Source organism: Gossypium arboreum, chromosome 10 (genome assembly GCF_025698485.1).
Source record: "Gossypium arboreum isolate Shixiya-1 chromosome 10, ASM2569848v2, whole genome shotgun sequence".
In the NCBI taxonomy this organism is placed as follows: Eukaryota; Viridiplantae; Streptophyta; class Magnoliopsida; order Malvales; family Malvaceae; genus Gossypium; species Gossypium arboreum.
This window is the reverse complement of record NC_069079.1, coordinates 121,869,204-121,935,627: the sequence shown is the minus strand read 5'-3', so window position 1 is coordinate 121,935,627 and position 66,424 is coordinate 121,869,204. Positions and strand designations below refer to the sequence as shown.

The 66,424-nt window shown below is 34.5% G+C and overlaps 2 protein-coding genes, 1 long non-coding RNA gene, 1 other non-coding gene and 2 pseudogenes across 4 annotated transcripts; 3 read left to right on the top strand and 3 right to left on the bottom strand.

The window, feature by feature from the left end:
* Nucleotides 1-6,389: 6,389 nt before the first annotated feature.
* LOC128283077 (small nucleolar RNA R71) lies at nucleotides 6,390-6,496 on the bottom strand. Its single transcript, XR_008273419.1, has one exon. It is a non-coding gene; the product is annotated as a small nucleolar RNA R71 (small nucleolar RNA).
* An 11,029-nt stretch (nucleotides 6,497-17,525) lies between these two features.
* On the bottom strand, nucleotides 17,526-18,732 carry LOC128281668 (uncharacterized). Its single transcript, XR_008271923.1, has 2 exons — nucleotides 18,637-18,732; nucleotides 17,526-17,784 (listed from the first exon to the last, which is right to left on the bottom strand). It is a non-coding gene; the product is annotated as an uncharacterized LOC128281668 (long non-coding RNA).
* Nucleotides 18,733-20,703: 1,971 nt separating this feature from the next.
* LOC108487764 (probable disease resistance protein At4g27220) lies at nucleotides 20,704-26,259 on the top strand (annotated as a pseudogene).
* Nucleotides 26,260-27,828: 1,569 nt separating this feature from the next.
* Nucleotides 27,829-30,954, top strand: LOC108487763 (probable disease resistance protein At4g27220). The gene is given in 2 exon segments (XM_017792123.2): nucleotides 27,829-27,873; nucleotides 28,048-30,954. Coding segments are annotated over 2 exon segments (2,952 nt in total).
* A 5,768-nt stretch (nucleotides 30,955-36,722) lies between these two features.
* Nucleotides 36,723-40,325, top strand: LOC108487762 (probable disease resistance protein At4g27220; annotated as a pseudogene).
* A 20,581-nt stretch (nucleotides 40,326-60,906) lies between these two features.
* LOC108487759 (uncharacterized) lies at nucleotides 60,907-62,597 on the bottom strand. Its single transcript, XM_017792120.1, has 4 exons — nucleotides 62,500-62,597; nucleotides 62,214-62,454; nucleotides 61,699-62,074; nucleotides 60,907-61,508 (listed from the first exon to the last, which is right to left on the bottom strand). Exons 1-4 carry the CDS (start codon nucleotides 62,595-62,597, stop codon nucleotides 60,907-60,909), a joined length of 1,317 nt encoding a protein of 438 aa, XP_017647609.1.
* Between the last annotated feature and the right edge of the window lie 3,827 nt (nucleotides 62,598-66,424).

The following is a 66,424-nucleotide window of genomic DNA, read 5'->3' as shown; positions in this document are numbered from 1 at the left end:
TATTAAAATTTCAACTATTTTATGTGTATTGCAGAAAAAATGCCTAGAAGAAGATTACGAGATCTAAGTATTATTCAGAATACTCCAAATTCAGAAGAAACAAATAGTGAACAACAGATTGCTACTGGATCTTCGAATGTTTCAGAAACACCTAACGAGCCTGTAGAAATTCAAAGTAATGTTAAATTTAATTTACATGCGTGTTGACTTTTATTATTGATTTCTTTTTCAAATTCTTATATTATAATATACCATTTTTCAGCTGAAAGTTGTGGGACGCGCAGAGGTCGAGGACGTACGCTACTTAAAGATTTATACGAGTTAAATCCTATTGAGCATGTCAAAGTATCTAGAAACAATTTTGGTCAGTCTGTTGGATCAAAAGCTCGACTTTTAGCAGGATATTTGGGCATTATAGCACGAAATGCCAATATGTTGCCTATCAACTATGAATCATGGCATCAAATGCCTGATAGTAACAAAAATCAAGCTCTCGATAATATTAAGGTAACAAAACATAAATGTAATTTATAATACTTTGGTTTAAGTTTCATTTATATTTACTTTCTAAACTTGTGTTTCTTTAGGAGAGATTTACTTTAGAGGTCTCGGATGCTTATATCAAGAAGGCATTGGGAAAAAAATGGAGATACCATAAAAGCACCGTAAAAAAAGAATATTTTAAGAAAGATATAAGCCTCGAAGAGAAATTGCGAAATGTCCTGCTGGGAATGCTAAGGTACCAACGGGAAGATGCGGTTAGATTCTGGAATTCAAAGAAAGGAGAGGTATTATGTACTTCCAAACTCTTATAATTATTTCAGTTTATAGTATTTACTATATACGTAATAATAATTTCATAATGTAGGACCGTGTGTGAGTTGGAACAAGCAGCAAGCAAAAACAAAAATTCACGCACACAGTAGGGTAGAAAAGTTTTGTTTATGTAGCTGAGGTCGAGGTCTTTTGAATTTATTAATTGTGTCAAATATAATTACTTTCTATTAAATAATATTTTTACTACTATATTGTAGGAACTCTCGTTTGGTCAAAAAACACCTTCAGCTTTTTGACATTACACATAGGAAGAAAGATGAATCTCCAATGACTTCTGAAGCTAGTGAAATTATGGTATATTTACTTAATAAAGATTTATTTTAAATATTTATAATGTTTAATTATAATGGTTTAATTCATCGTTAGTAGTTTTAAATAATGTTAAGTTATGTTGCATTTGTTTTTATTATATATTTCGTTTCTAACTTTTTGATTGATTTATTAGGAGAAACTAAAGGATAAAAAGGCGGAGTATGAAATGATTGCTTCGAGTGATAGTTCTGTTAATCTTGAGGACATTGATAATAGAATTATTACTGAAGTTTTGCGTCTTGAAAGGTATGGTCAGGTTCGAATTCAAGGATCTGCTATTAACCAAGCCCAATATTTTGGATCCAGCTCATAGCAATACATGCTTCGGAGAGTCAAGCTCAAGCTGAAGTTCAGAGGTTAAGAAACCAGATGGCTCAGATGCAAGCGAGCACAGTTGAGCAAATTGCTCAACTTAAAGCGGAGGCAGCATCGACAGAAGTAGAGGTTCAAAGAAAATATGAAGAACTCCAGCTACAACTTAAAGAGGAGGCAGCAGCGAGGGAAGCTGAGCAAAATAGAAAATACAACAAACTCCAGCAACAGCTTCAGAATATGATGAAGATGTTTCAGCAGTCACAAAATCCGCCATCTTAGACGTTTATTTTCTTATTGTAAGAATGTTTTAACAATATAACTTTTAACATTACTATAAAAATATTTTGTTATTTCATTTATTAATTTAGATAATATATTTTTCGTTGGATTTTTGAAGCATCATTTAGATTTGCTGTTATTGGTTGGATTTGATGTTACAGGAAGGATTGTATATGAATGAAAATAGGACATTAGAAAACTGCTAAAATTAGTGGCGTTTTTACTAAAAACGTCGCAAAAGAACATGACCTTTAGTGGCGTTTTTGAGAAGAGCGCTGCTAAAGGTCATGTTCTTTAGCGGCATTTGCATGAAAAGTACCGCTAAAAGTCACGTTCTTTAGTAGCATTTTTGAGAAAAGCGCCGCTAAAAGTCATGTTTTTTAGCAGTATTTTTTTACATAAACGCCGCAAAATGTTAGCAGCATTTTTTGCGGCGCTTGGGTAAGTGCCGTAAATAGTTTTAGTGGCGCTTATTAAGTGCCGCTAAAGGCAAAAAAGAGGCCGCTAAAAACCTGTTTTATTGTATTGTTTGATTACATTTTACTTTTTTAAATTCAATTCATAGGTTTAAACTCAACCTATTACCTCGTCTAGCCTAAGGGTCGTAATATTTATTACCTCTTTTATTGACATGACTTTAATATCAAAATATTTTGACAAAAGAAATGAATAATTTCTAGTTGATTTTAAATTTTTATTAAAATGAAAATTTTCATAGGTGACCAGTCACACTTAAAAAAAAGAAATTAGTGACCATTTCCTTTTTTTTTTAACTTGTTTAGTGATCTTCAAAAAAACCATTATGATAAGCTAAATGTTATTGGTTGTATTTTCACATGGCATTTATTGGAAATATATTACTACAAAACGAAATAGCTAGTTCTGATAGGATAAATAAATTGAGCATAAATAAATAAAATAATCGTTGTGTCATAGAAGAACCACTGCCTTAGAAACAAATTTTCCTTGACCGGTATAATTGTGTAGTAGACATCGCCCAATAGTGATCATACCTCGATTTTGAGTTTAGATTTTGGAACTTTTTTATAGGTGATTTATTCTAGTTCAGTGGCTAAGTGTTGTGTTTGTGTGTGAGAGGTTCTTGGTTCAAATCCTATCTTTTGAAATTTTGCTACTTTTGATTAAACCCCTATCTTTGGACACATGGGTTATCAGTTAAATTTAGTCAAATGATAATAAGAATGAGCCTATTGGTTCAATGGTTAAGTTTTTGTGTACTATTCGGTTTGATGTTTGAATCCCTGTTAAAGCAATAGGAAATGTTTAATTTTTGAATTGCTTTCTGTGGTAGTTATTTTCGGTTCGTTATTAAACTTCCAAGAAACCTCCTAGGTTGGGGCATTTGTTTTGTTTTTCTTTTTACTTTCCATTTATGTTTCTATTAGTCCTCCATTATTTATTTATTTTCTCTTCATTTTGATTCTTCTCTTCAAACTACTTTCCTTTTTGCTATGTTATGCCAAATTGATTCTGTACGGGGTCGGGCTTCTCCTTTTTGGTTCAATTTGGCACTGGTAAGTTCGATTTAAAGCTTGTGTCGAAATTTCTTCAACTTAACTTCAGTCTCGGACGCTAATCTTAGTATTTTGAGTGCAAATACGTTGTCTGATTTGTCTTTGTAATGTCGTTTTAGGGACGGGAATTCATCCTTGTTGCTTTTACATTGAATTTTTATCAGGTGGGTACCGAAACCCCTTATTCTTTGAGTTTTAATCATCAAAAAATAGGACTGTCGAAGCTACACGGTTGTGTGCCAGGCGATGTGGTAGGCTATGTGAGCCACACGATCGTGTGTCAAGCCGTGTAACTCATTACTCACAAAAATTTGAGGCACACGGGCATGTGCTAGGTCGTGTGAAGGCACATGGGCCAACTATCCAGGCTGTGTGAAACCATATGGGCGTGTAGACCAATATTTGAGATTTTTCCCTCAGGCCACAAATGTCGTTCGAAACGAATGCAAGCCTATTGTAGGGTCTGTACAATCTGAATTAGGCTATAAAACTTGATATCTGATAATCTAATAATGAATAACTTGTGATCTGTATGCATGTCTGCTATGTTTGAACCTAAGTAGGATCAGTCAAAACGTAACCTGCTCTTGTTTAATGTATACGAATTATCCAAGTATGACTCGTATTCCGTTAAGTCTGATGGTACACCCTACATTACTCTGTGATTTAGAATATGAGATATCTGAATATGTTGAATTGATTGGTATTGATTTTGACTTATAACCATGCATATGATTTCATGGCAATATAATGCGATCCGTCGAGATTTGATATATTTGTTTTACAAAGCATGGACTTTCATGACTATTGATTCTATTATTGTACGATAGCGTGACCTACATGCTTAGCACATTGACTCTGTATTTGCATGTCATGAAATACTGCATGAGATTTAGATGATGTGAGAGGAGGAAGTTTGCGGCAATTTAATTATTTGCATTATCTAGTGGTTATCCACAATTCTGTTCTAGCAGTATCTCTGCAATATTGGCTCAACCACATATTTTTGATATGGTAGTCGATAAACTACAATTTATACATATTTCTATCCCATGCTTAGCATGTTTTTGGGTGATTTATTCTTAGAATTGGTGAATTCGATGCTCCTAACCCTTTAATTTCATGTTTTATACTTAGGTGAGCTTAGGAGAGTAAAAAGAGTGAGAAACGGACCGAAAATGGAAAAAATGGGCCAACATAGGAAATCAACACGGCTTAGACTTCCTCACACGGGTAGACCACACGGCCGTGTTAATCTGGCAGAATCGAAGCAGGACTCACATAGGTAGACCACACGTCCATGCCCATTTAACAGCCTTGACCACGGCTTGAAGATATTGCACACGGGCGTGTCACACGGGCGTGTTCCTGTCGAGCCCAAGTTTAGTTCTATTTGGAAAAGGGCACTTTTGAGGGCTTGGAGACATTCTAAAGCCTATATAAACACCCTAGAGGAGGATTAAAAGGGACATAGTGTAGGAAGTGAGGAATTACTTGAAGAAAGCCAATTGATCCATCTCAGAAGCCGGATTCACCTTCAAGACGGAAGATCTCCCTTTAATTTCCCTCAGGAGTTTTTGGGTTTTCTTTATATTTTGTATTCATTATTCTTCTGAGATATCTTCCTTTACAATTATGAGCTACACCTCCTAAATACCTAAGGGGAATGAAACCTAAGACAAATCTTGTTATTATTTTCTGAATTGTATGATAAATATTTGACTTGTTCTTAATTATGTGTTCTTAATTCTTGCTTCAATATTTCAGGATATTGTCTCAAGTTTATGCGCTTATTCAAATGAGCAAAAGTCCCTGTTTAAGAGTAACTTTGTCATAATTAAGCAGAGTTGATTGCACGCCTAGACATAAGATGACAAGATTTTTTTGGATTAGGGTGAAACCTAATAAGGGAATCCATAGATCGAGTTAATGCAACAATAGGGAGTTAATTAGAAAGAGATTTCAATTAATCAACCTAGGGTTAGACGTTGTTAGTCTCGACGGAGATAATAATATAACTTAGGGATTTCTACAGATCAAGTTAAATGAATAAATCGTCTGATTCAGAGTCAAATAACAAGTGAAGTCTAGGGGATTTCTCCCTGGGTGTTCTCTTAATCAATCAGTTTTTCCTAAAAGTATTTTCCCCAATTTTCTTTCTATGCACCCTTAGTTTAGATAAATAAATCCCTTAATTTTTAGGTTAGATAATAAAAAGAAGGTAAATACTAATACTTTTAGTTCCTTTGGGTTCGACAATCCGGTCTTGCTAAAGCTATACTACTATTCGATAAGTACACTTGCCTTTATCGTGATAATAGTTACTTTCAAGAACGATTAATTATAAATATTTAAAACCTGTCGCGAATATCACGTATCAATTCTTTGGCACCGTTGCCGGGGAACTAAGATATTAGGGACACTCGATTTTTATTACTTTAGCCATTTACTTTTATTGCAATTTAAATTTTGTTTTCATTTTATTTTACTAAATTCTCCTTTTCTTTCTCCTAGTAGGTTCTTATAGTTTATGAGTAGAAGAAACCCGTCAGGACCATTGCTTTTTGACAGTGAGATCGATCGCACAGCTCGCAGAAACTGAAGATAAATAAGGTGAAGCTTAAGATACACAGAGGAAGAGCAAGAGGATGATATTCAAACCATAATCGAGGAGATGGCTGAAAACCAGGAAAATCCGCTACCTCCTGCGATTGCCGCTGAACAAGTAAATTAGAATCATGCTCCACGCACTATGTATGACTATGCTAAGGCAAATTTAACAGGAACTGAGTCAAGTATATTTAGGCCTGCTATTGTTGCAAATAATTTTGAACTGAAACCTGACACGATTCAAATGATACAGTAATTTGTTCAGTTTGATGGTTTGCAGGACGAGGATCCCAACGCTCACTTGGCAAACTTTCTGGAATTCTGTGACACATTTAAAATTAATGGCGTTTCTGATGATGTCATTCGCCTTAGGTTATTCCCTTTTTCATTGAGAAACAAAGCTAAACAGTGGTTGAATCGTTACCACAAGGGTCAATCACTACTTGGAAACAAATGACTGAAATGTTTTTATTAAAATATTTTCCGCCGGCTAAAATGACTAAATTACGAAATGATATCTCTTCTTTTGTGCAGATGGATTTAGAAACACTCTACGATGCATGGGAGAGATACAAGGACCTCTTGAGAAGGTGCCCTCACCATGGGTTACCACTCTAGATACAGGTTCAAACGTTTCACAATGGCCTGAATCCCTCGACTAGACAAATGGTTGACGCAGCCGCTGATGGAACTATCAATAATAAGACACCTGAAAATGCTTATGAATTTATAGAAGAGATGTTACTGAATAATTATTAGTGGCAAGTTATGAGGACAAAGCCGACGAAAGCAGCCGACGTTTTTAACGTCGATTCAGTCACCATGCTTTCAAATCAGGTAGAATTTTTTAATAGAAAAATTGATGGTTTTATTGCCTCTTCACAGGTTCACCCAGTAATACAATGTGAAGCTAGTGGAGGTGGATCGAGTAATACAGAATATCCACCCTATGGCCACAGCATGGAGAACAAGCAATTAAATTATATGGGTAATAATCTTCGACCTCAAAATAATCCTTATAGTAACACCTACAATGCAGGTTGGAGAAACCACCCAAATTTCTCGTGGGGAGGTCAAGGGAATCAGAAACCACCACCCCCTCTAGGCTTCCAACAACAACCTTACCAGCAAGATAAAAAGCCAGACCTTGAGGAGATGATGAAAAAATTTATTTCAGTAGCAGAAACTAGTTTTCAGAACACTAAAACTGCACTTAAAATTCAGTAAGCATCGATTCAAGGGCTCGAGAATCAAATTAAATAGCTGGCTAAGATGATTTCAGAAAGACCACTAGGAAATCTACCTAGTAACACCGAACCCAATCTAAAAGAACATGTGAAAGCAGTTACACTAAAGAGTGAGAAAATGTTAGCTGAATCTGAAAAGAAGCCACAACAAGAAGCTGACAAAAGCAAAGGAGAGGAGGTAAAACCCGAAAGCAATGATAATCCAATGCCGAAGGAATTTAAACCACCAATCCCATATCCAGCAAAGTTGAAGAAAGACCGCATGGATGCACAATTTGGTAAATTTCTTGAACTTTTTAAACAACTGCATATTAACTTACCTTTTGTTGAAGCTATATCGCAGATGCCTACATACACAAAATTTTTAAAGGAGCTTCTAACAAACAAAAGGAAGTTTGAAGATTTATCTACAGTGGAACTTAACGAGGAGTGCTCGGCTATGCTCCAAAATAAACTTCCAACCAAACTGAAAGATCCAGGAAGTTTTACTATTCCCTGCTTAATTGGTAGTTTGAATGTTGATAAGGCACTAGTTGATTTAGGCGCTAGCATTAATTTGATGCCATATAAAATGTTTAAACAACTTGGTCTTGGGGAACCTAAACCCACTAGGATGAGTATTCCACTAGCTGATAGATCTATTAAATATCCTAGGGGTACTATAGAGGACGTACTTATAAAAGTAGATAAATTTATATTTCCTATTGATTTCGTTGTGCTTGATATGGATGAAGATGTTGAAATGCCTTTAATTTTAGGGCATCCATTTTTAACCACTGCTAGGGTTGTTATTGATATGGGTGATGGTAAATTGGTACTTAAAGTAAGTGACAAAGAGATCGTTTTTAAAATTTATGATGCCATGAGATATTCTAGGGACACGATGACTCATGTTATTTTATTGACTCTATTGATCATGCTACTCAAGACTCTTTTCAGAAAATCATACATAAGGACACGTTGGAACTGTGCCTTGCCCAAGGAGAGGAGGTAGATGACGATGATTCCGAGACAGGTAAAATAAAAGCTGAACTAAACTTCAATGAACCCTTCCCTAGACAAGCAGAATATGAGGGGATTAAAGTAAACAATAATCTTAAGCAAAAGCCCTCTATTAAAGAACCTCCCAAACTGGAACTTAAACAATTTTCAAATCACTTGGAATATGCATTCCTTGGAAATAATTCTACATTACCAGTGATTATTGCTTCTAATTTGAAACCCAAGTAGAAAAAAGAATTACTCCAAGTATTAAAAGAACATAAAAAGGCCATAGCTTGGAAAATTTCTGACATTAAAGGAATCAGCCCTTCTTTTTGCACCCACAAAATTTTAATGGAAGATGAATATAAACCATATGTGCAAGCTCAAAGATAACTGAACCCCAACATGAATGAAGTTGTTAAAGCTGAGGTAATTAAACTTCTAGATACTGGAATTATTTATCCTATTTCTGACAGTTCTTGGGTAAGTCCAGTGCAGGTTGTCCCTAAGAAAGGAGGCATGATTGTTGTAACCAATGAAAAGAATGAATTAATCCCAAAAAGGACAGTCACAGGCTGGAGAGTGTGCATTAACTATAGGAAGCTGAATGATGCCACGAGAATAGATCACTTCCACATTCCATTCATTGATCAAATGTTGGAAAGATTATCCGGGCACATGTACTACTGCTTTTTAGACGGACTCTTTAGTTATTTTCAAATCCCAATAGCTCCTGAAGATAAAGAAAAGACAACGTTTACATGTTCATACAGTACGTTTGCTTATCGTAGAATGCCTTTCGGATTGTGTAATGCTCCTGCCACTTTTCAGCGCTGCATGACGGCCATCTTTGATGAACTCATAGAGGATATTATGGAGGTATTTATGGATGATTTCTCGGTATTCGGTAACTTTTTCCATCTTTTCCTTAAAATTTTAAAACGAGTTTTAATAAGATGTGAGAAAATGAACCTTGTGCTGAACTGGGAAAAATGTCACTTTATGGTTCAAGAAGGTATTGTGATAGGACATAAAATTTCTAGTAAAGGGATTGAGGTTGATAAATCAAAAATTGAAACCATTGAAAAACTACCTCCCCCTAGTTCAGTTAAGGCTATTAGAAGCTTTTTAGGACATGCTGGGTTCTATAGAAGATTTATTAAAGACTTTTCTAATATAGCTAAGCCTTTGACTAAATTACTAGAAAAAGATGTGCCTTTTAATTTCGATCAGGAATGTTTAGAAACATTTAATACTTTAAAGGACAAATTGATTAATACTCCAATTATAATCGCACCTGATTGGAATTTACCTTTTGAACTAATGTGTGATGCGAGTGGTTTTGCAGTGGGAGCAGTTTTGGGATAGTGAAGAGACAAGCATTTTCAACCTATTTATTATGCTAGCAAAACTTTAACAGCCGCACAAGAGAACTACACCACCACGGAGAAAGAATTGTCAGCTGTGGTTTTTGCATTCGATAAATTTAGGCCATATTTAATACTATCTAGAGTTATCGTTTATACTGACCATTCTGATCTTTGCTACCTTTTAACTAAGACTGATGCAAAACCTCGACTCATTCGATGGAATTTGTTATTACAAGAATTTGACCTGGAGATTAAGGATAAGAAAGGAGCAGAAAATCTCGGGGTTGATCATCTTTCTAGGCTTGAAAATTCAAGTACTAAAGAGCTAGACGAAGTGGAAATTAATGATTCGTTTCCTGAAGAACAATTTTTTATTATATCTGACTCTGAGGTACCTTGGTTTGCAGACATTACGAACTTTTTAACCGCTAAGGTTATCCCAAAAGAGTTGACACATCAGCAAAAGAAGCGATTCTTTACTGATGTGAAAAATTACTTTTGGGAAAACCCTTTTCTTTTCCGTATATGTGTAGATCAAGTCATTAGGAGATGCGTTATAGAGTCAGAAGCATTGAAGATCTTAGAACACTGCCACTCAGGACCGACCGGAGGACATTACAGTGGAACTAAGACCGCACATAAAACACTTGAGTTAGGTTTTTATTGCCCCACGCTATTCAAAGACGCCAACAGGCATGTTACTTCTTGTGACAAATACCAAAGGACAGGTAATATCTCCAAACGTGATGAAATGCCTCAAACATATATGCTTTCTTGTGAAATATTTGTATTTGGGGTATCAACTTCATAGGTCCATTCCCTAGCTCATTTGGGAATAAATACATCTTAGTAGCCGTTGATTATATGTCCAAATGGGTGGAAGCCCAAGCTTTACCCACTAATGATGCTAGAGTGGTAGGACGATTCCTTAAGAAACTCTTTTCTCAATTTGGAACACCTAGAGCAATTATCAGTGATAGAGGTACTCATTTTTGTAACGCGCAATTTGATAAGACCCTTAAGAAATACGGAGTTCACCACAGAACCGCTACCCCCTACCATCCTCAAACTAGTGGACAAGTCGAAGTAGCAAACCGAGAGCTTAAACATATTTTTAGAAAATATGGTAGAATCAAATAGGAAGGATTGGGCAATGAAAGTAGATGATGCTTTATGGGCTTATAGAACTACTTTTAAGACTTCCACAGGAACATCACCGTATAGACTTGTGTATGGAAAAAGTTATCATCTACCATTTGAGCTAGAACACAAGGCATTCTGGGCTATAAAATTTCTAAACTTGAATCCCAAACTTGCAGGTGAAAATAGGTTGATGCAGTTGAACGAGTTAGATGAGTGGCGGACCAATGCATACGAGAATTCACACCTCTACAAGGGAGCAACAAAGCGCCGCCATGACACTCGTTTAAGGCAACACAAACAATTTAAAGTCGGAGATCTTGTCTTGTTATATAACTCGAGACTTAAATTATTCCCTGGGAAGCTTAAATCATGATGGTCAGGTCCTTTCATAGTCCAAACTGTCTTTCCATATGAAACAGTAGAGGTAAGCCACCCATCACATGGCACTTTCAAGGTAAATGGACATCGTCTCAAACTTTATAACGGTGAGAATTTTAACGAAGATAGAGAGGAGCTACGGCTCCACGAACTTCCCTAAATACCCTGACAAGCTAAAGTCGAGCTTAGACTATAAATAAGCACTTCTTGAGAGGCAACCCGAGCACTAACGGTGTTGATTTTTCTAGATTTTAGTTTCTAACATCTAAATCATTAACTGAGTTCTTAAACATAGGATGTCCAAATCCATACGACCAGGCACACGGGCGTGCCGTAGGCTGTGATCACACCACGGGAGGCGACATGGCCGTGCGATACGACCGTGTGAAAACATGGAAAAATTTTTCCCCACACACGGGATACGATAAGTTGCCACGGCCGTGCGACATGGCCGTGGGAAATCATGCCAAAACAACACGGGCGTGTGACATGCCCGTGTCTTAGAACTTTGGTTGAAACTAAGAAAGTAACACGGGTGTGCAACACGCCCGTGCCTAATACCCATGGTTGACACTGTCAAACTACCACGGGCGTGTACATTTATACACGAGCGTGGGAGAAGCGAATAACATCGCACATGGTCAAGTGATACGACCGTGCAAACCACACAGCTGAGACACGTAGGCGTGTCCTCAGGCCGTGTTAGACAATAAAATTTCGCGATACACATGGGCTAAACTTGAACCACACGGGCATGTGATACGACAGTATGGCCCATGTCCAATTATTTTAATTTTAATTTTAATTTTATTTCCATTCATTTATTAAAAAAAAACTTATATTTCATACTTTGCTTATCTTTATGGTTCTTTTCGAATTGTTCCCTAATTCTCTTCCAAAGTGGTGTTTATTTTCTCAGAATCATGCCTTTCATTAGCCTTATTTACAATTCCTATTTTTGCTCTTCCAAGGATTTCATCCGAAAATTCAAGGCAGTTTCGCTTTTCTCCCTCTCTTCTGATATTATGCTTATATTGCCATTATCTATCTTTGTACATTGAGGACAATGTACATCTTAAGTGTGGGGGGGTCATTTATACCATTATCAGAAAAACCCCTAAATTTTGTCTTATTCTCAAGTAACTCACTCATATCACTATTAGAATTGAATTTTTGTTAATTTATGATTTTTATTAATATGTCTTGAATTAAAACATAGGCATCCATGCATTGATTGTTAAACTTTAAGACATTAGAGAATCAAGCATGATAAGTTGATTTCTAAGAATTTAAATTTTTTAGGTTGTTTTCCCAAGTTTAGGTATTATCTTGAGTTGAAATTCACAGGTTTAAACATCAAAAAGCCATAATTTTGGTGAGATCTTGAGCCTTTAAGATCATCTATTATTTCTTTCATGCTCACTTTTATTATTGTTATGAGTACATCAATATTGATTTGTTATTCTAGAACTTGCGTCAATTATGCATGTCAAGACCACACCGTTGATTTGATAGGTCGAAATGATAAAGGCACTTAGGTTTAACCCACTCATTCCATAAAAGCCTACCTTCATAATTAACCCTTAGTGAACCCCCTTGAGCCTAATAAGCCATTCATTTATTAACCCATAACTCATTATTATTGAAATCCCTTCAATTAATTTTATCCCTATTTTTGTCGAGATTTGATTTGAATAAATTACTTAGCTTTGATTTATCTTGATAGTTAGTCGATGTTATTTGACTTGTTCTAAATATATATATATATACATACATACTTATATATTAGTAATAATTGTGTTTAATTCCATATTCTAAGAAGAAGCTCACTTGTACTCAATTGATGATTAAATATTTTTTTAGTTAGGTAATTTTTCAATTCAATCTCGATTCTAACCTTTTCTTTTAGCTTGTGACCACACCCCCTAACCGAAGCCACGTTACAACCCTTTAAAGACCTTTTGATTGATGTATCATCTCAATATATAGTGGTGAAGATTTGATTTTCATGCAAGCCTATGGTAATAGCTTCTCATATTGACTGTTGAGTGCTAAATTTCTTGTCCTTAAACATCTCGAGTGATTTGAGTGAATCTTTAGTGAGAATGTTAAACTCTGTGGTATTTTGAATTAAAGGTAATTACTTAAATAAAGGGAGACACCTATGTTTTCGTGCAAAAATGCTCAACTTGGAATGTTTGAAACTTTGATGCTCTTCTAGTCGAATTTTCAATGTATGATTACTGATAGGTTATTTTGAGATAGTATTGATAGGAATTATAAGTTGTGAAGAATTTATTTTAATTGTGAGTTGAGGGTTTTGCTTGAGGACAAGCAAACGCTTAAATATGGGGTATTTGATAAACCGTAATTTATACATATTTCTATCCCATACTTAGCACGTTTTTAGGTGATTTATCCTTAGAATTGGTGAATTCGATGCTTCTAACCCTTTAATTTCATGTTTTATACTTAGGTGAGCTTAGGAGAGTAAAAAGAGTGAGAAACGGGCCGAAACCGGAGAAAATGGGCCAACATAGGAAATCAGCACGGCCTGGACTTCCTCACACGGGTAGACCACACGACCGTGTCAATCTGGCAGAATCAAAGCACGACTCACATTGGTAGACCACACGCCCGTGCCTATTTAACAACCTTGACTACAGCTTAAAGATATCGCAAAAGGGCGTGTCACACGGGCGTGTCCCTGTCGAGCTCAAGTTTAGGTCTATTTGGAAAAGGGAACTTTTGAGGGCTTGGAGACATTCTAAAGCCTATATAAACACCCTAGAGGAGGATTAAAGGGGACACAGAGTAGGAAGCGAGGAATTACTCGAAGAAAGCTGATCCATCTCAGAAGCAGGATTCACCTTCAAGACGAAAGATCTCCCTTCAATTTCCCTCAGGAGTTTTTGGGTTTTCTTTATGTTTTGTATTCATTATTCTTCTGAGATGTTTTCTTTTACAATTATGAGCTAAACCCCCTAAATACCTAAGGGGAATGAAACCCAAGACGAATCTTGTTATTATTTTCTGAATTGTATGATAAATATTTGACTTGTTCTTAATTATATGTTCTTAATTCTTGCTTCAATATTTCAGTATATTGTCTCAAGTTTATGCGCTTATTCAGGGAGCAAAAGTCCCTGTTTAAGAGTAACTTTGTCATAATTAAGCGGAGTTGATTGCACGCCTAGACATAGGGTGACAAGATTTTTTCAGATTAGGGTGAAACCTAATAAGGGAATCCATAAATTGAGTTAATGCAACACTAAGGAGTTAATTAGAAAGAGATTTCAATTAATCAACCTAGGGTTAGACGTTGTTAGTCTCGACGGAGATAATAATATAACTTAGGGATTTCTACGGATCAAGTCAAATGAATAAATCGTCTGATTCAGAGTCAAATAACAAGTGAAGTCTAGGGGATTTCTCCCTGGGTATTATCTTAATCAATTAGTTTTTGCTAAAAGTATTTTCCCCAATTTTCTCTCTGTACACCCTTAGTTTAGTTAATTAAGTTTAGATAAATAAATACCTAAATTTTTAGGTTAGATAATAAAAAGAAGGTAATTACTAGTAGTTTTAGTTCCTTTGGGTTTGACAATCCGGTCTTGCTAAAGCTATACTACTATTCGATAGGTACACTTGCCTTTATAGTGATAATAAGTAGTTTTAAGAACGATTAATTATAAATATTTAAAACATGTCGCGAATATCATGTATCAGTAGTTTCACTGCAAATTCAAGTGGCACTATCCACAGTTATCTATTAGTGTGACTTGATTGGACAAGTTCTGGGAAACTTTATTTTGGTGTGTAGTAGAGTTAGGTAGGATGATTTCTGATAAATCTACACTCTGATTGGTTTTGAAAAATATTGCATTGACATCGACATACATTTTTTGTTATGTTTTGTACTATTTTGTTCGGTTCTGCTCTGGTTTGATTTGTTTTGTTTTGCTTTGTTTGGTTTTGTCTTGTTCTGTTTTGTTGTGCTACCATTGTTGAGATCTCTATGATACTCTAGAATTGTTTTGTACTGGTTACTAAATTGTTATTAAGTTCTATGCATTATTATGATTTATATGTTACGATCTGTCTATTTGTATTTGAGTTTGGTTATACGTGATGCTTGGTATCTCAACTTTGTCTTATCTTTATCTGTTCAGGTAAACATCTGACTTAGGATTGAACGACGTCCGAGAGCTCAGATTATTTTTGCACTAATGTAAATATGTTTGATCTTTTGGAATTATAAACTATTTTTGAACTTGTTTTGGTTTTGCTAATTTCGTCAATAATTGACAATTTCTAACACGAAGCTACAAAATCGTTAAGTCGACCAAAATGGATTTCAGTTTTCAGAATAAGACTCCGAAAAGATTTTTCGCTATTAATCGAGTAATCTTTGAACATTTTTTGGATACCTATTGACATCAGTTTTCTATGTGTTGATGTAACTTCTCCAGATTTAGTCATAACTTCTAGGCCAAGTTTTGGGTGTTATAGTACACCTGAACAAAGAAGGTGAAACACAAATGGTATTGCTTTTTTTAACAGTATTCAGAAAAGTACACTGAAAACTAAAGTTAAAAACTTGGTCGAAAATCAGACCGAAAAAATTTTCTGAATAGAAAACAGGCGAGCTAAGAAAGGCAGAGAAGAGATTGTTGTTTGCTTATTGTTGTGAAAAATAAGAAATGACCTGCTATTTATACTTCTTTTTTGAATAGGGAAAAAATGGTAAAATAGAAATGCCAGTTTCTAAAAATAGCAGAGGATTTTTCTCAACCCAACATATTTTGCAACAGCCAACAGATTTTCTACAACTGAAAAAATATTCTAAAAACAAAATAAAATATTTCTAATAAAATGAATATAAATTTTATTCAAAAAGAAACACGCATACAAATCGGGAGGTAGCATGTGTGTGTTGAGCCTTTAACCCCAATTACCTAACGAGGATAAGAAGCAAGGCTAAATTTAAACCATCAATGTGGAATTACCCACTTTACATTATCAACATTGATTGTGGATCCAATAACAAGAAATTTTATTCCTAGTAATCACTTTAACAAAATTACTTAATAATTATAGTGTGGAAGGTATCCACACATTGCAATTGCATATGGTGAGACTTAGTCTTTATCCGCAATGCAAACACCTCATTGGCAACTACTTTTTACATTTTAGTGAATTAAAAAATGGTAACTATTTTATACACTTTAGTGAATTAAAAAATGTCATAAATGAAAGAAATTCATTTCATGGCCAACTGTTTACCTCTTTAAAGAAGACTTGTGGCAAGAGAGAATAGCCATTACTACCAGCATTGGATACTCTAATTTCAACCAAAAATGCATGAAATTATATACCACAAATATGCATCAAATATAAAACACATTTTAGCTAAAATTAAGAGACTATTTGCTGGGTTTTACTTAGTTTCATCGTCTTCTACAAGCCGTAAAATTTTGTATAGTATTTCCCTGTTGTGAACAATGTATGAAAATGGTGCAAAGAAACCTGAGTTCAACCGGTAAATAACCCACTTACCTGCATATTATAAATTGAAATGAAATATAGCTATATACATAGTTACACACCATAGCTAAAGGTTTATAATTAAAAAATATTTCCAACTTGAACACAAACCTTATTCCTATATGGAGTCATGCTTCCAAATTTGAATGAAAGCTTAATTTAGAGAGGTTGAAATTATATTGGTCGTACTATTGATTTGGGGTTTTCTTGGTCACAAACAATCGAAAATAAGTTGCTCACATAAAGGACTTTTGTTGGGTATACAATAGGCACGCTTACCTTTGCTATTAATTTATATGGTAAACTTTAGTATTTGTTTAATAAATCCAACACTTCATTGCCTTGAGATTTGGATCCATGGTTGATCAGCCAGCTAAAACGCATTATTTTGCCTAAATTTGACCCATCGCCCCCACTATTCGACTACTATTGTCTAAGAAAAAAAAACAAGAACAATACTGAAGATTGTTCTTGGAGTCATTGATTTTACCTATTCTTAAGCAAACGCTATTAATTCCTTCTTTAGTTGGATCTTTTGAAGTGGAGAAAAGAGTTTGCCACTACCATTCTTTATTCCAAGCTAGAATCAAGCAAGCTTCAATAAATTGGCCATTGTAGCACCCCAAACCTGGCCCAGACGTTATGACCGGATCTGACATGCCACATCGAAGCGTTCAAAACATTTTATATTGTTGATCCAGAAAAACTTACTTAGTGTTTTAAAAGATAATTTCATTATAGGTTAAAGTGAATGGAAGCATGCACCGGTAGGAAACCGAAAAGAGGTGGTGAGTCCATCGGACCGCTATACCAAGCTCCTTCGGATCCAATCCTAGACATGCATACCGCCATTGCCACACCTTAACGTCATGGATAATTCTAGGAAACCAATTTGATTAAGTCATTTTTAGGAAAAGTGATTAATTTTAGAAAATACCTTCATTGAGGAAGCTTTGCTTGTTGTCGTGTTATTTTGAAATCAATTGTTGTTTTTGAAAACGCTCCCTAAAGCTATCCAATTTCAACAGTTAAAATAAGTAATACCTATCTTAGTAATACATATTAAAACCATCAAAAATAATTAAGCGGCCTTATTACATTTAAAAACCCAAAACTTCAAACGTAAATAAAAGGTTGTCCAGTTCACCAGAAGAAAATCAAACTTTCAGAACGGGTGGCCACTCCGAATTCCCTCATAGCTCCAAGCCCACTATGGTTGGGGATTACCTGCGTGGATGAAAATAAAAGGGGTGAGATTGGGGAAACTCAGTGTGTAAATTAACCCAACCATAGCCTATATCAGCTCAAACCACAGAAATAAAATAAGTTGGCCTTAGCCCAGAACAGAATTCAGAATAAAGCCCACAGGCCCATAACAGAACAGAACAGATATTACATGTTTATGCAGAAACCCAACCCAGATTCATCCATAACACCACCGTACCAGTCTTACACCATGTGGGGAGACTACTCGACCCACCCAACCGCTACACACCACAAAAATCGCAGCGAGGCTGCCAGATATTGTGACGAAGTTACCAGATACCGATATTGTGGCAGAGCCACCAGAACAGATATATGTGACAGAGCCACCAGATCAGATAATTGTGGCATAGCCACCAGGACGCTTCCTCCATAGTATAACCCAAGTCCCCATGCAACAGATATAAATCATGGCATACATCATACAGAATCAGATCGTCATGCTTTTCAATCAAAAGTAACCTTAGGGATATAATGGTAATTTTGCATACATAGGGGCATTCAAGTAATTTAACTATTCTTAAGGTTTTCATACATAACATAGCCATTTACGTACGATCAAAAACACTTACCGCGTTTTCTTACCAATTTGGGCCTATTGGCCCAGTATCCCGTTTTTGGCCCATTAAGCCCAAAAATATCGAAATGCACAAAATCACGCACTTTGCAGTCTTATCACTTTAATTTACCATATACATCAAACTATTAATTTCATGAGCATTCACACACTCGCAAGATCTCAAAATACCGGCTTTTCGGCATTTCAACTTTTCGGCTTGTGCCAATCTAGTCTATAATAGGGTGTTAGTTACACACCTGTTTGCGACGATATGCTGACGAGATCCACACACGAACTGCCTACAATTGGATTACTAACACGTTAGTCTAACTATTCAAATACGAACTATGTATTAACCCCTTACAATATTCGGCCAACCACACCTACAGATCATAGTAAGCTTATAAGAAATCAATAAGCAACTTATTAACAAATTTTTGTCAATGTTTACCACATAATCATAATTTCACTGCAAGCTGTCTTCCTGAGAAACAGTCACTAAATCATTTATAACTGGAGCTACGAAACTCCAAATCAAGTGCTGTTAATTTTCCCTAAAAATAGACCCATATATCTTCTATCCATTAAAATTTTAAGAATTTTTGGTTTGGCCAATCAATACCAGATTTTTCTTAAAGTTTCCCATGTTTCACTGTTTGACTAATCTGACCACTCTTCATTACGAATCAAATTTCTCATTGTACAGAATTCAAAATATGTTCTCATTTATTTCATTTGAAACTAGACTCATTAAGCTTTAATTACATAATTTATTCACCTTCTAACTCATCTCTCACAATTTATGGTGATTTTCCAAAGTCACGTTACTGCTGCTGTCTCAAGCAGATTTATTACCAAATCACTCTTTCACACATAACTTGTATGCATGTTATTTAAACATGTATATCACCAATCAATCATCACATATCTATGAGTTTACTTAAGTATATTCTCCATTTCATCATTTTAAAGCACAACATGTTAGCCGATTTTTTCCCTTAGCATCTAAGGCACATGCATGCTCATTTGTTTGGCTCAACTTCACCTATCTTCCATTTTTCATCAAAAGAACATGAAACAACAACCATTTCCTTCATTTTAATTCATGACCAAATGCTCACAACACAACCAAAAACCAAATTATGCTTCAAGAGTTAAGGTAGAATTAAGAAGAACTTATGAACATCAAGATAGAAGCAAACTACTATGAACTTACCTTCAATTTTCTTCCCCAAGTGACCAAACATTCAAGAGCTTTCTCCTCTCTTTTCTCTTCTCTAACTTTCGGCTATGTGAACAAAGATGGACAAAATTTTGTTCTTTTCACCCCTTTTTCTTTTAATAAAATTTCATATTTCATTCATTTAATTCTTTAATACAAAAGACATGAAATGCCTATCATGGAACATTTACCTAAACCATTATCATGGAACATTTACCTAACCCATTATCATGGAATATTTACCTAATCCATTATCATGGAACATTTACCTAACCCATTATCAATTTGTACCATGAATTATGGATATCAAGTGCTCATATTGTCTACAACAACATGATAGCTGGCCACTTCATGTAAAATGGGAGGTTTGTCATGCAAATCCTCCTATTTTGCACTCCTATTTATTTGGCCACTTCAATTTAGCCTATAGCATTTTAAAACATTTTCACATAGGATCTATTTCATAATTTCACCCCCTTTTTTTCTTATGGAACAAAAATTAACTAAAATTGCCGAGTTCTATCTTAAGCTTGGGCCTTCTAGAGGCCCACTACCATAATTAAACCTATGCCAACATTCACAGAATTCCCGAAAATTGGGGCGTTATAGCCATAACATGCATCTTACACTCTGCAACTTGTGTTGCCTTTTATTCTAGTATTATCTCTAAATTCACCAACATGTGAAAAACAAGCTGTGCTAACACATATATACACCCAAGTCCTAAGTGATCTTACGTACGTTGCATATATATCATTTTGTTTAGTCCCTTTTTATGGATCTCATATGCATTTATGTAAAAATGAACTATATTATTGTATCTGTAAGGAAAGATGTATTATTTGAAGACTAGATCTGGTGGTTTGGAGTTCGGACCTATGGTGTCAACAACCAGATCTATGGTGTATCCTCTCATCATGTCTGTAATTTTAATGAATTTTGTTTGAAGTTATAAGTTCTGCATATGGTTAGAGGATTCAACCACTTAAACAAGCTCAAGTGGCTCTATTTGTATTATTGTAATTGCAATTTTGATTTTCTAATATTCTTAAACTTAATCATTAATATGCTAAATTTGATGCAGGAAAGCTAGACCTTTTTAATGGTTGAAGTCATTGGGCCAATCCTTGATGTTATTAAGTACTTCGGTCATAATGCTAGCAAATATCTAAAATACCAAAAGAAATTCACGGAATACGTTGATGATTTCAATCAAGCACAAGCCGATTTACGTGCCAAGGAGGCAGATTTTCAACAGCAGTTGGAAAACGAGCATCACTTTGGGAAAATGCAAAAGCAGGAAGTTAAAAGATGGTTTGAGAAAGTAGAGAAAAAACTTGGTCAGGCTCTACATGTTAAAGATAAAATCAGTAAAGGAAAATATAGCTTCCACTCATGTTTGAGGCAGCTTGTTGATGAGGCAACTCAAGCAATGAAGGAAGTGCATGCTGAAGGAAATTTCTCTGGGGCTTGGTTGTTAATGATCCTTCTACCATAGCGGTTAATCTACCTACACCAGAAGTAGTAGGTGCGACCATGTTAGAGAAGAAATTTATCAGTACTTGATGGGAGATGCAGTTGGATTGATTGGTGTGTGGGAGATGGGCGGAATCGGGAAAACAACCATTATGAAGGATGTCTATAATAGGTTGTTGAAAGAGAGTAAATTTAGAAAATTGATTTGGGTAACTATATCCCAAGACTTCGACATTCCAAGGCTGCAAAAGAACATTGCTTCTTAATTGGAGAGAAATTTGTCAGATAATGAAGATACAATCGTCTTTACAGGGAAGTTGTCAAAAATGTTGAGAGGACAAATGAGGTATGTGCTAATATTGGATGATGTATGGAGAAGCTTTTCCCTTAAGGATATTGGAATCCTTGAGCCTACAACATATAATAGATGCAAATTAGTGTTGACCACACATTCAGAAAGGGTTGTTGAATCAATGGGATTTAAGAAAGTTAAAGTTCCTTGTTTTTCTATGGAGGAAGCCATGAACTCATTCTTAAGCAAAGTTGGACAAGACATGTTACCCAATCCAACTTTAGAATCATTGTTAGTATCTCAAGAGTGCAGCTATTTTTAAAATAATAAGACTAAGTCTTAAAGGGATTTGTTAGCTTGTTAGTAGGAGGAGGAATTGTTAGCTTGTTAGTAGCAATTTGAATTTATTTCTTGTTTAGGTTGTTACTTGGGACTTGTATATAAGGGTTGCTTTGTTAGTCAATGAAATTATCCCTTCATTCCATCTTTAGTTCTATATTTCATTTAAGTCTTTACTAAACCAACAGTGGTATCGAGAGCCATTTTTCTTGAGGGCATTGTGAAAAGTTTTGTGAGAGTTCTAAAAGAAAAATTGAGAGACACACTTGTGAGGTTTTTGAGGAAAATGGAATCGGGATCGAGTAACCTGTCCATCTTAGCCCTACCTGTGTTTGATGGAGAGAATTATCAAGCATGGGCCGTGAGAATGCAAGCATACATGGAGGGTTGTGATTATTGGAAAGCTATCGAGGAAGACTATGAGGTGACTCCACTTCCTAATAATCCAACTATGAATCAGATCAAAATGCACAAGGAGAGAACCACCAGGAAGGCTAAGGCAAGGTCTTTTTTTTATGATTCGGTTTCGCCAGCCATATTCAATAGAATTATGGCTTTTGGATCAGTGAAGGAAATATGGGACTACCTCAAAGCTGAGTATCAAAGAGATGAGAGGATCAAGAGCATGAAGGTGTTGAACTTGATCAGAGAATTCGAGAGGCTACAAATGAAGGAGTCTGAGTTAACCAAAGAATATTCAGACAAGTTGATAGATATTGCCAATAAGGTAAGAGTTCTTGGGGCTGATCTCTCTAATTCTAGACTGGTGCAGAAGATACTTGTCTCTGTGCCTGAGAAATATGAAGCACCTATTACCTCTTTTGAAAACACTAAGGACTTGACTTAATTGAGAGTAGTGGAGTTGATCAGTACTTTACAAACACAAGAGCAGAGGAGGCTAATGAGGCAGAAGGGAGCATAGAAAGAAGTATAGAAGGAGCATTGAAGGCTAAGATGCAGCAAGGCGAAAAAAGAGAGGAACGAAAGTAGAATGGGAAGAAGAGTGATTGCAATAGTGGTTCAAAAACTATTGCAAAAGGTAATAGTACTGAAAATTATAATAAGTATTCTTTATGTAAGTACTGTGAAAAACAGAATCATTCCCATTTTAGGTGTTGGAGAAGGCCAGATGTGAAATGCAGAAGGTGTAACTTGATGGGGCACATTGAGAGGTTTTGCGAGGAATCGAGAAATCAGCAGCAGGGTGAAGTAGATGTTGTAGTTGAAGAAGAAGAGGATCATTTGTTTGTCGTCTCTTGCTTCTCATCAAGCATTTTATGTGATAGTTGGTTAGTTTATAGTGGTTGTACCAATCACATGACTTATGATGAGAAGTTGTTTAAAGACTTTGACAGGTCATTGAAATCGAAAGTAAGGATAGGAAGCGGACAATACCTAGAAGTGAAGGGAAGAGGCACAATAACAATAGAGAGCTGTGCTGGAACTAAATTGATTTCAGATGTTTTGTTCGTACCTGACATTGATCAAAACTTGTTGAGTGTGGGGCAATTGGTAGAGAAGAGATTCAAGGTGATGTTCGAATAGGGAATGTGTCTGATCCTTGACTCTAGTGGCAATGAATTGTTTAGGATCAAGATAAAGAAGAAGAGGTTTTCATTGAATCCATTTAAGGAGGAGCAAGTGGCATCCAAGTGTCAGGAAGATAATCCTATTGTGCAAGAACAACTGCAAATCAAGTGTTTTGAGAATGAGGAGTTGCATGCAAAGGTAACTCTCTTGGAGCAGCAGGTGACATCTCTCGCTGATAAACTATCTTTTTTTGCACATAAAATATCTGAAGAACATGCTGAGGAGCCACGGAAAAAGGATCTATCTCAGAAGATCAAGAGTAATGTGCAACTTTTAGAAGAGAATAGTGGGTTATGTTTTCAAAATCAAAAGCCGACTGAAGAAGCTTCATATGCGAAAGAATTAACATCTGTAGATGTTGTTGACTTTAAGAATTTAGTTGGTAAGGTGATTAAGCTTTCAATGCAAAATACAAAATTGAAAAAGGAGTTATTAGCTGTGAGAAGATTGGTTAATCAAATTATAAATCGTATTAATCGCAAGTATAGTGACAACACAAGATCTTGGAAGAAGGGAAAGCACTCTGGCCACTCTCATGACTTTTCTAGAGCAACTTGTGATGATTTTGAATTATGGAATTTTGATTTAGATGGCATTGCATGCTAAGAAACAATTAGAGGCAACTCTTGAAGCTGCACTAGTCGAGAAGGAATTCATAGAAGGCGAATATTTAAGAAACTGGTTTTCAGAGATCAGATGACAGATATTTTACTACATTTTTCATGTTAGTCGTTTTGAGTTTCTTAAGAATAAATTTGGTATTTGCAGCACTTGAGTTAGGAGGAGAATGTTAGTATCTCAAGGCTGCAGCTATTTTTAAAATAACAAGACTAAGTCTTAGAGGGATTTGTTAGCTTGTTAGTAGGAGGAGGAGTTGTTAACTTGTTGTAGCAATTTGAATTTATTTCTTGTTGAGGTTGTTACTTGGGACTTGAATATAAGGGCTGCTTTGTTAGTCAATAAAATTATCCCTCCATTTCATCTTTAGTTCTATATTTCATTTAAGTCTTTACTAAACCAACAATCATTAATGAAACTTGCTGTGAGGGAATGTGATGGACTTCCTCTAGCAATTGTCACACTGGCTGGTTGTATGAGGGGAAAATCCGATCCTCGTATGTGGGAAAATGCTATAGATGAATTACGAGGCTACATCAGAAACATCCACAATATGGAAGATAAGGTGTATGGATGTTTAAAATTCAGCTATGATCGTCTACAACGAATAGACTAAGATTGCCTTTTGTATTGTGCATTATATCTTGAAGATGATGAAATCGATAAAGATTTGATAATTGAAAAATGGATGGAAGAAGGGCTTATAGATGGAATGGGAAGTAGAAAAGCAATGGAGGGTAGCGGTCATTCCATTTTGCAAAAGCTTGAAGAAAATTGTTTGCTAGAAAGGGTTGAATATAAGCCATGTATAAAAATGAATGATCTTGTTAGAGATATGGCATTGTATATCACAAGGAAAAGATTTCTATAAAATCATGTATGCGGTTGGAAGAGGTGCCAAACATGGAAGAATGGGGTGAAGATTTGGAGAAGGTTTCTTTAATGGGAAACTACATCTCAACAATTCCTCAAACCATGAAATGCCTGAAATTTCCAGAACTCATAACATTGTTGCTCTCATGGAATCCACTGAAAGAAATACCAGAATCTTTCTTTGAGCACTTTCCTAACCTTAAGATTCTTGATCTTTCTAATACTCTTTTAGAGAGTTTGCCTAATTCTATTTCTAGTTTGGAGAAACTCACGGTATTGTTGCTTAGAGGATGTTGGTGTTTAAAGAGTTTGCCTTGTCTATCGAAACTTCTAGCTTTGAAGAAATTGGATCTTGGAGACAGTGGAATCGAGAAAATCCCTCAAGTTTTGGAACTGTTGGTAAATCTTAGATATCTCAATCTTAAACGTACCTCTCATCTAACAGTGATTCCTGCTGGATCACTCTCAAAACTATGCCAGCTTCAGTATTTGTCAATTCATTCAAAATTGAGAAGCGCAGAAGAGTTGAGGGAATTGAATAAGTTGGAGGTTTTTTATGGCTCCTTCCATAACGTGGGTGACTTGACCAAGTTTGCAAGTAAGAAAAAAACGCTTTAGAAATACTACATTTGGGTATGTTCTGAAATCACCTATTTTGATCCCCCGGGTTCTAGTAATTTTGTTAAATTTGAAGGGATTAAAATTGATGTTGGAGATGAAATTATACTTCCATACGGTGTCGACGAATTAAGTCTACTGGGATGCAAGGGTGTGAGAAGTATAAACGATGTTGGATTGAGGGATGCAACTGATTTGAAAGAATGTGAACTTTGTGCTTGTAGTGAATTGGAATGTGTAATTTCATCCAAGTGTGATCAGCTTCAAAAACTCGAGTCTCTGAAGCTAAGTGAGTTAGAGAATTTGAAAGTCGTGGTTGAAGTTGGAGCTGGAGAACCATCAGTCGGCATATTTTCCTCCCTTAGAAGGATCAGTCTATCGCGTTGTGATAAAATTAAGAAATTGTTTTCAGCTGATTGGGTTCTAAGCAACCTGGAAGAGATGGATGTTGTGGGTTGTAGTGAATTGGAAGAAATAATAACAGAATCCGAGAAAACAAGATTGGGTTCCAATAATGATACCATCAAATTCCCTTTCCCCAAGCTGAGGTTTTTAGTATTGACTAGTCTAGTACAATTGCAGCGCATTTGTAGTGAAAATGGAGTAATGGTTTGTGATTCTCTCCAACACATTACAATAAGTGATTGTCCAAAGCTAAAGCGGATTCCTCCATATCTTCCACAGCTTGAGAATGATGATGGAGAACTATCTCCTTCTAATTCTCTCCAGATAATCCAAATGCATTCGGGAGATTGGTGGGAAGCAGTGGAGTGGGAGCACCCTAATTTCAATATTAAGAACGTTGTTCGACCTTTGCTCGAGTTTTGGAGCACCTCAGATGAAGATGCTTGATGAAGTCTGTTTAAAACCATAACAGTGTAAGCGAATCTTTTATCATACATTTGCAGATCTTTTTCTTGGTCTTTGTTTTGGTAGAAACAATTGAAGAAGAAGACGAAGGTTTTGGTGTTGTTTTCTTTGCAATTCTAGAGGTTTTAATTTTTAAAATTAGCTGCAATTCAAGATTCTTGAATAAATATTTACTTTTTCTGCTGTAATATTTACAAGTAGATTTATACCATTTTTTTTTTAGTTTTAAAAGTACAAAAAAAGTACAATTACATCTATATATATTATTAATTACAATTCACAATGAATGAAGAATTGAATAAAATCTAAACAAGGCTTATGAACAGTGTAAAAGGTAGATCCACACATTGCAATTGTAGATGATTAGACTTAGTCTTTATTAACAATGTTAACACCTCATTGGTAACTATTTTATGTACTTTAGTAAATTAAAAAATGAAATTAATGCATTACCGTTTATTTCTTCACCCATGGCAAAAGAAATTAATCATTGCTACTTACAGTGAATACTCTGATTTCAACCAAATTATATACCACAAATGTGCATCAAATATAAAACACATTTTAGCTCAAATTAAGAGACTATTTGCTGGGTTTTGCTTAGTTTTATCGTCTCCTACATGCCGTAAAATTTTTTTTATTATTTCCCTCTTGTGAACAATGCATGAAAATGGTGTAAAGAAACCTGAGTTCAACTGGTAAATAACCCACTTACCTACATATTATAAATTTAAATGAAATATAGCTATATACACAGACACAGTTACGCACCATTGCTACAGGTTTATAATTAAAAAATATTTCCAACTTGAACACAAACCTTATTCCTATATGGAGTCATGCTTCCAAATTTGAATGAAAGCCTAATTTAGAGAGGTCGAAATTGTATTGGTCGTACTTTTGATTTGGGGTTTTCTTGGTCACAAACAATAGAAAATGAGTTGCGCACATGAATTTTTTTTTTTTTTTGGCATGCAGTAGGCACGTTTGCCTTTGCTATTAATTTATATGGTAAACTGTAGTATTTTTTTAATAAATCCAACACTTTTATTGCCTTGAGATTTGGATCCATGGTTGATCAGCCAGCTAACACATTATTTTGCATACGATTTGACCCATCGCCCCACTATTCGACTACTACTGTCTAAGAAAAAAAAAAAGTTAAAGAACAATACTGAAGATTATTCTTGGAGTCATTGATTTCAGCTATTCTTAAGCAAACGCTAGTAATTCCTTCTTTAGTTGGATCTTTTGAAGTGGAGAAAAGAGTTTGGCACTAGCATTCTTTATTCCAAGCTAGATTCAAGTAAGCTTCAATAAATTGGCCATAGCGTGCATCTTATACTCTGCTACTTGTGTTGCCTTTTATTCTTTTATTATCTCAAAATTCACCAAATTTTGAAAAACAAGTTGTGCTAACACACATATACACCCAACTCTTATGTGATATCTTACGTATGTTGCATACATATCATTTTGTTTAGTCCCTTTATGTGGATCTCATTTGCATATATGTCAAAATGAACTGCATTATTGTGTCTGTAAGGAAAGATGTATTATTTGAAGACTAGATCTGGTGGTGTATCCTCCAATCATGTCTGTAATTTTAGTGAATTTTGTTTGAAGTTATAAATTCTGCATATGGTTAGAGGATTCAACCACTGAAACAAGCTCAAGTGGCTCTATTTGTATTATTGTAATTGTAGTTTTGATATTCTAATATTCTTAAACTTAATCATTTACATGCTAAATTTGATGCAGGAAAGCTAGACCTTTTTAACGGCTGAACTCATTGGGCCAATCCTTGATGTTATTAAGTTCATCGGTCGTAATGCTAGCAAATATCTAAAATTCCAAAGGAAATTCACGGAATACGTTGACGATTTCAATCAAGCACAAGCGGATTTGCGTGCCAAGGAGGCAGATTTTCAACAGCAGTTGAAAGACGAGCATCAGTTTGGGAAAATGCCAAAGCAGGAAGTTGAAAGATGGTTTGAGAAAGTAGAGCAAAAGCTTGGTCATGCTCAACATGTTGAAGATAAAATCAGTAAAGGAAAATATCTCTTCCGCTCATGCTTGGGGAAGCTTGTTGATGAGGCGACTCAGGCAATGAAGGAAGTGCATGCTGAAGGAAATTTCTCCGGGGGCTTGGTTGTTAATGATCCTTCTACCATAGCGGTTAATCTACCTACACCGGAAGTAGTAGGTGCGATCAATGTTAGAGAAGAAATTTATCAGTACTAGATGGGAGATGCAGTTGGATTGATTGGTGTGTGGGGGATGGGCGGAATCGGGAAAACAACCATTATGAAGGATGTCCATAATAGGTTGTTGAAAGAGAGTAAATTTAGAAAATTGATTTGGGTAACTGTATCTCAAGACTTCAATATTCGAAGGCTGCAAAATAACATCGCTTCTCAATTGGAGAGAAACTTGTCAGATGATGAAGATACAATCGTCCGTGCAGGGAAGTTGTCAGAAATGTTGAGAGGACAAATGAGGCATGTGCTAATATTGGATGATGTATGGAGAAGCTTTTCCCTTGAGGATGTTGGAATCCTTGAGCCTACAACATATAATAGATGCAAATTAGTGTTGACCACACGTTCAGAACGGGTTGTTGAATCAATGGGATTTAAGAAAGTTAAAGTTCCTTGTTTTTCTATGGAGGAAGCCATGAACTTATTCTTAAGCAAAGTTGGACAAGACATGTTGCCCAATCCAACTTTAGAATCATTAATGAAACTTGCTGTGAGGGAATGTGATGGACTTCCTCTAGCAGTTGTCACACTGGCTGGTTGTACGAGGGGAAAATCCGATCCTCGTATGTGGGAAAATGCTATAGATGAACTACGAGGCTACATCAGAAACATCCACGATATGGAAGATAAGGTGTATGGATGTTTAAAATTCAGCTATGATCGTCTACAACGAGTAGACCAAGATTGCCTTTTGTATTGTGCATTATATCCTGAAGATCATGGAATCTATAAAGATGAGATAACTGAAAATTGGATGGAAGAAGGGCTTATAGATGAAATGGGAAGTATAAAAGCAATGGAGGGTAGCAGTCATTCCATTTTGCAAAAGCTTGAAGAAAATTGTTTGCTAGAAAGGGTTCAGGATAGGCCATGTATAAAAATGCATGATCTTGTTAGAGATATGGCATTGCATATCACAAGGAAAAGATTTCTGGTAAAAGCTGGAATGCAGTTGGAAGAGCTACCAAACGAGGAAGACTGGGGTGAAGATTTGGAGAAGGTTTCTTTGATGCACAATCGCATCTCAACAATTCCTCAAATGATGAATAGTCCGAAATTTCCAAAACTCACAACGTTGTTGCTCTCGTGGAATGCATTGAAAGAAATTCCAGAATCTTTCTTTGAGCACTTTCCTAACCTTAAGATTCTTGATCTTTCTTATACTCGTTTAGAGAGTTTGCCTAATTCTATTTCCTTTTTGGAGAAACTCACAGTACTGTTGCTTAGAGGATGTTGGTGTTTAAAGAGTTTGCCTTGTCTATCGAAACTTCAAGCTTTGAAGAAATTGGATCTTGGACGCAGTGGAATCGAGGAAATCCCTCAAGGTTTGGAAATTTTGGTAAATCTTAGATATCTCAATCTTCAACGTACCTCTCGTCTAATAGAGATTCCTACTGGAACACTCTCAAAACTATACCGGCTTCAGTATTTGGCAATTCATTTTAAATTGGAAAGCGAAGAAGAGTTGAGGGAATTGAATAAGTTGGAGGTTTTTGAGGGCCGGTTCCATAACGTGGGTGACTTGAACACGTTTGCAAGTAAGAGAAAAACGCTTTATAAATTCTCCATTTTGGTATGTTATCATATGACCGACCTTCATCCCACGACTTCTAGTAATTTGGTTAGATTTGAAGATGTTACATTTGATGTTGGAGGTGAAATTATACTTCCATACGGTATCGAGCAATTAAGTCTATTGAGATGTTGGGGTGTGAGAAGTATAAACGATATTGGATTGAGGAATGCAACTGACTTGAAAGTATGTGAACTTCGTGCTTGTAGGAAGTTGGAATCTGTAATTTCATCCCAGTGTGATCAGCTTCAAACACTCGAGTCTCTGTATCTAAGTGGCTTAGATAATTTGAAAGTCATAGTTGAAGTTGGAGCTGGAGCTGGAGAATCATCAGTCGGCTTATTTTCCTCCCTCAAAGAGATCACTCTAAATGATTGTAACAAAATTAAGAAATTGTTTTCAGCTGATTGGGTTCTAAGCAACCTGGAAGAGATCAGTGTTATGAATTGTAGAGAATTGGAAGAAATAATAACAGAATCCGAGCAAAAAAGATTAGGTTCCAATAATGATACCATCAAATTCCCTTTCCCCAAACTGAGGAGGTTAGAATTGAGTAATCTAGTACAATTGCACCGCATTTGTAGTGAAAATGGAGTGATGGATTGTGATTCTCTCCAATTCATTAGAATAAGTTATTGTCCAAAGCTAAAGCGGATTCCTCTATATCTTCCACAGCTTGAGATTGATGATGAAGGAAAACTATCTCCTTCTAATTCTCTCCAGAGAATCCAAGTATATCCAATAGATTGGTGGGAAGCAGTGGAGTGGGGGCACCCTAATTTCAATATTAAGAACGTTGTTCGACCCTTGCTCAGGTTTTGGGATGATAGGGAATGGTTTTAAGATGTATGATGAAGTCCGTTTAAAACCATAACAGTGTAAGCGAATCTTTTATCATACATTTGCAGATCTTTTTCTCTCTTTCTTTTAAGTGTTTATTATACTAATACTTGTCTTGGTCTATTGTTTTGGTAGATACAATTGAAGAAGACGAAGGTTGTGATGTTCTTTGCTTTTCAATTCTAGAGGTTTTAATTTTTAAAATTAGCCGCAATTCAAGATTCTTGATTAAATATTTTCTTTTTCTGCTGTAAAATTATTGCTTCATGACTTCAACTATCTTGTATTTGCATCTTGTACTCTTCTTTTAGTGATTATTTGGGTTTTATTGTTTTGGTTTTGATTTTTTTTTTATCTTGTACTCTTCAATGGTTTGTCGATTTAGTGAAGCTTCTTTTGTCCGTGGTTTTTATCCTGTTCGGAGGAATTTTTCACGTAATATTTGTGTTCAATCTTTTCTACTTTTTCTATTCCATTGTTTATACGGGTCGATCTCCAAAGAGGTTATTTTATAAGTCTTTCATATTTGGCTCTTAAAAGGTTTAATTTTAATTTTGGTGATGCATTTATACTTTAGTATCTAATATACTAACAATTTACTCTCTTTTTTTATTCCATAAACAGTTTTAAAAATAGTTACTTATTTTTTAAAATATTTCTTTTTAATATTTATTAATATCTCTATATAACACTTATCAATCATTACTTCTACTTGTAAAGTCTAAAAGCTCTACTAATATAATCAATATTTTCTTCCCCAAATTAAAGGCATTGTTTTTGTTGAGAGAGTAGAATTGAAGCAACTTTGTAATAAAAATAAAGTAATGGATGGGATGTATAAGGATAAATCCTAAAATTATACATGAATTATGATTTAATGTATAATTGTATATCTAAATTTTAATTTGATCCAATTCTTGTAAATTATTAAAACAATTATTGATATAACATCATTTTATGCTTTTATATTGCATACATAAATAATATATTTATCCAATATAAAAATAAATTAATGTATTATTTCTTTAAATGTGTATGATTAAATCAAAATTAAAGTTTCAAGTATACACTTGGACCCCAATTAGAGTTTTATGTGTGTAATTATACCAAATTAAATTTCATGTATACAATTAGAGTTTCAAGTATACACATTAAATATTTTTTGGGTAAATTATAAAAATAGTCAATTTTGTTTGTCTCGGATGACATTTTAGTCACTTATGTTTGAAACGTTACGTTTTAGTCACTTACATTATCATTTTGTTATGAAGTGACCACTCTACCATTAAGCTCTATTACCTCCTTAAATGCTATTCTACGTGGCAGTCCAAATGAGTTTTAAATGTTAACTTGGATGTCTTACTTAGCAGTCCAAATTAAATTTATTTAATTAAAAACTTATTTCCATCCCAACAAATGGACATCCAAGTTGGCATTTAAAACCTATTTGGACTACCACGTAGGACTACCGTTAGGGAGGCAACGAAGTTTAACTGTTGAGTGACTACTTTGTAACAAAACGATAACGTAAGTGACTAAAACGTAACATTCAAACTTAAAGTGACTAAAATGTAATCTAAGGCAAATAAAAGTGACTATTTTGTAGTTTACCCATATTATTTTATAAAAATCTAGAATATAAATATAAATTTCAAAATAATATATAAAATTAAAAATTTTGTATAAATTAAAATAGGTATTTAAGTTTTAGAAAATTGTAAAAAAAATCTTAAATTTTTAAATATATATTCTAGAAAATTAGATTAATGGTTGAATTAGTTAGATCATTTGTTCTTTAGTCAAATCGATTCATCTGATTTGATTAAAATTCATAAAATAAAAAATATATTAAAAAATTAGTTCAATTGATTTAATTATACATTCAAACTTATTTTTAATCCGTCCATATTAATTTCTGAACCAATTAATTTAACCTCTTATTTCCAACCACGAACCAATATCCTGACCGTTATCGATCTAGCTAGTTCCAAAAACCATGTTTAATTTTTTCTCTGTACATACTATTCTCGTTTGTACGGGTTAATTATAAATTTATTATACTAACCAAATAAGTAATGCAGTTAAAATCTTTAATTAAATTGCTAATTTAGAAATCAACTTCTCTGCAATTTAAATTTTAAAAATTAATAAAATTGCTTTGTCTTTTTAAAAATTATAGCTGTTAATTAAACGGAAAATTTATATTTTAACCTTTCTAAAAATTAATAATTCTATTTAACTATTTTTATCTTTGATACCTAAAATAGTAAATTTATTTTAAATTTTGAAGGTAATATTTTAGCTTTGTCCCCTAAAATTTTGTAACTTTTTTGAGTGCTCCTAAACAATATTATTGACTTTCACAAGACAAAAACTTTCCCACCATGGCGGAAACATAAATCATATGTATCCTTTGGACCATTGCTATTCTTGCTTCCAAATTGATTGCCATTAAAGTTGATTATATACATATATATAGATAGATAGATAGATAGATAGATAGATTGATATACTTCAACTGATGACACTTAATCCATCTTCAGTTTGAACAAACAAAGCATTGGAAGTTCCGAAAAATGGAAACATTGGAAAGCCTAAGATAATATCAAAGAGCTAAGACAAGTAGCTGGGAGTTTCACTCCATGAAGAACAAAAGAATCTTACCCTTTTTTTCAGTTCTGAATTGCTTCTCTGAAACCAAGTTCTTCGGCAATCATGACATGTTTTCTTTCGTGTCGTGTTCATCGCAAGTGTAAAACAGTTGACCAAAGAGAATAACAACCGCAAAATAGCTCATCCCATTACAGTTTCGATTTGAATCTCCAGTCACTTCTAACTCCATCCCATTCGTCTCCTTTATATTCCGACCCCCAACATAAAATTCTTGATTTCACCTTTATGGAAAGATTTGGCACTCGAAACTTTTGTACAGATGGGAAGAATGTTGATTGAAAAAGGTGGTTTTAAACCGTAACAAAACCTTAAATCTTAAACACTTGATGCAATAAGATGAAGTTGTTTGTTGATGGTCATCTAAACATCATTTCTGCGGGTGTATTCTATCGGTTCGATTATCCAAAAACTGCTTGAACAAAGAATTGGCGAGATGAAAAATGGCTTAGATGACCATAAACAAACACATTCAATAATGCATTTTCATGAAAAGAAAAAGAACATATCCAATCTTGCATGTAAAATCAAGAGAATATGTTGATAATGTAGGATTATCCATTTTGGTCCAAACCTGCAAGTCTTTGCTAACATCATCCACACTTCAATAAAAAGCATATTCTGAGGAATAATTCACATGAAAAAGCATATGCTTTCAGAATATACTTATATTAGACTCTAATTGATTGGTATATGGAGGAATGAGGGTTTTAAATACTGGGCCATGCATCTTTTGGCATCTTCCTCATGTGTAGCAAATTGGAACAAGTCATTGACCATTTGGATCTATCTTGCTTTGATTCTTTATTTTTTTTTAATATGTTTCAAGAAACTTTAAAATATATGTTGTTCATATCTGAAATTCAAGTATGGTTAAGCTGAGTTCACAAACTCTAGTGTGATTGTGAAGGCTGAGGAACTAACATGATGTTACGCCAAGTGTAAAAGATAGATAAGACAACGTGCTTCGATTCCACATCGGCCGGGAAGGATAAGAAACCTTATGGTCATTTATATAATGATGATAACCTTGTGTTGATAATAGTTTGGCCCTCCCAATCATTAATTTTTCAATTTTCAAAACAAAAAAATTTAGTTTTGCCTCCAAAATTCTATAATTTTATTCCGATCCTTTCATATCAAATTCTTTATTTCGCCCTTCCTCTTAGGCGTGTGCTTAGTTTAAAGAATGTAAATTACCTTTAATAATAAAATTACGAGAATGTAAGATTATAGTGTAGAATATCGATTATGTTATATTACCTTATTTGGTTCACTCAGTTGGAATGTAATATTTTAATGTTTGGTTGACGGAGTATAATGTTACTTAAAAAAACATTTTACTAAATTGTTGTTGTTATAGAATTTGTTTTATAACATTAAATTTAATTCCTTTAATACTTTTTAGTCTTATTTTTCATTAAATTATGGTAAGTCTTGTTTTATTACATCTTATATTTCAATAAGTAAGTATATAACGTTGAAATAATTTTATAAATAATAATTACAATAATTATGAAAAGTAATTATATCACTAACCATAATTTATTGATCATAATTAACATACTAATAAATAAATTCTTATAGTACATATAATAATTATAATTTTTAAAAAAACATCTATGGTTTCATTGTTAAGAGAAAGAGAGGGTTTTGTTTTAATTAGACTTAAATTTTATTTAAGAAAAAGAATGAAATTGTTTGAAATAATAAAAAAGGGTAAATTTATCCAATTTTTTAATTCCACCTGTAATCTGAAATAACTTAAAGAATGTAAAGTATTAAGATTATACTTTATATTTCGATATTGTTTAGAAAAGTGAGATTTCTTGTGGAATGTTACATAATGTGAACCAAATGCAAGTATAATAAGGATTTGATTGATTTTCAATCCATCAAGCATTTCATGTTAACTTACATCTAAGAAACATACTCAAATGTTAATAATTCTAAGTACCATGGAGACCCTTGTAATAGGAGTTAGGTTGTATTTTGCCCCTTCTATTAAAAAAATTAGTAAATTAGTATTTGTACATTAGATTAAAGAGCAACTTAGTCATTTTTGTTATAAAGCTCATCTATTTTTACTTTTAAAAATTGGTCTCTATATGTTAACATGACGTGCATGTGGCACGCCATGTGTCATTGTCCGGTTATTTGGTTATGCACGCTTGTTTTTAACAGTACAAATAAATGAAATTTTTAATAAAAATTACTAATTTACTCTTTGATCTAATGTATAAAGATTAATTTACTAATTTATTTGAGGGAACAAAATACATTTTAACTTCTAATACAAAACGTATGATACTTTTATCAATTTTTATCAAGTAAAGAATTACAGAACAAATTTTATACTCATTTAGGATGAGTGGCTTACTAGGCCCGTAGGCTTAGACCAATTATAAATGGGGGCCTTATTCAAGGATTTCAAGCCCAAGTTTGGTCAACCAATCCACCATAATTTCACACTGTGAATCAAGTTGAGTTGATGATGCCTTAAAGCTACATTCTAAAAGCTTAAACTTTGAAAAATATTCGTTGGGTTTAGGTATATGCAAACAGAAAAATCCAAATTCTGAAAAAATATTTGTAATAAAAGGTGTATGTGGTTTGAATGAGTAGAGTTAGATTTTTGAATAATAAAAATATTACTACTTTTCTATTCTATAATAAAATTTAAATTCAAAATTAATGTTAATTAAAAATTTAAATACAAATTATTTATTACTTTATTTGTGCATCAATCGGGTCAAATTTGTTAAACTAAAATAATTGATAAGATCACACATCTTAATTATATCATTTATATTCTCTATTCAAATAAATTAGTTCCAATACTTTCTTTCTTTCTTTTTCAAAATTGTACTGAATTAAAAAAAATTCATTCCCAATAAGATGATATTGCTGAAAGGAGCAGTCATAAACTCTGAATAGGAACTGTAAAATAGATATACATAATATAATAAAAAATTAAAAAACTTTAAGCTAATGAACATACAATATACCCAAACTCACGTCCTCTTACATTGATAGCAATGCTTATGTTAATCGAATTAAGACTCAACCGGCGAGATATTTTTAACTTAAATTTGAATGAGATGTATATCTCAAATTTGGTTTTGATGATCAAAGGTGAGGCTTATAAATAGGCTGCTTGTGTCGCATATTGAATGGTGCATTTTAAGGTGTTGTTTGATAAATTAAAAAAAATCAAGTGTTGAAAATTTAAGTATTGAATTTAGGTTATAAACTTTATTTGATATACTACTTAAAATTAATTACGAAATATAGTTAGACTGTTTGATAAATATAGATTTTAAATTATAAAAATTTATATTCTACATTTTATCTTTATTTTTTAAACATTTCACCTTATTCTAAACAAAAATTAAAATTTTAAATATAAAGTTTTTATAAGATAATATAACATTAAAATAAATATAAAGTAAAATTGAAATAATTGAAAATATTCTCTATTAAGTGATAAGTTACTCTTATCTACTTATTATTTTCCATACTTTTTATAGAAAATATTCTATCAAAAAATTTAATTTTGGATTATCAAACATGCATAAAAATTAATTTTCAATGGTTTATCAAATAAAGCTTAGCACTACATTTGGTTCGTTGTAATGGAATAGATCATCTTTAATCAATAATTCAACTGTTTAGTTGAATGGAATGGAATAGAAATGTGATAGTATTCTTTTGTTTGTTGAATGGACTATTGTAATAGCATAAGAAAAAACTTAAAATGGCAGAATACCCTTAATAGAATTTTTTGTAGGTAATTAATTATTGTTGTTGTTATTACATTTTAATAGGATTATTATTATAAATAATTTAATCATATTTTAATATAATTATTATTAAATATAATTTAATAAAATAATATATAATTTAATAATATTTTAATATAATTATTTTTATATTAAATTATATTAAAATATTTTATTTTAAATTTAAAATATTTTATTTTTATATTTTCTAAGTCCAAGTTTTAAAGGATTAATCTAAAGCTTTTTTTTTTTTGTTATTCAATGTTGCATGGAATAGTCATTTTGGTAAAATAAAAATAGCTATTACGGAAGACAAGTAATAGAAGAATAATAATCATTCAATTGAATGAATATTATATTCAACCAAATAAATGAATGGTTTACCATTCAATGAACAAGGGGAATACTATTCCATTTCCCCCAACTAAATATAGTGTAAGTGTCATTTTTGTATTGTGTTCTCAATATATTTTCGATTCTCTTTTTAGGTTTTTATTTGATAGTTTCTATTGAACATAAATAAAGTTATTGAGAAGAGTAATTTTAACATTTTGAGCTCTAGTTAGAGGTTGTAATTATCCATTATAACATAATAGAATAGGTTTAAGCGAATCAAATATTGTTTGTTGACTTTACTCTGCTTGTCTTATTCCATTTTCCTATCTTTAACTCTTACTGCAACAACAAATGGAATAATAACTCAGAAAGAAGAACAAATAGAACATTGATTTGGGTAACTGTATCTCAAGTCTTCGATATTCGAAAGCTGCAAAAGGACATCGCTTCTCAATTGGAGAGAAACTTGTCAGATGACAAAAGTACAATCGTCCGTGCAGGGAAATTGTCAGAAATGTTGAGAGGACAAATGAGGTATGTGCTAATATTGGATGATGTATGGAGAAGCTTTTCCTTTGAGGATGTTGGAATCCTTGAGCCAACAACAAATAATGGATGCAAATTAGTGTTGACCACACGTTCAGAAAGGGTTGTTGAATCAATGGGATTTAAGAAAGTTAAAGTTCCTTGTTTTTCTATGGAGGAAGCCATGAACTTATTCTTAAGCAAGGTTGGACAAGACATGTTGTCCAATCCAACTTTAGAATCATTAATGAATCTTGCTGTGAGGGAATGTGATGGACTTCCTCTAGCAGTTTTCACACTGGCTGGTTATATGAGGGGAAAATCCTATCCTTGTATGTGGGAATATCCTATACAGGAATTACGAGGCTACATCAGAAACATCAACGATATGGAAGATAAGGTGTATGGATGTTTATAGTTCAGCTATGACCGTCTGCAACGAATAGACCAAGATTGCCTTTTGTATTGTGCATTATATCCTGAAGATGATGAAATCGATAAAATGAGATAATTGAAAAGTGGATGGAAGAAGGGCTTATAGATGGAATGGGAAGGAGAAAAGCAATGGAGGGTAGCGGTCATTCCATTTTGCAAAAGCTTGAAGAAAACTGTTGCTAGAAAGGGTTCAGGGTAGGTCATGTATAAAAATGCATGATCTTGTTAGATATATGGCATTGCATATCACAAGGAAGAGATTTCTGGTAAAAGCTGGTATACAGTTGGAAGAGGTGCAAACATGGAGGAATGGGGTGAAGATTTGGAGAAGGTTTCTTTAATGGAAAATTCCATCTCAAAAATTCCTCAAACCATGAAATGCCTAAAATTTCCAGAATCTTTCTTTGAGCACTTTCCTAACCTTGAGATTCTTGATCTTTCACGTAATTGTTTTGAGAGTTTGCCTAATTCTACTTCTAGTTTGGAGAAACTCACAGGATTGTTATTTAGAGGATGTTGGGATTTAAAGAGTTTGCCTTGTTTATCGAAACTTCAAGCTTCGAAGGAATTGGATCTTGGAGGCGGTGGAATCGAGCAAATCCCTCAAGGTTTGGAAATGTTGGTGAATCTTAGATATCTCAATTTTAGACGTACCATTCGTCTAACGGGGATTCCTACTGGAACACTCTTAAAACTATGCGGCTTCAGATTTGGCAATTCATTTTAAATTGGAAAGCTTGAGAAGAGTTGAGGGAATTGAATAAGTTGGAGGTTTTTGAGGGCTGGTTCCATAACCTGTGTGGCTTGAACACGTTTGCAAGTAAGAGAAAAACGCTTTATAAATTCTCCATTTTGGTTTCAAAGAGAAAAACGCTTTATAAATTCTCCATTTTGGTTTCTGAAATCACCTCTGTTCGTCCCCTGGTATTTAGTAATGTTGTTAGATTTAAAGGGATTAAAATTGATGTTGGAGATGAAATTATACTTCCATACGGCATCAAGGAATTAAGTCTACTAGAGTGCAGGGGTGTGAGAAGTATAAACGATATTGGATTGAGGATGCAAGCGATTTGAAAAATGTGAACTTCGTGGTTGTAGTGAGTTGGAATCGTAATTTCATCCCATTGTGATCGACTTCAAAACTCGAGTCTCTGGATCTAATTGAGTTAGAGAATTTGAAAGTCATAGTTGAAGTTGGAGTGGAGAATCATCGATCGCAGATTTTCCTCCTCAAAGAGATCACTCTATGGAATTGCGACAAATTTAAGAAATTGTTTTCAGCTGATTGGGTTCTAAGCAACCTGGAAGTGATGGATGTTAGGCATTATAGTGATTTGGAAGAAATAATAACAGAATCCGAGAAAAAAAAGATTGGGTTCCAGTAATGAAACCATCAAATTCCCTTTCCCCAAACTGAGGAGGTTAGAATTGTGGAGGCTAGTACAATTGCAGCGCATTTGTAGTGAAAATGGAGTAATGGTTTGTGATTCTCTCTGATCCATTACAATAAGTGATTGTCCAAAGCTAAAGCGGATTCCTCTATATCTTCCACAGCTTGAGATTGATGATGAAGGAGAACTATCTCCTTCTAAATCTCCCCAGAGAATCCAAGTGTTGTTCCAATAGGGTCGGAAGCGTGTAAATTATTGTACTAAAAAATCGCACAAAGTTCAATTCCCAGGGAAGAGAGGTGGATCACATGGATCTCTTAAATACCAAGTCTTTCCTTAGTCAGAATATCCCTTCTATAGTAATTTAATAGCACAATTAAATACTACTATTATACCCTCAAATATTGAAAGAAAAATAGGACAAGAAAGAACACAAGAGTTTTAACGAGGTTCGGTAAATTATACCTACGTCCTCGGGCACTAACACCAGATGATAACTTTACTATCTTCAAAATATTACAAACAAATAGAATTCCTTAAGAATTTTCAAATGGGAGAAGAAAGAAAACTAAGAGAGAAAGATTGGTCGGGATGGTGTAAATGAGAAATGGTTAGGCCTATTTATAGTTGAGGTTTAGGGACTAACTTGCAAATGGCCTAAAAAATTAGGGACCAAAATTGCAATTATCCCATTCAACTTTAAACAACTTGCCTACCATTTTTTTTCTTTCGGTGCCACTTGCACCTCCCATTTTTTTGACTTTTCAACACCCCTTTTAATTTGACTTTTCAACAATCTCCACCTTGAAGATTTGATTAGGATAATCACATCTTCACACACTTCCTTCAACTCCCCAAATTCGATAAAGTTATCTTTTGTAGTGCCTCCAAATGCGCTCTCGAGCGCCATACACCTGAAGGTGCTCAAATTATCAGGATGTTAATCAAGTTCAAACAATGATTAAACTTGATTGTTGTTACCACCTTGGTCATCATATCTGCGGGATTATCTGCTGTCGGAATCTTCTGAAGTAGAATTTTTCCTTTTTCAAAGACTTCCCGCACAAAGTGATATCTTACGTCGATATGCTTGGTTCTTGAATGATAGACTTGATTTTTCGCTAAATGAATAGCGCTCTGACTGTCACAATATAAACTTATGTGACTTTGAACAACTCCTAAGTCTTTCAACAATCCATTAAGCCAAATAGCCTCCTTAATGACTTCAGAAGCGCCATATATTACGCCTCAGTAGTAGACACACGCCATCATGAGATATGTAAGGTAGACTTCCAACTCACTGGGGCTTTCGCAAGAGTAAACAGATACCCCGTAGTTGAACGACGTTTATCTAAATCACCAGCAAAGTCGGAATCAACATATCCAACTACAAACTAACCAAGTGCTTCATCCTGTTCAAAAATTAAACCAACATCTACGGTTTTTCGAAGATACCGTAAAATCCATTTCACAGCTTACCAATGTCCTTTTCCAGGATCATGCATATACCTGCTCACAACTCCAACAACTTGTGAAATGTCAGGCCGCGTACACACCATCGCATACATCAAACTCCCAACTGCATTAGCATATGGGACTTTTGCCATATATTCTCTTTCTTCTTCAGTTTTCGGAGATAATTGAGCACTAAGTTTCAAATGAGAAGCAAGTGGGGTACTTACATGTTTTGTGTTTTCATTTACACCAAAACATTGTAATACCTTTTCAGATATTGCTTCGATTCAAACAAAGCTTGCCTCTCTGTCTATCTCTACTTATCTCCATGCCGAGAATCTTCTTGGCCTCACCTAGATCTTTCATCTCGAACTCTTGATTCAAGCGAGCCTTCACTTATCTATCTCTTTTGGCTCTTCAAGCGATTAACATATCATCAACATACAAGAGTAGATAAATGAAAGATCCGTCATGACTTCTGCAAATACACACAATTGTCATATTTACTTCTTGTGTACTTCTGCCTTCTCATAAAGCTATCAAATCGCTTGTACCACTGTATCGGGGATTGCTTCAATCCATATAGCGATTTGTTCACTTACAAACCCAATTTCTACCACCAGCATCTGTATCCTTGAATTTGAGTCATATAGATCTCTCTTCTAACTCACCATGCAAGAAAGCCGTCTTAACATCAAGTTGAGCTAGTTCCAAATTCAACTGTGCTACCAAGGCCAACAAAATTTTAATGGAGGAATGCTTCACAACAGGGGAAAATACATCATTGTAGTCAATTCCTCCTTACGGCGTAGCCTTTAGCTACCAATCTTGCCTTGTAGCGAATATCCTTCTTGCTAGGAGATCCATCTTTCTTTGCGAATACCCACTTGCATCCGATTGCCCTTTTACCTTTCGGTAATTGCGCCAACTCCCAAGTATTGTTCTTCAGGAGAGACTGCATTTCTTCATCCATGGCGCTTTTCCATTTATCACTTTCTAAGCTTTGCATTGCTTCTTGATAAGTGATAGGAATATCATCAACAACGGGAAGGGCGTAGGCCACCATATCAGTAAATCGAGCAGGTTTACGAATTTCTCTCCGTGGCCTTGCAACTGCAACTGGTTCTGGTGTACTTAGTGGTTCTTGGGTCAGAACCTCTTCAACCTCTAATTCCTCCATTGTGGCTGGAGAAATAGACTTATTAACTGGGCAAATCCCCATCTGCTCAAACTCCATCTGTTTTGGAGTACACTCTACCTGCTGTGGAGTATTGCTCGTCTGAATATCTTTATCTGCTACCTTTTTCAATGTGGCAGATTCATCAAAGGTAACATCTCTACTACAGATCATTTTCTTTGTGCTTAAGCACCAAAGAAGAAATCCCTTCACTCCAGAAGTGATTCCCATAAAGAGAGCTTTCTTTGCCCTCAGATCTAACTTTGACTCCTTCACATGTTAATATGCAGTGGATCCAAACACATGTAAGGAATCATAATCTGCAGCCGGTTTTCTAGACCATACCTCCATAGGAGTTTTTCTTTCTAATACAGATGATGGCAAACGATTAACAAGATGGCGGTATGTCACACCTCGACCAAAATTGCTTGCCCAACCCAGCATTGGACAACATACATCGAACTTTCTCCAGCAATGTTCGATTCATACGCTCTACCAATCCATTCTGCTGCGGTGTATCCCTAACTGTGAAGTGTCGAACAATACCATACTCTTGGCACACATCGAAGAACGGATCACTTTTATATTCCCCTCCATTGTCCGTCCTAAGCCGCTTGATTTTCTTGCCAGTCTGGTTTTCGATCATAGTTTTCCATTTAAGAAAAACTCTAAGCACTTCATCCTTAGTTCTCATGGTATACACCCAAACTCTTCTGGAAAAGTCATTAACAAAAGTAACAAAGTAGTGTTTTCCTCCCAATGAAGGTGTCTTGGAAGGCCCCCACACATCTGAGTGAACATATTCCAAAATACCTTTTGTATTATGGATAGCGATCAATTTCACTCTCTTTTGCTTTCCCAGAACACAATGCTCGCAAAATTTTAATTTGCAAGTCTTTGCACCTTTCAACAATCCTTGCTTTGCCAGAATTTGCAAGGATTTTTCGCTGGCATGTCCCAACTTCATATGCCACAACTGCATTGAGTCTAATTCTTTGTTATCGGAAGCTGTAGCGACTGCTCCAATAACTGTACTACCTTGGTAGTAATACAAGTTATTTTTCCTGATGCCCTTCAATATCACAAGTGCGCCAGATGTCACTTTCAAAATCCCATCTCTCATAGTAACAACTGAACCATTGGATTCTAAGGCTCCCAATGAGATGAGATTTTTCTTCAAACTAGGCACGTACCGAACATCAGTCAGAACTCTGGTTGATCCATCTTGATTCTTTAATTGGATTGAACCTATCCCAACAGTTTTACAGGCATTGTCATTGCCCATATAAACAACTCCTCCATTTAGTTCTACTAAATCAGAGAACCACTCCCGGTTAGGGAACATATGATAGGTACAACCCGAATCCAATATCCACTCATCTGAATGGAACGACGATGATGATGCAACTAGTGATAGTTTAGAGTCACTAGTATCATGCTTTACAACACAAGCATCTACAGCAGCTTTTCCCTTATTCTTCAGCTTTGGACAATTTTTCTTCCAGTGGCCTTTCTCATGACAAAAGGCACATTCATCTTTCCAGTCGGACTTTGACTTTGATCTCCCCTTCTGAGTTTTCTTCCGAGTGTATGAACGACCTCGGACTACTAAAGCTTCTGTATCTCTGATTGAGTTTTTCTGTTTGTCCTTCTTTCTCTGTTCATAACCTGTATAAGGCCGCAACAGACTTCGCTCGAGATATATCACTCCTGCCATGAAGTAGAGTAGTTTCTAGGAACTCAAACTCCTCAGGAAGTGACCCCAACAGCATCAAAGCCAAATCTTCATCTTTGAATGTCTCATCCATATTTAGCAAATCATTGACTAACTGATTAAATTTGGTGATGTGATCATTCATTGTGGTACCTGGGACGTAAGTGAAGCGAAACAGTCTTTTCTTCAAGTGGAGCTTATTTTGACTGTTTTTCTTCAAAAAAAATTTCTTCAAGTGCCACCCACAACTTATTTGCAGAAGTCTCCTTTGAAAAAGCATACCTCTGCTCTCGAGAAAGGCATGATCGAATTGTGCCACATGCCAACCGATTGATCGCCTTCCAATCTTTCTCCTGTACATCATCTGGTTTCTCTTCATCAATGGCAATGTCTAGACCCTGCTGAAAAAGGGCATCTAGAACCTCACTTTGCCACATACCAAAATGGCCCGTGCCATCAAAGATCTTCACGGCCAATCTTGCATTTGCAATTGTCGGTCTTGTCCACATGGACGATGTTGAAGCTCCTACACCGACCGTTTTCTCCATAATCTTTCAATATACCTAAGGAAATCTTTTCTGATGTGGAAGATCAGTTCAAACTGCAACCACAGAGCATACTACGATTAACCTTCGGCTCTAATACCACTTGTTGTTCCAATAGGGTCGGAAGCGTGTAAATTATTGTACTAAAAAATCACACAAAGTTCAATTCCTAGGGAAGAGAGGTGGATCACATGGAACTCTTAAATACCAAGTCTTTCCTTAGTCAGAATATCCCTTCTATAGTAATTTAATAGCACAATTAAATACTACTATTATACCCTCAAATATTGAAAGAAAAATAGGACAAGAAAGAACACAAGAGTTTTAACGAGGTTCGGTAAATTATACCTACGTCCTCGGGCACTAACACCAGATGATAACTTTACTATCTTCAAAATATTACAAACAAATAGAATTCCTTAAGAATTCTCAAATGGGAGAAGAAAGAAAACTAAGAGAGAAAGATTGGTTGGGATGGTGTAAATGATAAATGGTTAGGCCTATTTATAGTTGAGGTTCAGGGACTAACTTGCAAATGGCCTAAAAAATTAGGGACCAAAATTGCAATTATCCCATTCAACTTTAAACAACTTGCCTACCATTTTTTTTCTTTCGGTACCACTTGCACCTCCCATTTTTTTGACTTTTCAACACCCCTTTTAATTTGACTTTTCAACAATAAGTGCGTCCATTAGATTGGTGGGAAGCAGTGGAGTGAGAGCACCCTAATTTCAATATTAAGAACGTTGTTGGACCCCTTGTTCGGGTTGTGGAATGGGATTAAGATGATTGATGAAGTCTATGTAAAACCACAACAGTGTAAGCGAATCTTTGATCATACATTTGGAGATCTCTCTCTTTCTTTTAAGTGTTCATTATACTAATACTTCTCGTGGTCTATTGTTTTGGTAGATACAGTTGAAGAAGAAGACGAAGGTTGTGGTGTTCTTTGCTTTGCAATTCAAGTTTCTTGAATTAGTTTGTACTTTTTCTGCTGTAAAACTGTAGCTTCATGACTTCAACCATCTTGTATTTGCATTTTATACTTACTTTGTGGGTTTATTTGTATCAGAACGCCCTATCTCAGCTTCTTTTTTTCAACAAAATGCTTTTATTAAAAAACTTTAAACAAAACAAACAAAAAAAAAATCCTAAAACAACCTAATATGCCCAAAAAAACAAAACAGTAAAAGCACACGACCTAAACACAAATCTTTTTATTTTTAATGTTATATATTATAGATTTTTAAAATTTTCAATATATTTTTAAAAATTACAAAAAATTATATTTTATAAAAAATTCATATTTATGAAAATTATTTGAAATTTAAATTAAGTGGTTGGTCAACAATCAGTCAACGTCTAGTCAATGAATGGTAAAATTTAAAGGTTTTTTAATATTTAAATATTTTATTTTTCTAACTTAACGCCCCAAAATTTTAATTTTTGATTTCGTGTATGTGTGATACATAAGTGTGTATTTGCTTCAGTGGTTAAGTGTTTTGAGTGCGTGTGTGAGGTCCTGAATAGTTGTATTTTAGTGGGTTAATAGGGAGTGATTTTAGGAGATAATTGGGGAGAGGTTATCAAAAAATAATCTGATTATCTTTTTGTTGCAAAAATATAATAATAATAATAGAGTTTCAGTTTTTTCTCCAATTTCCCAAACTTTTTCTGACGTTTTTTTCTTCTTCTTTTTTCTCTCCTCTGCCAATTCTCTCCACTAGTTGCTGCCGAATTTCCATTATTTTTTTCTCTTTCCGTTTCTTTCTTTTTTTTTCCAATTGATTCAGTTGCTCATCGTTGGTTGCGCATGTTCGGTAAGTAACGGTTTTGTCTATTGTTAATCGTTCTTGTTTAATCTCTAAAAGGGGATTCTTTTTTGGTGTTTAGGAGTTAATCAAGGGGTTGGTGGTTTTGAATCGACGCTATGATTGTGCGAAGTCGTGGTTACTCAAGCGATGTAAGGTTTTGTTAGGTTTTTCGTCGAGTTCCTTCCGAAATTGGTTGATTAAAAATGAATTAAGTGATTAATCTGGAGATATATTGGTCGATTTCTAGGTTCTGGAGGCTAAGGAGTGCTTACGCATTAGAAACGATACCAGGTGTGTACTCGAAATGCAGAAAATGGGATTCGGCCAAAAGTCGAAATTACTTGCTATCGAGAAATAAGAGAAAAGGATGAGAAAAAAATTGTAGAGAAAGGAAATAAGGGTGTTATACACTTGGAAATCAACATTTTGCACTAAAATAGTTTTGGACAGCAGCAGTAGTCTAAATTTGAAAAATCATAAAAAATAGTGGAAATTGAGTTAGAGGTTGAATAAAATATGAAATTAAATTTTATTAAGTCTAATTTTTCATGGAAAAACAATGTAAGCAATGAAATTGTAAATTATGAGATATAATAAATTTTGTGAGACAAGGTCAGAATGATTTCGGGTTCCCCTGTTCTGACTTTGGAAAATAATAAAAAATTGTATAAATTAATTAGGGGCTTAAATTTATATTTTTAAATCCTTAACAAGTCTATTTTCAATAGAAACAAACAGAAACATCATCCAAATTCTGTACTAAAAGATAAATAATTTTTAGTAAGGAAAGGTTGAAGCTATCAAACAGTAGAATAGGTATATATTTGAAGATTTTACTGTACTTATTTGATAAACTATAAATTCTGAAAATTTTATGGTAAAAAAGTATTTGAGTCTAGTTTAAAAAACATCAAGCGGATATTAATTTTGAATTCTTTAGCTCAAGATATAAATAATTTAGTGACAATAACTCAAGTAGACAGCTTTGAATGAACATATAAGTAAATAGTGAAAATATATATGAATATTTAGCTAGTATGAGTTACATTAAAAATGGATCACACGGCCAAGGTCATTTTGGGCCGAGTGGGTGTGTGGGCCCACACGGTCAGATCACATGGGCATGTGATCTCATTTTTACCGAAATATTTTTAAGGTTGCACGGGTCACTCAAGTCAACTGTGAACCTACTGTAAGGTTAGTAAGCGCTACTTAGACCCCTAAATATGTGAAATTGACTGAATGATATCTGTACTGAGCATGTTAATATCTGAACTGAATATATGTACTGAAATTGCATAATAGCATATCATCCAATGTATATTGCATTGCATTGGGCTGGGGGTTGTTATTCGGAAGAAGTGTACTGAAAGGCTTTAAGCCTAATTTACTGGCAACTCAGCTAAAAACTACTGTTTTGTGCCGCATTCGGTACTACTTGGAGTGTAAGGATGGGTGGGTTGATTATATCCCCACATGGAGTGTAGGGTTGGACAGAGATGGTGTGTGGAGGTTGGTTGGGTAGGATTTTGCTACTGCATAACTGTTACGGCTATTGATACTATGATGGGCTAAGGCCCTACTGCATTTTTGACACTGTACTGAGATGGGCTACGACCTAAATTGTCACGATACTAAAAGGGCTTAGGCCCAAGATTGTTAAACTGTGCACTGTGAATACTGATTGTTTGTTTGTTTCTGCGGGATTACACACTGAGTTTACGTAAATTCACCCTTTTTGTTTAATGTGCACAGGTAATCCCCAAATTTAAACAGATCGGTGCAACGGAAGACTCAGCGGTGACCACAGTAATTTTTGGATTTCATGGTTTTCAATTTACGATTTATAATTTAATTATGATTGATTATTTGGGTTGTAATTTAAGGACTCTCTAGGACTTTGGTTTTAAATTTGAGTTTTTATTTATTTATTTTACTTTATGGATTTATACCTGCTGGTCGTAGGAAATTCGGTTTTCAAAAAGTTAAACGCATGATTAGTTAAATAGTTTTATTAAAACTTCCGCAACGAGGGATGTTTCAAAACAAATGTTTTAAATGAATAAAGATGACTTCCTAAGTTCTAACAAAGGTTTACTAAAGATAATAACATGGAATGTTTTTATCGTAACAACGAGGTTTCAAAAATACTATTGTGTGACATTGCCAAGTATGGCCATAATGTCTAGGCCGGGTTTGGGGTGTTACACAACTTTTTTTGTTTTTTGAATTTATGTTTTTTCTTATTTAAAAAAAACCTAAATGTCATAGGATTCATTCTAAGTGGCATATCATAATTGGTTTCACATGTTCACCGGTTTTTTAATGTTGTTACAAAAAATAGATTGAACTAGGTATCGAAATGATAGCTTAAGTACCAAATTGAGATAAAATAAATTTGAAGTACTAAAGTGAAAAACAAGCAAACGATAGAGGAGATTGAAAATGTTTAGAATCTGAATGATAGAGGGTTCCAATTTCAAGTTGTTGAAAATGTTTAGAATCCAACTATGAAAATCAAACAAATGAACTATTACAAAGATTGAAAATAAAATAACTTTGGAAAGTAAGAGATTGTGTTAAAAAATCGAACGTTGATAATGACAATGTATTGCAAAGAAAAGAGAAAAAAAATAAAGAACACAAAGATTTTTACGTGGAAACCCTTTTGGAAAAATATCACGGGTAGAGAATAGGATAATTCACTATGTCGAATTGGAATGAATATAAGATGAGTAGACTATATCTATTTACAGGCTTGAAAAATCATATTCTAATAAAATGAGTGTGGTAAGATTAAAACACATTATTTTAATCAATATCAAATAGATAAAGTGTAATAAGGTTGAAAAACCTTATTCTAAAATAAAATAAAAAAGTGTAATTTTATATGAATTTTATTTTATTTTATTTTACCACTGTATTTTATTTTAACAAGGATTCGGTCACTTCTCAAGTAATTTCCTATTTAAACATGTTTTTCAAGTTGATGATTACAAAAGTCCCTTCCCAAGCAATTTCCTCAACCCTAATTGCTTTTGTAATTTTTTTCCTAAGATAGGAAAGCTATCATAATCAATAAAGAAATTTATATTTGATTTGGGATGAGTATAGTTTGATTTGATTTGAAATTTTTTTAAAAAATTTTTGAATTAATTAAATTAATTAACTTGAGTTATTTGAGTTCTTAATTTTTTTGAGTAATTTGAGTTCGAGTCAAGTTGAATTTTAAAATTTGAATAATTGAATAACAAATTTGTGTAAATACTGTTTGGTCCCTATCAATTTTGAAAATAAACAAATCGATCTCTCTTAACAAAAATTACAAAAAAAAGTAAATCAAAGTAATTTTCAAAAGTTAAAAATAATTTTAAAATTTTAAATATTTATAAAAATTATAAATTTTATACTTTTTAAATATATAAAAATTTAAAATTTTTCTAAAATGATAATTTTAGGACTTAAATAAGTTAATTAATAATTCAAATTTATATGGTTTTAAACTAATGAAGAAAGAGATCATCCCCAAGCAAATATCAAATAGTCATGATTCTAATCATTCTTAAATCAAATAATTAAATTTCAATGCTCGGATCTCAACAAAATTTTGACACGAACTAAGAACATATTACTCTTGAATAAAATGGTGCTGATAACGTATTATAAAACTAAAAGAAATATAGAATAAACAAGTGAGAAGAATAAAAGATTAAATGATGATTCAACTTCTACTTGGGATCCAACAAGCTTGAACCTGCCCTCTATTTATAGGGTTTCAAAAATCATAAGTTACAAAGTTTAAGGGCCAACATTAAGGTGTCCTATAAATGATTTTAGGGTTATAAGATAATGAATTTAAGGGTTATGGCCATGCATCGATAATGAATTTAAGGGTTATGGCCATGCATCTTTTACAGATTACAATAGGATAAATTTAGGGCTATGGACATCCATTTATCAATAGATTTACAACAATATAAATAATTTATATTTTTAAAAAATAAATTATTATGATAAATTATATAAAATACAAAATTAATATCAAATTAACATTAATTATTCTCCAAATCAATCTTGCCTATTTTTATAAATTCATCTACCATTATCTTCTTTTTTTCAAGTAACTTAATTAATTCTCACTTATCCTCAACATTATAGTATATGATTAGAGCTGGGCAAAGAAATTGAAAAATTGATTCCAACCGATGTATTTGATTTAGTTTGGTTCAGGTTTTGTAATGTTTGGTTTGATTTCAAGTTGATATTATCACTCAAATTGCATAATTTGATTCGGGTTCATTTTTTCATATGGAACTGTTTTATTCAAATTAACCCAAATGAAAAAAAATTATATTTAAAGGAATAGTTTTAATAAAATAAGAAATTGATCATTTCAATGTTTATATGGAGTAATTAATTTAATTGTATTATTATTATTATTATTATTATTATTATTATTAAAAACTAGATATGATCATACAAAAGTTAAAATTATAGAAATATTTCATAAAAAAGTTATAAAAGTGTGGTTTTGTATTAGAATAAGTGAATTTTTTAAATATAATATTTATAATAATTTTATAATAATAATTATAAGAATAATTATAAGCATAATGATAATACTTTAAAATGACATACTTTTATGTGTTAATTACATATATATTTTGAATATGATCTTACTAATTTGGGTTTTTTTATGGTTTTTTATCTTTTAGGGACTAAATTGAAGGTAAAAGGAAATTTGGGGACAAAAAGCGTGAATTTAAAAACAAAATAGGTTAGCATACAAAATAGGAAAGAAGTGGTGCCGAAAATACAAAGTGTGGAAGACTTGGGGGCAAAAATTTAAAGCAGTGATTTATAAACATAAGACTTTATTTAAATTTGAATTTTATTTTTAGGATTATTGTTAGGATTGTTATGATATTGTTACTGTAACACCCCAAACCTGGCCTAAACGTTATAGCCAAATCTAGCGATGTCACATGGGATGGAATTGAAATCGATTTTATTAAATTAAAACCATTTTTGTTTATTAACTTCTATTTATCTCTCATCAATTTCAAAACTATTTTCTCGTTAATTTGATTCGTTTAAAAACATATTCTGTAGCGGAAGCCTTTAAAACTGTGATATTTAAAGAAAACCGCTCGCGTTTAGGAAAAACGTTTAGTTTAAAAGCTTTTAAAATCACTCCAGTTTCTGTTGAGTTTTGCAGTTTAAAAGTCCATGAAAACAGTTAAAATCCAAAATTAAAGCAAATAGTCCAAAAAACCCAAATTACATCGAAAATACCCCAGAAAGCAAATAGAAAATAAAATCCATAAATGAACTTAAACTAGTTCAATGTACATGTGGTCACCGTTGAGTCCTCCGTAGCACTGATCCATCTAAATTTGGGGATTACCTGTACAGATAAAACAGAAAGGGGAAAGTTTACGTAAACTTAGTGTATAATTCCCACAGATAACATGCATACAATCAATCAACAGTTATCAGTCACATACAGTCTGGGGCCTAAGCCCATTACAGATTCAGATACAAATTAGGGCATTAGCCCATTGCAGATATAGTATGCATTCAGTAAAAGAAATCAGTATCCTACCCACCAACTTTTACATACCATCTCCGACTATCCCTACACACCATGTGGGGTTTAAAACACCCACCCAGCCCTACACACCAAGTCGTACCGAATGTGGCACATATCAATAATATTGCAGCCGAGCTGCCAAATAGTAGGCATGAAAGCCTTTCAGTACACTTCCTCCAATAATCAATCATCCTACCCCAATGCAGATGCAACTAAACATGCTCAATGCAGATATTCAGAGATACATGCTTACATGCTAAAATTCAATTATTAGTCATACATACAGCTCAGTAAACATGCATAAATTTAACATGCTTAATACATGCATTATATATATTCAGATCACACGATCTAGGGTTTGAGTAGCACTTATCGACCCTACATTAGGTTCACAGTCGACTTGGGCGACCCGTGCAACCTTAGAAAACATTTTAGCTAAATGGGCCTACACGCCCAGATTGGCCTTGCCCGTGTGGATCACACGGTTTGGCCCAGATATCACACGCCTGTATGGGCCCACACGCCCAGTTTGGCGTAGCCCGTGTGGATCACACGGCCACACCCTGGCCATCACACGGACGTGTCTTGTACACGGCCTGACTTTCATAGATCACACAGCCGTGTTGACGCACACGGCCTACTATACAGGTGACCACACACCCGTGTGGCGTCGAAAGTGGCATTTTTCAGCTTTTACTGAAAGTTCTATTTCTGCGTTTCGGGTACACACTTGGATCGTTTTCACTGCTAACACAATCTCGAGCCTTCCAAAAGCCTAAAAATAGAATAACTATTAACGATTTAGCAAATTTACTAACGAATTCGATACAAAAGAAACGATACGAAACTCACTTACCGCCAACGGCAATTACTGCTAACACGTTCTAAACTATTGAAGTTCTAACGGATGGTTCCTCCTCAGTTCCTGCACATAATGATCTTTTAGAATTACTATCCTTTCAAAAAGAACCCTATTGGTAAAAACCCCACCATTCGAATAAACTTAACAAAATAGAAACTCTATTTACAACAAGGTAAAATGATCACGAAATAACTCACCACGAGATTTTCACGGTAAAAAGAGGGAATCGAACGTAGGAATGAAGGAAGGAAAAAAAAAGAGAAAAGGAGCATAGAGAAACCTACGTGAATCTTTTCTAGAAAGAAGAGAAAACAAAAATAACTAATCAGATATTCTTAAAATCCCCTAATTTTCTCCACTACCCCACTACTGATAACTTCCTCAGAATTTTAGTTGCACTGAAACACTTACGCAAAACTAAGCAAAAATAAACTCCCATGCTCATGCAGGGATTCGAACACAAGACCTTCAACAACCTAGCACTCAACTTAACAACCAGACCAGCAAGCCTATTCTGATATAGTTTTATAAATAATTTAATATAAGCCCATTGATCAAGTATAAGTTTCAAGTCAGAAAAATACCAAAATTTACCAAAGTTAAGGCTTGAACCTAAGACCTCTCAGACACTCCCAGAACACTTATCCACTGAAGCAAATACACGTAGAAATAAGAATTTTAGGGTGTTACAACTCTACCCCCTAAAAGAACACTACAGGAAATAGACTTTTAGTTACATTTTTTTTTGCCTTTAGCGTCGTTTTTAAGCGCCGCTAAAAGTATTAGCGGTGCTTTCCCAAGCGCCGCAAAAAAACGTCGCTATATGCAACGCCGCTAAAGACCAAGACTTTTAGCGCGCTTTTTTAAAAAACGCCGCTAAAGACCAGGACTTTTAGCGGCGCTTTTTTAAAAAACGCCGCTAAAGACCAGGACTTTTCGCAGCGCTTTTCTAAAAACACTCCGCTAAAGACCAGGACTTTTAGCGACGCTTTTCTAAAAAACGCCGCTAAAGACCAAGACTTTTCGCGACGTTTTTCTCGCAAACGCCGCTAAAGGTCATAAAATTTAAAAAATAAAATATTATAAAAGTCATGAAAAATATAAAAGTTTAAAATTCATTATCAAAATATTGAGAAGAATAATATCCATGATATAAATATAAAAATTTCCTATTAAAATTCTATTAAAATTCATTATCAAATTAAATTTTCTATTAAAATTTTAACTTTAAAACTAAATACAAAAATTAATGAATTTAAATTTAAAATTTAAAATAATAAATTAATAACACAATTAAAATTCAAAAGTTAAAACTCAAGTTATCTTAAATATTAAAATAAAAATAAAAATTTAGAATCAAAACTAAAATAAATAATAAAAATTAGATTAAATATAAAGATATCAATAAAATAAGATATTATAATGAAGTTACTTAAATGAAATAAGGACTTAAATCATAACCATGTAAAATATAAGATTTGAATATCCATTCCCATGTGAAATATCAACATTGATTATTAAATTGATTAAGCTACTAATGAATATTCTATTTTCTAAGTCAAAATTACAATTCATTTTTTTCTTCTTTCAACTCAAATAAAAATAAAAGGTTGAAAACAAAACAATTAAATAAAAATAGAATAATTAGTTGACACGAGATTATTATTAAATATATGCAAATATGCAAGTAGACTATTACAAAACTAAGTGTAGTTTTGATCAACTAATTAGTTGATCCTACTGCAGGTTCTATCTATAATCTGCTTAACAAACATACAAACATAAGGCACTCTAATACTTTTTTGCACATAAAATATCTGAAACTCACACCTGAATTTGCATTCAAGACCATCTGCAGCAGCAAGCTAAGTCCCCTGACCACTGACCATAAACTAGTGGAACAAGAGTTTTTAGTAGTCCGAAAACTTAATAAACTAGTGGACAAAAATCTTTAAGGTATAATACAAATTTCAAAGACATCACCACAATACTTAATAGGTACATATAAAAGTACATATCAGGCAATACAATGAACAAGAAAATGAATTGAAACAAAACAAATATAAAGAGTTCTAGGCTTAGTACTTGCTAGATTCACCTAAAGTTTGCACACAGTCCCAATCACCATCAGCATCCTCTGACCATCAAACCTACAAGGAAAAGTGAATGTATCACAATTTGATCACATTTCACAATCTTGTTGGCATATAATGAAATTTGCAAAAACAACCAAGATTTCTATGGTCTTTTTAAAGAGGGAGATCCATCTAGCTTATACTGCAGTGTTATATGCATATAGTAAAATATTAAAAGTACCCTCAAATAATATAATTTATTAACAATGCAATTACTTGTATATATAAAATATAATACAGAAAATCAACTGAAAATGATGAATATATAAATTTCGTTTGACGTTACACAGTTTTCCATCGATAAAGGTTTACTTTCTCAGAATCCTAACGACAACACAGTGCTCCAGCACATCCCTGTATCAACGAATGGAAACAACGGAAAAGGATTTGGGAAAGACAAGCTAGGTTTCGAAGGCTAAGCGCCAGCTCTTATTTCTCCCTAAAATAGATGGCAAAAGCGTGAAGTATAAATAGCTTTTTTTCCGATTAATTTTATGAGATGATATCAACATGGCAATGGAAATGGGAAAGAATGAGAAGAGGCCAGGATAAATGAATATAGAATTGCAATGTTAGAAAGACCACACAAGATAAAGTGAACAAGAAAGACGATTAGTCGATGTCACATTTAGTCCATGCAACCAATTGAGAATCTAACTAACGCAGACCAAGACAAGAAAGACGAGCAGTTAAGCTTTTGGGTGATGAAGTGAAACTCTTAGTAAGTTGCAGAATTTTGGAGGATCTAACTAATGCAGGAGACTGGTCTACTCAATTTTCTTGCAAACTTCGACCACCATATTTGCTAGTCTCAAATAACATGAAGAAATTCGATATCAATGCAGAATGAACTGAAAGGTCCCAACAAAAATCCATGAACAAATTGCAGAGAAGAATGCAAAGATATTATCTCTCATGTTAACCTCTTTAATTGCTGATATAAAGAACATATCGAAAATTTCCCTGAAATCACTGGCCGTCAAACGTACATGCTAATGAATTATAACTAATTTGACCAGAGAAAATACAAAAACCCCAAAAAAATGAATGCAAAATGAAGGGAAACCTAAGCTTGTAATGGAACAATGATGGCTGAGATTCTCTGTTTGAACTGTCCCTTCATAGCATTTATATCATTGATTTTATATTTTTAACCATTCATTGCAAATGAAAGTTAAGAAACAAGACATAAACTAGTTAACAAAACAGGAACAAGTGAACCAAATGACTCCTTGGTTTTGAACTTAACCATCTAATTAAATCCCCAAGCACTCAAGGAGTCATTCCTTTGAAAAGAAATCTTGCTACAATCTTCTCTATTCCTATCTCCACTCTCCTATCTGATACCCTTACAATTGGATCTTTCTCTAAAACTCACTTGGAAGAAAAAATTGGACAAAGGAAAAGGGGAAAGAAAAAGGAGGAATCGAAATAAAACAGGGACTGATTACATAAGCCTCTATTCTGTGCTTCACTTCACTAGTTCATGCATGGGTGATTGGGTATGTCAGTACCTTCATTTATGGCATAACAAATAACATCCATGAAATTTAACCATTTTGATCGGCAAAATACTAGAGACTGAAAAATCCTTGTCAGGCTAACCTTGTAAAGCATCCATTGAAGTAGCAGCATGAAATGGGCTTAAAAAATCAACAAAACAAAGTTTTATTGGACGGTCTTTAAAGCATTTTTGCTGTTCTTGATGAAAATTCTTTCAGTTGATAAAGGTCATAATAATACATAGAAATGCTTAGTCATTCAACATTCACTAGCGAGTCTCTACACGAAATAAAATTAATGCATGCACAATGTTGACCTTTTCAACTTTTAAATTAACGACTTCCACCCTATCTTGGTGTCCGTGCTTCCGATTCCAAAACATGAAGTTCAAAGTTATTTTTTCTCGAAGCATCCCAAAGCAAACGTACCTAGGAGAACGATGCCTACTACTCAAGTCAGATGAATATTGCAAATAAAGTAAGCATTACAGGCAAGGAATCCAATAGTAGAAAAAAATGGAATTAGGGATTATATTTATATAAAACAATTTAAAACGAACCTCCTCTTGTAGAGCCTTAAGCTTTTAATCAGCAAGTAATGAATCATCATGCAATTAACATAATATAGAAATTAAAATTCATAGCTGAATAAACCCTAATTTAGTACACTGTACTCTTCAATCTACGCTTCTTTAGGGAAAGACATTCAATAACTGAAAATAATTGAAAACATAATAATAAAAAAGCAAAGCTTCTTGGCTAAGAATTGAACCTTAAGAGTGGATATAACAGACTGCAGATAAGTGATCTTGTTTTCCATGTCTTCGAGAAGCTTCTTGCGTTCCTTGAGAGTAAAAAGAAATTTGTTTCTAATGAAGCGTTTATCGTTAAAAAGAAATTGAGAGTAAAAGGAGATGAGACAGAAGATGAGAAGCGGGTAACCAAAATTTATTTTTTGGTTGTGAGCGGGATTTTGAAAACGGGATAAAAAATAATAGTTTTTTGTGGCATTTTAAATAAAAAACGCCACTATAGTTCATTTTTTTGTGGCGTTTTGCTCAAAACGGCCATTATTGCTCAATTTTAATTTTTTTTTTCATTTTTAACATATTTTTTCTATTTTTCTTATAAATTTTTTGTCTTGACATTATCATTTTTAGAATTTTTTAAAATTTTGAATATTGAACTTTTAACTGAAATATGAACTAAAATATTAAATTTTAAATATTAAATTTTTAAGTTTTTATTTTTATTTTTAAATTTTTATGAAGATTTTTATAATTTTAAATTATCATATAAAATACAAAAGGAAACTTTAATGAAATAAAATGAAATCGATGAATTAAAAAATACAAAATGACACGATAATACAAGTATTATTCTTTTAAGTATGGTCCGCATTAGTTGTTTAGATTTTTATATAAATGGCATTGAATTATATGTATACACCTAAATTTTAATAGAGATACATCTTAGAATTATATATGAATTTCGGTTTAATATGTAATTGTAGACGTGAAATTCTAATTGTGGTTTAAATGTATAGTTAAAACTTTAATTTTGATTTAATCATACAAATTTTAAAAATAAATACATCAATATATTTTTCTATTGGATAAATATAAATATTTATGTATGCAATATATAAATATAAAATGATGTTATATCAATAATTGTGTTAATAATTTACAAGAACTGGATCAAATTAAAGTTCATGTATACAATTGCACACTAAACCATTGTTAGAAAAAGAAACATTTATCATATAAGAAAATATTTATATAATGATAATTAATTCAATATTTTAAAATTAATACTATCTCTTTTATAATTATATAAGAAAATATTTATCATATAATTAAAAACACTAACTAATCTAAACCCTAAACTCCTAATCTCTAAACATTAAACCCTGAACCATGAACCCTGAACCCCTCACCCTTAACCCCTAACCCCTAACACCTAAACCTTAAACCCCAACCCTTAAACTACCTTTAAACCATAATCCCTAAACCCATAATCCATAAACCTTAAAATAGTGAGACTAAGATGAGAACCTAGTTGGTATCTTTAGCGGCGTTTTACCAAAAGCGCCGCTAATGCTCTGGTCTTTAGCGGCGTTTCACCAAAAGCGCCGCTAATGCTCTGGTCTTTAGCGGCGTTTCACCAAAAGCGCCGCTAATGCTCTGGTCTTTAGTGGCGTTTCACCAAAAGCGGTACCTCATGCAGTCCCACTATCTTAGAGATGTAGAGCTTCACCAACTTCTGAAGAGAATAGTAAGTCCTAACCGGAATGAAGTGAGCAGGCTTGGTCAATCGATCCACAATGACCCAAACAAAATCCTTCTTTGTGGGTGTTAGAGGCAACCCACTAACGAAGTCCATAGTTCCTCACTTTCACTTCCATAGAGAAATCTTAAACGGCTGCAGCAAACTCGAAGGTAACTGATGCTCAGCCTTAACCTGCTAGCATGTCAGACATAGTGCCACAAAATCCGTAACCTCTCGTTTTAATCTCGGCCACTAGTATAGTTTCCAAAGATTTCGGTACATTTTATTCCCACCAGGATGCATAGCATAAGGGCTACTATGTGTTTCTCTCAAAATAGATTGTCTCAGATCAGTATCATTCGGTCCACAAATCTGACCACGGAAACAGAGTACCCCATCATTATTCAACCCAAAGTCTATAGTACTGCCACTTTTAACCTGACGAAACTGAAGACCCAACGATTCATCCTCTAACTGCCTAACCCGAATATGTTCTGTCCAAGTTGATTTAACCTGCAGCTCAGCCAACAAACTTCCATTGTCGAACAAACTAAGTCGAGCAAACGTCACTCTCAGATCAAGCATCGCTCTACGGCTCAACGCATCGGCCACCATATTGGCCTTGCCAAGATGGTACTCAATATTACAGTCATAGTCATTAAGCAACTCAATCCATCTACGCTGCCTAAGATTCAACTCCTTCTGAGTCAGGAGGTACCTGAGGCTTTTGTGATCGGTGTAGATAATACACCTCTCACCATACAAATAATGCTTCCAGATTTTCAAGGCAAAGACTGTGGCGGCCAATTCCAAATTATGGGTCAGATAGTTTTCCTTATGCGTCTTGAGCTAACGAAATGCATATACCACAACCTTACCATCTTACATCAGAACACAACCCAGACCCATGTGCGATACGTCACTATAAACCATAAACTCTTTCTAGGTTTAGGCTGTATCAGAATAGGAGCCTCAGTTAGAATAGTCTTGAGCTTCTCAAAGCTCTCCTGCTGTACATCACTCCAGAGAAACAAAACACTCTTATGTAGCAGTTTAGTTAAAGGTACTGCAATAAGTGAGAAACCTTCCACAAACCGCCGGTAATAACCCACCAGACCCAGAAAAATGCAAATCTCAAACACATTCTTAGGTTGTTTCTAATTCAGTACAGCCTCAATCTTCCTAGGATCGACTTGGATCCCATCAGCAGACACTACATTCCCCAAAAAAATGCCTTCACGAAGCCAGAACTCACACTTACTGAATTTAGCGTAAAGTTGCTTCTCACGCAAGATTTGAAGTACCACTCTAAGATACTCATCCCTAGTCTTAGAGTATACCAGAATGTCATAGATGAAGACAATAACGAACTGATCCAAATAAGGCCGAAATACTCAATTCATCAGGTCTATAAATGCGGCCGGTGCATTCGTCAACCTGAAAGGCATAATTAGGAACTCGTAATGCCTATAACAAGTCATAAAAACAATTTTATAAATGTCCACTTCGTTAACTCTGAGCTGATGGTACCCAGAACGAAGATCTATCTTAGAGAATACAGAAGCCCCTCGGAATTGATCAAATAAGTCGTCGATCCTCAAAAGTGGATACTTGTTCTTAATAGTTAGCTTATTCAACTGTCGATAGTTTACGCACATCCTCATTGTCTCATTCTTCTTCTTAACAAATAATACTAGTGCTCCCCACGGAGACACACTGGGAGGAATGAAGCCACGGTCTAACAACTCCTACAGTTGAGCCTTAAGTTCCTTCGGTGCCATTCGATAGGGGGCGATAGACAGTGGAGCTATACCAGGAAGAAGCTCAATCTCAAATTCCACTTTCCGATTCAGAGGTAAACCCGGTAGCTCTTCAAGAAAGACGTCCAGAAAATCCCTTACAATTCTGATGTCCTTTACAGTAGAGTCCCCAGAAATAGAAACACTAATATAGGCCAAGAACGCATCACGTCCCTTACGAACCAGTTTTTCAGCCACCAGTGCAGAGATCACATTAGCAAAATAATTCTGACGTTCTCCAATCATGATTGTCTCACTATCCTCCGTAGTTCTTAAGACGACCCTCTTAATCGCACAGTCTAGACTGACACGGTGCTTAACCAACCAGTCCATACCCAGCATTAGGTTAAACTCCCCAAACGGAAGCTCTATCAGATTAGCCAAAAATACCGACCCTTGAACCTCTAGTGAAACTTCTCTATACCATTTGCTAACCAGAACCGATTGCCCCAGTGGACTCAGTACAATCACCTCACTAGAAGTACTTTCAACCAAGATCCCTAAGTTTCCAGACACAATGCTAGCTACATAGGAATGTGTGGAACCTATGTCTATCAAAATAAGATAAGGTACATCATAAATTAAGAACGTACCGGTAATGACATCTGGAGCATCTCTGTCCTCTCGGCGACGAGTAGCATAAACAAGAGCAAGCTATCTCTCCTCAGTCTGTCTAAAACCTCTGCTTTGTGATATTTGTCCACGACTCATACTGTTACCACCCTTATTCTGACCATGAACCCTCAGTGGCTACTGAACTGTACGGCTGCATAGTACCAGAACTAGGAGCTTGCACTAGATCGGCCCTCAGCAGACAATTCCAAATGCGGTGCTCTAATGACCCACACCTTAAACACGCCCCAGGCCTCCTCCAAAACTCGCCCTGATGGCGTCTACCACAATCTTCACACGGTTGCAATCTAGTAGGAGCAACAGGGGGCTCAGCTCTAACTGGCCCATCAGTCTTGGCCTTTTTCTTAGGCCTCTGTACCGAACTCGATGGCTTCGGATTCCTCTTGCTCTTACTCTTCTCACGATCTCTGTTTTGGCGCTCAGCGCGCTTAACCTCTTCAGTGATCTTCGTATTCTCTACCAAAACGGAGAACTCTTGCTCTCTCTACCATCCTCAAATTAGACACATCTCTCATATTCAGACGCCACCATACCTCGCGCATAGCGGCTCAATTTCAAAAATTTGGCCTCATACTTGGCCACTGATCGGTCTTCCTGAGTGAGGTTCAGAAACTTATGCCTACGAGTATTGATATAACTTGCTCCCACATACTTTCCTTGAAGGCAGACTTAAAGAACTTCCAAAATAGATGATCGGGCTGAATGTCCTCCTTAACGGTCAGCCACCACTGATAGGCCTCATCGAGAAGCAACGAGACTGCACTATTCAATTTCTGCTCAGGGGTACAGTCTAAATCATCTATTATCATCTCAGTAACCTCTATCCAGTACTCAGCCACATTAGGGGTGACTCCAATGACACCCCTAAAAAGTTCAACTCCATTGTATTGGAGTCGTTCCGTAACCTACCCTCGGCCCCCCGATCCAGTGTTGGGCCTAGTGACCTTCTCTAGTATCCTTAACCTAGCCTGGGATAATGCGTCATCATCAGCCGAATAATGCGTCATCACCAGCTGAACGACTCAGAGACCCAGTCTCAGTAGCAGGCGAAGGTGGTGTCTCACTCGTGTCTAAATTTGGCATACTACCTAGAGATGAGAACTCAGCTCGAACCCCCTATGGCCTCTACCACGGCCTCGAGTACCACGTCTACAGATACCTTGTGCGCTCATTGTAAGTTTAGAGTTAGTTTGTATTACGAATTTTATGAATTAGTTACAGTTTCAATATTTATTAGCAGATGTTTTATGTAAAGCAGTATCATAAATTCAGAATTTGTTTTTTCGCAAGAACAGTCTCTATCAGTTTCAATTTTATTACAGTTTCAGTATACACTAACTAGAGTGTTTTCAGAACTGACTATCTATAATAACAATTTATCAAAGTATTTACAGAACCGATGCCGGAAACTCAGTGTCTCACATTCTTAATCAAATCATTTTAAATCATTTGACAATCAGTTTTTAAAAACTAAGTTTTAGAACCCAAAATCTATAGTCGATTTTGTAACCTAGCTCTGATACCACTAAATGTAACATCCCAAACTTGGCCTAAACGTTATAGCCGAATCTGGCGATGTCACATAGGATAGAATTGAAATCGATTTTATCAAATTAAAACCATTTCTATTTATTAATTTCTATTTATCTCTCATCAATTTCAAAACTATTTTCTCGTTAATTTGATTCGTTTAAAAGCATATTCTGTAGCGAAAGCTTTTAAAACCGTGATATTTAAAGAAAATCGCTCGCGTTTAGGAAAAATGTTGTTTTTAATTAAACCGAGTTTCTGTTGAGTTTTACAGTTTAAAAGTCTATGAAAATAGTTAAAATCCAAAATTAAAGCAAACAGTCTAAAAGACCCAAATTACATCTAAAATACCCCAGAAAGCAAATAGAAAATAAAATCCATAAACGAACTTAAACTAGTTCAATGCACATGTGGTCACCGTTGAGTCTTTCGTAGCACCAATCCGTCTAAGTCTGGGGATTACCTGTACAGATAAAACAGAAAGGGGCAAGTTTACATAAACTCAGTGTGTAATCCCCACAGATAACATGCATACAATCAATCAACAGTTATCAGTCACATACAGTCTGGGGCCTAAGCCCATTACATATTTAGATACAAATTAGGGCATTAGCCCATCTCAGATACAGTATACATTCAGTAACAAAAATCAGTATCCTACCCACTAGCCTCTACACATCATCTCTGACCATCACTACATACCATGTGGGGTTTAAAACACCCACCCATCCCTACACACCAAGTCGTACTGAATGCGGCACATATCAGTAATATTGTAGTTGAGCTGCCAAATAATAGGCATGAAAGCCTTTCAGTACACTTTCTCCAATAATCAATCATCCCACCCTAATGCAGATGCAACTAAACATGCTCAATGCATATATTCAGAGATACATGCTTACATGCTAAAATTCAGTTATTAGTCATATATACAGATCAGAAAACATGCATAAATTTAACATGCTCAATACATACATTATATATATTCAGATCACACGATCTAGAGTCTAAGTAGCATTTACCGAACCTACATTAGGCTCACAGTCGACTTAAGTGACCCGTGCAACCCTAGAAAACATTTTAGCTAAATGGGCCCACACGCCCATGTGGCGTGCCCGTGTAGGGCCACACGCCCATATGGAGTGCCCGTGTGGGCCCACACGCCTATGTGGTCCACACGCCTATGTGGTCCACACGCCCAGATTGGCCTTGCCCGTGTGGATCACACAGCCTGGCCCAAATATCACATGCCCGTGTGGCATGCCCATGTGGGCCCACACGCCTGTATAACCTACATGTCCAGTTTGGCGCAGCCCGTATGGATCACACGGCCACACCCTGGCAATCACACCGTCGTGTCTTGTGCACGGCTTAAGCTTGGTCGATCACACGGTCGTGTTGACGCACATGGCCTACCACACGGGTGACCAAACGCCCGTGTGGCGTCGATAGTGGCCTTTTTTAACTTTTTTGAAAGCTCGATTTTTATGTTTCGGGTACACACCTGGTTCATTTTCGTTGCTAACGTAATCCTAAGCCTTCCAAAAGCCTAAAAATAGAATAGCCATCAACGATTTAATAGGTTTACTAACAAATTTGATATAAAGGAAACAATACGAAACTCACTTACCGCCAATCACCCGTGTGGCATCAACAGTGGCCTTTTTTGACTTTTTTCGAAAGCTTGATTTTTACGTTTTGGGTATATACCTAGTTCATTTTCGCTGTTAACGTAATCCTAAGCCTTCCAAAAGCCTAAAAATAGAATAGCCATCAACGATTTAACATATTTACTAACAAATTCGGTATAAAGAAAACAATACGAAACTCATTTACCGCCAACGACAATTACTGCTAACACGTTCTAAACGTTGTAGTTCTAACGAATGGTTCCCCGTCAATTCCTGCACATAATGATATTTTAGAATTACTATCCTTTTAAAAAGAACCCTATTGGTAAAAACCCCATTATTCGAATAAACTTAACAAATTCGAAACTCCACTTACCACAGGGCATAATGATCATGAAACAACGCACCACGAGATTTTCAAGGCAAAAAGAAGGAATCGAACGTAGGAAGAGAGGAAGGAAAAGAAAAAGAAGAGAAAAGGAGCACAGAAAAACTGACGTGAATCTTTTCTGGAAAGAAGAGAAAACAAAAAAAACTAATCAGATATTCCCAAAATCCCCTAATTCTCTCCACTACCCCACTATTGATAACTTCCTCAAAATTTTAATTGCACTGAAACACTTGTGCAAAACCAAGCAAAAATAAACTCCCACGCTCGCACAGGGATTCAAACGCAAGACCTTCAGCAACCTAACACTCAACTTAACCACCAAACCAGCAAGCCTATTTTGATATGGTTTTATAAAAAATTTAATATAAGCCTACTGATCAAGTATAAGGCTTAAGTCGGAAAAATACCAAAATTTACCAAAGTTAAGGCTTGAACCTAAGACCTCTCAGACACTCCCAAAACACTTAACCATTGAAGCAGACACACGTAGCAATAAGAATTTTGGGGCGTTACAGTTATATTTAATTTCAAATTATATATTTATTTATCTTCTAGAGTTTAAATAGTAACAAACTAGTTTTTTATGTATTATAAACAGATGATAAAGTGACATGAATATCTACTCATCACTTCTGTAAAAAAAAACTCCTTCCCCTTAAGGCTCTTAGCTTTTTGTTATCAAGACTCCTCCAAAAGAGTTCAGCCTTTTCAACGAGTATTTATCATTTCTCCGTATTATGGGACTGATGCTTCTGTCCATGTCCTTCCAAAAGTAATCTTTTCATCTTGTGCAATGAAAGGTTACTTTGTATGTTTTGGGAAGGTTGCACAGTTGGTTCGTTAACTTACTACACCAGAGGTTGTCAAACCCAATTCCACTATAACTAACTTATTCGATCATGAGAAGGATCATCTAAAAAGTCTAGGATTGAATCCAATGAGGATTCAGATAACCGAATGTTGGAATCCCTCAAATCAAAAAATCTCTTTCCTCAACTCTGTTTCATTTTACAATTGCAATTTCAATTTATACAAATTCAACTCGTCCATATTTTTAATTCTATTTTTTTATATTTTTCCCAGGTCAAACATTTTTCTTGGGCACGATTGTGCACAGGATTTTGAGAAACAAGAAGTTGTAGCAATTCAGTGTTATTTTTTGTGCTTTCAATGACACACCATTATAATTTTAATTTTTAATTTTAGGAAAATAGTTTATTAAACTTTATAATATTTTATTTATAAAAGAAGCAATTCTACACAAGCTATTAATTATATTTAT

Excerpts from the sequence above, each read along its gene's own strand:
- LOC108487759 (XM_017792120.1), bottom strand. The coding sequence starts at position 62,597 with ATGACGCATTATTCGGCTGATGATGACGCATTATCCCAGGCTAGGTTA. Across the intron at positions 62,455-62,499 it reads ACTGGATCGGGGGGCCGAGG|GGGTGTCATTGGAGTCACCC; the intron begins GTAGGTTACGGA and ends TGAACTTTTTAG. Across the intron at positions 61,509-61,698 it reads CAGTTCAGTAGCCACTGAGG|ACATAGGTTCCACACATTCC; the intron begins GTTCATGGTCAG and ends TTATTTTGATAG.